The sequence below is a fragment of the Neoarius graeffei genome, chromosome 24 (genome assembly GCF_027579695.1).
Source record: "Neoarius graeffei isolate fNeoGra1 chromosome 24, fNeoGra1.pri, whole genome shotgun sequence".
Lineage (NCBI taxonomy): Eukaryota > Metazoa > Chordata > Actinopteri > Siluriformes > Ariidae > Neoarius > Neoarius graeffei.
Window position 1 is genome coordinate 56,956,648 of NC_083592.1, and position 72,089 is coordinate 57,028,736.

Here is a 72,089-nt window from a genome sequence, read left to right on the forward strand (position 1 = left end):
CTCTTATTATCAGAAGAATTGTGCACAAAATGAAAAAGCATGAAACTTTCAGAGTTTGTTCTTGAAGGCATAAGCTTTAATTTGAGACGTGGAGGCATTCTCAGTTTGACCTCTGGGGTCAGCTAGAGGTCATTGACCTCCATGATGGCACATTTCTATGCATGAAATTAGAAAAGGCTGTATTTTAACACCTAAATGTGATGTAAATATAAAATAAATGTGTTTTTCCATGTTACTGGGCATGAAAAAATCATATATAATACTGATATTCCTCTTAGGGGTAACTTCAGGGGTCAGGTAGAGGTCATTGACCTTTGAAATTTGAAGTTTCTATGCATGACATTCTAGACGGGTGTATCTTAGGATCTAAATGTGATAGAAATGTGAAATTAATGTGTATTTCCTTGTTTCTGACCATGAGAAACCCATTTTTAATACTGGTATTACTCTTACAGGTCATCTCTGGGGTCAGCTAGAGGTCACTGACCTCCAGCATAATGCATATCTATGCACGAAATTAGAAACGGGTGTATCTTAGGTTCTAAATGTGATAGAAATGTAAACTAAATGTGTATTTCCATGTTTCTGGCCATGATAAACTAATTTCTAATACTGATATCATTTTTATAAGTCACCTCTGAGGTCAGCTAGAGGTCACTGACCTCCACGATAATGCATTTCTAAGCATGAAATTAGAAACAATCTATCTTTGGATTAAAATGTGAAATACTGTAAATGTAAAGTAAATATATGATTCCATGTTTCTGGACATGACACAACTCATTTCTGATAAGTAAAACATCTCCAGTGGTCACAAACTATGTCAGAAGCTGAACACAGTTGCCCCATTTCCATTGATAATTTCAAAGTGAGTAATGTTTTGGAGCATTTGCTCTCATTTGCACTAGAGTTGAAGAATACAGTATATTGTAGTTTAATTTTCAGTCATTTTAATGTTGGACATTGATAGGGCAATTCTAAATTCACAGGAATAACTATATGTTATTTACCATGTTTGCCCAGTCCATCAGACTGGGGATGGATTGACACCGATGCTGGATGGCAGCCACTTTGGACAACACTCCCTGAAGCTTCACAGGCTTGCTATGAACTTGTGCACTGTGGTTGCAAAAAGGGTTGTACTGGGCACTGTAGATGTAAAAAGGCAGCCTTAAAGTGCACAGCACTGTGCACATGCTCTGGTGACTGCAGGGACTAAATCAGTGTTCTGTAGTTACAATTTGTAGGCCAACATTGTAATCCCCAAAGGTCAAGGCCCTTAGAATAAATGTAGATACTATAAGTGATTTTAAAATGTTCTTTATGGAACCTGTTCAACTGTTTACACTGCATTTAGAGTTTTGATTGTAGTTCAAGTTTTTGATTAGTTAAAGTTTATAATTTCTGACAAGTTGAAGTATATTTCTGTCATGTTCATATTCATATGGAATTGTTTCTTACAATCCAAAACACATGAGATTTTTATATAGATTTATCAAAATGTGGGATGTTTCCCAATCTTGCCTGTTCTCCATGATGTTGACCTCTCAGAATGATATCAGTATCAAAAATGGGTTTCTCATGTACAGAATCATAGAAATACAAATTTAGTTTACATTTCCATCACATTTAGAACCTGAGGTACACCCGTTTCTAATTTTACGCATAGAAATGCATTATGCTGGAGGTGAGTGACCTCTAGCTGACCCCAGAGATGACCTGTAAGAGTAATATCAGTATCAAAAATGGGTTTCTCATGGTCAGAAACAAGGAAATACACATTAACTTCACATTTCTATCACATTTAGATCCTAAGATACACCCGTCTAGAATTTCATGCATAGAAACTTCAAATTTCAAAGGTCAATGACCTCTACCTGACCCCTGAAGTTACACCTAAGAGGAATATCAGTATTATATGTGATTTTTTCATGTCCAGGCACATGGAAAAACACATTTATTTTACATTTACATCACATTTAGATGTTAAGATACAGCCTTTTCTAATTTCATGCATAGAAATGTGATATCATGGAGGTCAATGACCTCTAGCTGACCCCAGAGGTCAAACTGAGAATGCCTCCATGTCTCAAATTAAAGCTTATGCCTTCAAGAACAAACCCTGAAAGTTTCATGCTTTTTTCATTTTGTGCACAATTGTTATGCTTAACAGGCCCACTATGGTGCAGCAGGAAGATCGCCAGGCATTCCGGCACCTACTTGCATCGGCGGGGTCCACCACCTCCACCACCACGGACCCTCCCCACCTCACCCTAACGAAGATGGGCTCGCACAATGACCCCAAGGCCTTCCTCGCTCTCTTTGAGCAGGCAGTAGAGGTGTGGGGCTGGCCGGTGGAACAGCGCACGGCGCACCTCCTCCCCCTGCTAACGGGCAAGGTGCAGCTGGCCACGCTACAGCTCCCCTCCGACAGCTGGCTGGTCTATGCTGACCTCTGCAGGGCCGTCCTCCAGTGTGTGGGGCACACCCCGGAGCAACAACGGCAGCGCTTCCGCGCACTGCCCCTGGAGGAGGTCGGCTGGCCGTTCACGTTTGGCTAGCAACTCCGGGACGCCTGCCGGTGGTGGCTGAGGGCCAACAACTGTGACGCCGAGGGAATCATCAACCTGGTGGCACTGGAACAATTCATCGCCCGACTTCCCGAAGGAACAGCGGAGTGAGTCCAGTGCTATCGCCCGGCGTCGCTGGATCAGGCCATCGAGTTGGCGGAGGACCATTTGGCGGCTGTTCCGACGGCAGGACAGCATGTCTCCTCTTCTCCACTCTCCTCTGTCTCTCTCCCCCCTCCCCTTCTGTTCCTTGGCCTCGCCCTGTTCCCCCACTGTGGAGGCAGGGGCCGGCTCCACCCCAGCCGGCCCGCCGCACCTGCGGTGCCCTACCATTTCCCACTTCCGTGTCTGTCTCCCCCCCCCCAGGTGAGTGAGCTCCGGAACACCGGTGCAGAGGGAGAGCCTGGGCCAGTTTGCTGGCACTGCGGGGAGCCAGGGCACCTCCAGTATCAGTGCTCGGCGATGGAGGTGGGCGTGGTGGTCCGGATCCCCGACGCGCCAGGGACCGCCCTCGATCGGGCTGGAGCGTATCGCATACCGGTGAGTATCCAAGGGGATATGTATCAGGCTTTGGTGGACTCCGGCTGTAATCAGACCTCAATCCACCAAAGCCTGGTGCAAGACGAGGCATTGGGGAGAGCACAATTGGTGAAGGTGTTGTGTGTGCACGGAGATGTTCACAACTACCCTTTAGTGTCGGTCCACATTCTATTTCGAGGGGAGAAATTTAGTGTAAAGGCGGCGGTTAATCCTCGCCTTACCCACTCGATAATTTTGGGGACTGATTGGCTGGGATTTGGGGAATTAATGACTCATTTAGTGAAGAGTGGGGCCTGCCATAGTTTAGCGGGGGTAGGTCCCGGTGTGGCATTGGTGGGAGCAGCTGTCACAGAGCCGTCTACGTCATCACCATGTCAGAGTGAAGAGCAGCAGGCTCCTCCTCCCTCTCTTGAGGAATCCCTCGCGGATTTCCCATTAGAGCAGTCGCGAGACGAGACTCTGCGGCATGCGTTTGACCAAGTGAGAGTAATCGATGGTTAAATGCTCCAGCCAAACGCCACACTGTCCTTCCCCTATTTTTCCATTATTAAGGATAGATTATACTGAGTGACGCAGGACACTCAGACGAACCGATAACTCAGCTTTCGATCCCAAAGAGCCGCCAGGAATTTGTATTCCAGGCAGCTCACTTTAATCCTATGGCTGAACACTTGGAGCAGGATAAGACACTAGCCCGAATAATGGCCCGGTTCTATTGGCCAGGGATTCGCGGCGATGTCCGTAGGTGGTGTACAGCGTGCCACGAATGCCAGTTAGGAAATCCAGTAGCCATTCCAAAAGCGCCTTTGTGCCCTCTGCCATTAATCGAGACCCCGTTCGAAAGAATTGGGATGGATCTCGTCGGGCCATTAGATTGGTCAACACGAGGATATCGCTTTATTTTAGTCCTGGTGGACTATGCAACGCGATATCCGGAAGCAGTGCCTCTTCGCAATATCTCAGCACGTAGTATTGCAGAGGCGCTCTTCCGCGTCATCTCCCGAGTTGGAATCCCCAAAGAGATTCTGACTGATCAAGGCACTACGTTTATGTCATGCACACTGCGCGAACTGTATGGGTTACTGGGAATTAAGCCTATCTGCACCAGCGTTTATCACCCACAAACGGACAGCTTAGTCGAACGGTTTAATCGCACCCTCAAAAACTTAATTAAGAAATTTGTAAGCGAGGACGCACGCAACTGGGATAAATGGCTCGAGCCCCTGTTATTTGCAGTGTTAGAGGTCCCACAAGCCTCCACGGGGTTCTCCCCGTTCGAATTATTATACGGGCGTAAGCCGCGTGGCATTCTAGATGTTCTGCAGGAAAATTGGGAGGAGGGACCTTCAACAAGCAAAAATGAAATTCAATACGTCATCGACCTGTGTGCAAAACTCCACACACTCACACACCTAACCCAGGAGAATTTGCGGCAGGCCCAAGAACAGCAAATCCGCCTGTACGACAGGGGCACGCGCCTTAGGGAGTTCACACCGGGAGATAAAGTACTCGTGTTGTTGCCCATGTCGAGCTCCAAATTGATCACCAAGTGGCAAGGACCCTTTGAGGTCACATGGCGAGTCGGGGACATTGACTATGAGGTGAGGCGAATGGACAGGGGTGGGACGTTACAGATTTACCACCTCAATCTGCTAAAACTTTGGAACGAGGAGGTCCCCGTGGCATTGGTGTCGTTGGTTCCAGAGAAGGCGGAGCTGGGGCCGGAGGTTCAAAAGGGAACATTGACATCACCTACCATTCCGGTCCTCTGTGGAGACCACCTCTCCCCGACCCAACTCACGGAGGTTGCCCAGTTGCAGACAGAATTTTCTGATGTGTTCTCGCCCCTGCCCGGCCGCACCCGCCTCATAGAACACCACATTGAGACGCCCCCGGGGGTGGTTGTGCACAGCCGCCCTTACAGGCTGCCTGAACCCAAGAGAAAGGTGGTTCGGGAAGAACTCGAGGCCATGCTCGACATGGGCATTGTCGAGGAGTCCCACAGTGACTGGAGCAGCCCCGTGGTCTTGGTTCCCAAGGCCGACGGGTCAGTCCGGTTCTGTGTGGACTATAGAAAAGTCAGCGCAGTGTCTAAATTCGATGCGTACCCAATGCCTCGTATTGATGAGTTGCTTGATCGACTAGGCACAGCTCGTTTTTATTCGACACTGGATTTGACAAAGGGATATTGGCAGATCCCCTTGACTCCACTATCCCGAGAGAAAATGGCCTTTTCCACACCGTTTGGCTTACACCAGTTTGTCACATTTCCTTTTGGGCTGTTTGGGGCACCCGCTACGTTCCAGCAGCTTATGGATAGGGTCCTCCACCCCCACGCCACCTACGTGGCCGCATACTTGGACGACATCATTATTTATAGTAATGACTGGCCGCGACACCTACAACATCTAAGAGCCGTTCTTAGGTCGCTGAGGTGAGCAGGTCTCACAGCCAACCCGAAGAAGTGTGCGATTGGGCAGGTGGAAGTACAGTATCTCGGCTTCCACTTGGGCGATGGGCAGGTGCGTCCCCAAATTAATAAGACAGCAGCGATTGTGGCCTGCCCGAGGCCCAAGACCAAAAAGGGGGTAAACACACTCTGGTGATCACGAACAGTGAAAACTCTGAAGAAAAAAAAAAGATTCACTATGACAACAAGTTCAAGGCGACTTGTTCATCGGATCATTCAGCATCAAGGTGAGAAGCATGGATTTTATGAAGTATGTTGGTCTAATCTCCTGATCAAGTTCCTTCAAATATGGGAAGCCATGGCCTAATGGTTAGAGAAGTAGCTTTGGACCAAAAGGTTGCTAGTTTGATCCCCTAATGGCTGAAGTGCCCTTAAGCAAGGCACCTAACCTCCAACTGCTCCCTGGGCTTCTCTGGGTATGTTGTGAATCATTCTGGATTAGTCCCTCTTGTGCCAGGACCTGGTCTTCCCAAACAGTCTCATCCCAATACTAACCAGACCCTTAAGGTGCACTGGGCAGCACCAGTCTCCATTTCTATAGCCCTCAGCCTCTTACATAGCTAGGGTTACAGTGGGGGGCTGGTCCTCTGGTAACCACAATAGTTTGACTCCCTACTCACATCTGTATCGTGGCATGCCTCACCAAATGGCAGTAGGTACCATTTTTTTGATGGTCTTTGGTATGATCCAACTGTAAGTAGAACTCACAATCTCCCAGTCAAGCAGTGGACACGCTAACCACTAGGCCAACTTGTGGTGTTCTGAATAAGAGCGTCTGCTAAATGCCTGTAATGTAAATATGGCACTCAGAATGCACCATTTTACACCATTTTTGTTTTTTTTTTTAATTTTCCAGGTGAGCATGCTCACTATGTCACACAATCTGATCTACCACTTTTCATTCTCTGGGGGCTGGCAAGTGTGTAACTTGTTTGTATATGCTCTGGTATAAGGGGAATAAATATATATTATTTACCAGCTGGAAGGTCCTTATCGTGAAATACCGTGACCGCAGTCTTGAAAATACTGACCGAGGCCTCTGGGCTGAGGTCAGTATTTTCAAGGCCGAGGTCACAGTATTTCATGATATGGACCGACCTTAAGCTGGTAAATAATACAGTCAAAGTAAAAAGCTTGTGAACCCCTTGGAATTTTCTATATTTATGTCTAATTCCCATATAAAACATGGTCATATCTTCATGTAAGTCACAATAATGAACAAAGACAGTCTTCTATAACTAAAGATACACAGATTTTCAAAGAATGTTTGACCATATTGAATAAATCATTCAAACTGTGAAACTGAAGGTTGGAAAAAGTAAGTGAACCCTAAGCTAATGACTTTTTAAAAAGTTAATTGCAGTCAAAATTTAGCACACCTGGGTTCCATTTAATGAAACAAGTTCAGAGGTGTGGCCTAGAATTACTTTGATTGATAAAAACCCCTGAAAAGTTTGAGTTTGAACTTTTGACAAGAAGCATATCCAGATGGGAATCATGCCTCGCACGAAAGAGCTATGTGAAGACCTACAATCACGAATTTTTAACTTACATGAGGCTGGAAAGGGTTAAAAAGTCATCTCAAAGATTTTAGGTATTCATCAGTCTACTGTCAGGCAAGTTGTCTATAAATGGAGATGATTAGGTATTGGGGCTACTCTGCCTAGAAGTGGGCGCCCCACCAAGATGACCCCAAGAGCACAACGCAAAATCATTAATGAGGTAAATAAGAACCCTAGAATGACAGCAAAAGACTTGAAGATGTCATTAGAACTGGCCAACATCTCTGTTCATGATTCAACAATACGCAAAACATTGAATAAGAAATGAGTCCATGGCAGGACACCAAGAAGGAAGCCACTGCTGTCAAAAAAGAACATTGCTGCATGCCTGAATTTTGCAAAAGAACACTTGGACACTCCACAGTGGTACTGGGAAAATGTTTTGTGGAGTGACGAGATCAAAATTAAACTATTTGGGAAGAACAAGTAGAACTCAATTTGGCATAAAAAGGGCACTGCATATCACCATCAAAACATCATCCCTACAGTAAAGTATGGTGGAGGGAACATCATGATTTGGGCCTGCTTTGTTGCATCACGGCCTGGACAGCTTGCCATCATTGAGGGGAAAATGAATTCCCAAATTTATCAACAAATTCTCCAGGATAATGTGGGGGTGTCTGTCCGTCAACTGAAGCTCAGAAGAGGCTGGGTGATGCAACTGGATAATAACCCCACAGCAAATCCATAGCACAATGGTTTCAGAAGAACACAGTCCACCTTCTGGAGTGGCCTAGTCAGAGCCCAGATCTCAATCCGATTAAGATGCTGTGGAATGACTTGAAGACAGCTGTACACAGAAGACAACCCAAGAATATGGAAGAGTTAAGGCAGTTCTGCAGAGAAGAATGGGCTAAAATTCCCCCTGCACAATGTGCAGGTCTGATCTGCAGTTACAGGAAGCGCCTGGTTGAGGTCATTGCTGCCAAGGAGGATCAACCAGTTATTAAATCCAAAGGTTCACTTACTTTTTCCACCATTACTGTGAATGTTGAATGCACTTGTATAGTCATGAAAAAGTAGAATTTTTTGTGTGTTATTGGTTTAAGCTCATTGTGTATATCAGTACCTGTGACTTGGATGAAGATCAGATCACTTTTTTATTACCAATTCATGCAGAAAACCAGCTCGTTCCAAAGGGTTCACATACTTTTTACTTTGACTGTATATTTATTTTTTTCTTTACCAAATTCTAACAGAAAATGAGAGCGCCCAAAAGGGAAACCATATTTCGAACAAACCTGCTACAAGCTCGTTTTCGGCTTTCTCCTGAAATGTTTTCTGTTATTTTGTCTTCATCAGGATAGTAAAACTTGCTTTCGCTGTGAACACTGTCGTTATCGCTATCCGTGCTGTAAAATTATACTGAGAAATGTGAAAATAAATGTTGACAAAAAATTGCTACTATGTTTGTTGTTGTGAACAAGTGAGTCGTCAAAGGTCCGTAACTGGGGTCTGTATCGTAGGATTCCGGACCACTCGCGAGCCAATCAGAGCACAGGATTTGATGGAAACTGGACTGTAAAAAAAAAAAAAAACACTTTAGGAAATGTTGTTATCAGAAAACAATCAACTTAAGGGTGGTAACTCCAGGATAAAATTTACAACTCTTCAGATTCCCAAGGACAGCGGTGGGTTAGCTCTACCAAACCTTTTAGAATATTATTATGCTGCACAGATTCAACCTTTGGTGTACTGGTGTGACCCTGAGTATACCGCAAGGTGGAAAGATATTGAATTAAAAAGAGAGGGATACCATATTCAGAATATGATTGCTAACAGGGACATGTTTAAAAAATATAAGGCTATGCTTGATCCAATTATTAGATTCACTCTGGAAATCTGGTTTATAGCGGTTCGGAAATACAATTTAGAAAGGGAAATAAAAATTCTGAGCTGGTTGACCTGTGATCCTAAATTTAAACCAGGGGCAAGGGATAGCAATTACGAACAATGGATAAATAAGGGAATTACAGCAATATGCACAATAATTGATCGGGGCAAAGTTGAAAGCTTTCAAAAACTGAAGAGGGAATTTGGACTGGAAGATTGTGACCAGTTTAGATATTATCAAGTTAGGGACTTCTTTGAGAAGGAAATACCGGTAAAGCCAGATCTTCCCCAGAAGTTGAATCAAGTAACAATAACAATGTGTAAGGCATATAGAAACAGTGCTGGGAAAGTGGTTTCAACACTATACCAGGGAATACAGAAAAACAGAAAAACTTCTACACTGTAGATAAGAGACAGATGGATAAAAGAAACTAAAATGCTAATATCTGAAGAGGACTGGTTTAACATATGTGATGTACAGCGAACCACCACCAGCTCCAGGATGTGGAAAGAATTTTGCTGGAAAAATGTGATTAGATTCTTTATCACTCTCAAAACAAAGAGCAAATTTTCAAATACACAACAAACATGCTGGAGACGGTGTGGGGAGCAGAATGCAGGTCACAGTCATATATTTTGGGAATGATTAATTATTGGAATGATGTGTGGGTGGGCATTAAAACAATTTTGGGATATGAGCTACCAAAGTCATGCGAGATACTATACCTGTGTAATCTGACAAAGGACACCGTACAACATGAAGGCGGATATTTAGTAAAAATTCTGCTGGCTGCGGCCAAGAAGGCAATCACCAGGAAATGGCATAGAGAGGACCCTCCCACTCGGAGGAACTGGCTGGGCACAGTCGACGAGATACTCAAAATGGAAAGACTCACGTATATATTGAGACTCCAGCAAACAAAATTTGATAAGAAATGTGAAAAATGGACCGAATACAAATCTCAAAACAGAGGCACCACTGGAAACTTTGATGTCGAAGATATTTGAATATTATTTTTAAGATCATGTATCCCACTGGCACTGCATTGTGTTCTGTATTGTTCTATAATGAAAATAAAAATCTCATCTCATTATCTCTAGCCGCTTTATCCTGTCCTACAGGGTCGCAGGCAAGCTGGATCCTATCCCAGCTGACTACGGGCGAAAGGCAGGGTACACCCTGGACAAGTCGCCAGGTCATCACAGGGCTGACACATAGACACAGACAACCATTCACACTCACATTCACACTTTAGAGTCACCAGTTAACCTAACCTGCATGTCTTTGGACTGTGGGGGAAACCGGAGCACCCGGAGGAAACCCACGCGGACACGGGGAGAACATGCAAACTCCACACAGAAAGGCCCTCGCCGGCCACGGGGCTCGAACCCGGACCTTCTTGCTGTGAGGCGACAGCGCTAACCACCACACCACCGTGCCGCCGAAAATAAAAATTTGAGTCATAAACAAAAAAGGGTGGTAACTCCAACTCCACTTCATCACCCACTACATTATTGACTAGTTTTGTAATAAATGTTTGTTTTTCATTTTCATTACCAGTTTGCATGTTTTAAACTTTAACACCATGAAACCGTGATCTTTTTTTATTTTAGATCAACTTCAAAAATAACCCATTTAAAAAAAAAAGCCTGAAAGGGGAAAACCTCAGACTGGGCACCAGGTCTGGTTTGGTTTCCTGATGAATGCTGGGTGTTGGTGAGATGAAATGTTCAGCTGGGGACATCTAGTGGTGGGAACCTAAAATGGCGGCTAGTTTCGGTTCTGAAAGCTGATTGGTTGATTGGTTTGACTGTATTGCGTGGTGAGATCATAATGTTGTTAATGATTAATATTAATCATAAATTAAATTGTATCCTGGGTAAACTTCGCCGTGTGTGTCTTTATCATCTATCTATCCGTGATAAAAAAAATATCACTGTCTGTTGTGGCTCAGTGCTTTTATTTTAAACCCTTCAAGTGCTAATTAGGGGGCGGAGCTTAGCACAGGTGCGCGCGGATTTGAATTTGGTCTTTGAGTAAACATAGTGTGAGGGGAAGTCTGTTAGCATTAGCTTTACACAGGCCGGGTGGAATAGTGTGAGGGGAAGTCTGTTAGCATTAGCTTTACACAGGCCGGGTGGAATAGTGTGAGGGGAAGTCTGTTAGCATTAGCTTTACACAGGCCGGGTGGAATAGTGTGAGGGGAAGTCTGTTAGCATTAGCTTTACACAGGCCGGGTGGAATAGTGTGAGGGGAAGTCTGTTAGCATTAGCTTTACACAGGCCGGGTGGAATAGTGTGATGGGAAGTCTGTTAGCATTAGCTTTACACAGGCCGGGTGAAATAGTGTGAGGGGAAGTCTGTTAGCATTAGCTTTACACAGGCCGGGTGGAATAGTGTGAGGGGAAGTCTGTTAGCATTAGCTTTACACAGGCCGGGTGGAATAGTGTGAGGGGAAGTCCGTTAGCATTAGCTTTACACAGGCCGGGTGGAATAGTGTGAGGGGAAGTCTGTTAGCATTAGCTTTACACAGGCCGGGTTGAGGGTTTGATAGCTTGCGTGTGTAGTTGGAGGTGTTTATGTTGTTAAAGGTCGTGTTTGTGAGGGGATGAGTGCTCGGAAGCTGAAGGTGGTGGGGGGGTTAATGAAAGTCCCTGAGAGAGAGCTAATGGGTGACATTTTGTTGCGCGAGAGCACCGAGACGGCCCTTCCGGTGCATGTGAATATCGGGAAGCTGCTGAGGGCTGAGGATGGACGGTACACGGACATGGAGGATCGAGCTGATGCTGCCAAGAGAAGACAGCTAGCCAACGCCAAGGAGCGGCTCAGGGTCAGTGCACCTGCCATCCGGGAAAGAGCTAGCGCGCTGAGGCTAGGGGTGGGCGATACGATACTGCAAACTCATACCGGGCCAGAGGTGCCGATACTTTTTGTACTTAAAAAAGCAGCTTCTCTACTTTTGTGTTGGAGAGTAGCCTGGCAAGCCAGACTAAATGTGAATATTTAGTCTGGCCTCGCTCGTAGGCATTTCTGAAAGGTGTGGGAGGAACAACCCGTTGTCTTTCAAACTGTCTCTGTGCGTATAGGCCAACGCTCTGACCAATCAGCTCAACAGTGACTGTGACGTAGTCAGAGTGACAGAAAGCAGTGGGGGAGGCCTTGAAATAAATAATTTTTCAAAATGCGTATTAATTAACAGGTTCTCGATATTAAGAAGTTTGGAGATAATGACCACAAGTTTGGAGTCTGTACCACATACTTAACATTTTATTTTTCCAAGTGTTTTTCAAGGGTTTGCTTAAACTGTTTGAGTTTTTATTTAGTGGTGTTTGGTGAAATAATTTCCCTTAAATTTAAAATAACGGGAAAATAAGAAACAATCAAAAAGTAATGTTTCAAAGCTGTTTATTAACTCTTCGTACTGCACAAACTAGCCCCATCCTTTTGGCTACGAGCGGAGCCAGCTGGTCGGCAAAACAGCGAAAACGCCCTTCTTGAAAAGGAATGAGCGGAGAGCCTCTTCCTGCTCATGTTTCAACGAAAACTCCAAGTCTAATTCTTCTAAAACTGATTCCAAAGCGGAATCAAACTAGCGCTGTTCACTAGCCATAGCCATCTTTCCTGTTGTGCTTTCTCCAGCGTCGCACAGCCTTGTCGTCACTCCTGCAAAAGCCCGCCCAAAGAATCCAAATAAAAACCTTGCGTTGTGATTGGCGGGCACGATTTGATGCCCGGGGTGTCTTGTTGATATGGTGCGAGGCTAGACCCACTCGTAGGCAAAAATATTTTTGGCCGCTAGACGGGTGGGTCTAGTTTACTAGGCTAGTTGGAGAGGGCAATGCGTCATTTATGAAGTTAAAGCATCAACAGGCCTAGAAATTCATATATTTTTCCACCAGCCAGCCGGACTAGTTCCCTTCCAAATCAACTCGCCAAAATTTGTTCATGTATGAATTTTACTTCTGTCAAAAATAACACAAAAGAGTCATTACCATTGTTCATGACTAATGTGCATTTATTTCAAGACCTGAGTATTTTGATACTGTTAAATACATAGCACAGAGCACCATAATATAATATCAACAAATAATATATTGGAAAACTTGGCAACTTGGTGTATGAGTATTGAAAACAAATATACTGACTCTCATGACTATAGCACCCAAAATATGTCCAACATGCTTTCTGTATTTCACCATTTATGAGAGAGAAAGCATTAGGAGCTTCATATTGACTAGGAATCAAGGTGGAAAAAATTAATTATTCCATAAAAATTGTATTGCAGCCAAGGCCTACCCTGCTCCCACGTTTGCTTATAAGTCCTTTGTTGTTTCTCCTTCTTGTATGCTTTATCGGCGGCCTTTTTCTCCTCTTCAGACCGAGGTCGCTTTGTCCGTCTCTGGCGGTTTCTGTACACCTTTCAGAAAATTCCACATCGCAATGGAGCTTTGGCAGACGTAGATGTAAACAACAAAAAAACACGTGTTTAAATGGGTGATAATGTGGCCACATCTATTGAATTTGATAACATGATTACTGCAATATTCAACGAGATGCGTTATATGCATGCACAGTAGTGAAAAAACCGACAGCCTGACTCGTACACGATATGATTCGGAATTCTTCGGTACTGTAGTTTCCGTCCTGCCGATAAACACATCGGTGAACACACATGGCACACACTTGATGTGTGGCGGCTTTAGTTGACGGTGTGTCTGAATCTTTGCTTCATATCTCATCTCATTATCTGTTAGAAGTCCCAAGGTCGAGATATAAACAGTGGGGTGATTGTTCTTTTGCTGTCGCTGCTCCCAGACTGTGTAACAATCTGCCTCCCGACATTCGCACCTCTACTGATCTCGGCCTTTTTAAATCGAAAGTTGAAGACCCATTTTTTTAGATTGGCGTTCAGTCCTGACTAGGGGAGTCTTGTTTTTGAGGGGTACTTTGTTTTGTCTGTTCTATTTCATGTACTTCTGAAAGGCTTTTAATAACCTGCAGCACTGTGGCACCTTCTGCAGTCAAAACCTGTTATGTACTGTTTTATACAAAACATTGTTTTGTGTTTTAGTGTTATGTTTTGTGGCTTTGATGTAAAGCACTTTGGGTACCTTTCAGTTATTGTAAAGGGTTATATAAATAAAATTTGATTTGATTGATGCTGGCGGCACAGTGGTGTAGTGGTTAGCGCTGTCGCCTCACAGCAAGAAGGTCCGGGTTCGAGCCCCGTGGCCGGCAAGGGCCTTTCTGTGCGGAGTTTGCATGTTCTCCCCGTGTCCGCGTGGGTTTCCTCCGGGTGCTCGGGTTTCCCCCCACAGTCCAAAGACATGCAGGTTAGGTTAACTGGTGACTCTAAATTGAGCGTAGGTGTGAATGTGAGTGTGAATGGTTGTCTGTGTTTGTGTCAGCCCTGTGATGACCTGGCGACTTGTCCAGGGTGAACCCCGCCTTTCTGAATTTCTTTGAGCTTCTCTGTTGCGTTTGTGCTGTGGTGAAAGAGCTATAATAGCACTGCACCTCTGCTGGATGTCAAGAAGATTAGGGAGAGCCTTAATGGAGTCTTTTACTACTAAACTTGAGGTGTGTGCAAAACATGGATAATGTGCCCAACCTGCTTTGCGCACAGCAGCAACCATATTGGCAGCATTATCTGTGACTTACAGCTTGAACCTTGGCAGTTATGCCCCATTCATCACTGATTCTTTTTAATTTGAGGCAAATGTTGTCAGCACTTTTTTTTTTTTCCTGAAAAACTACTGGTTTCTAGGACATATGCTTGCATTTGCCAGTTCTCATCAATGATATGGCATGAGACAGTTAAATAAGCCTCTGTGGCTCATGATGTCCACATATCTGTTGAGTACAGCACTGCTTGTAACATCCAGATATATATATATATATAAATATAAATTTTTTCCACTTTTGAGCAACACTCCATACAGTGCTGGTATTTTCTCCCCACCATTAAATTTTTCCTACACCGAATCTTGTAGCGAGGATCAAGTGTCTTTACAAAAGATTCAAGATTTTTATTTGTCATATACACAATAACAGACACAGTGGTTTATTATTGGGTAATGAAATTCTTATTTTGCAACTGCCTGACCAAACTACGCTTACCAATATAAAAATAAGTGCATATGGAATGCAAAATATAAAGGTAGAGTGAAAATGAAGATAACATATTTAAAAAAAAAAAAAAGAGGGGCAAACATAGAGGTAGATATACTGTGCAATGTCTTGTGCAAAATTGCTAATATAATCCGTGGTTCAAAAGCCTGATGGCCTGGGGGTAAAAACTGTTTGTCAGTCTAGTAGTCCTTGCTTTCACACTCCTGTAGTGTCTGCCAGATGGTAGGAGCGTGAATAGTCTGTGTTGTGGGTGTGTTTGGTCCCTGATGATGCTCTGTGCCCTTTTTGTGACCCGGGTGTTGTAAATGTCCTGTAGTGGGGGGAGGACAGCTCCACAGATGAACTGTGCCATTTTAATGACACACTGGAGAGCCTTTCTGTCCTGAGTTGTGCAGTTCCCGTACCACACAGTGATGGAATTTGTCAGGATGCTCTCCACTGTGCACCTGTAGAAGTTGCTGAGGAGTTTGGTGGACAGTCCAAATTTCCTCAGCTTCCTCAGGAAGAAGAGTCTCTGTTGAGCCTTCTTGATGGTCTGCTGTGTGTGTGTCTCTCTCCAGGTGAGGATGGTCTGCTGTGTGTTGTGTCCAGGTGAGAAGTCTAAAAAGTCCAAAACTTCTAAAACCCTCATCATCTACCACAGATAGAGGTTGTAGGTCCTTTACAAACATTTCAGCAAGGCTCCTTGTTAGCGTGCTTGCCAGAGGCAAGCACACTATTGTTCTTAAGTTTACTTATTCTGCCTTATTCCGACACGTTTTTTGGATCCACTACTCTTCCTAGGGCGTTCGAGATGAACACCGTTCCAACTCTGAGACGTCTGGCCTGAAGTGTAGTGTACTTGTTGTATAGCTTTTGGATCAATGTGCCCATTCTCTTTTTTCTTGGTTTTTTTTTTTTTTTCCCCATAAAGAATGAATAGGGCTCATGAATCGAATTGTCCTACTCTGACACACTCCATCGCAGATGCACCAAACCTCATGTGATACTTCAGGCCAGCTACCCCAACACATACATGCAATCAGTTCTGACCCGCACTCATTTTTCCTTTCTTTTTGCTCATCCCTTTTTCCTCCATAGGCTTGCATTGATTTTTGGCCCCATTGAAAATGAATGGTGTTTCAGGAGAACTTTCACTCTCCAATTATTTTTTTTTAAACCAAGTGACAACTTCACTTGATGCCTCAGGCCAAGTCCCCACACCGATCCATTCCCTCATCTGAGACCTGCACTCATCTTTTCCTTGGTTTTCATGCATCTCTTTTTACCTCCATAGGCTTCCATTGATTTTTGGCCCCATTCAAATGAATGGAGTTTTGCTCAGTAACACTTCGCCACACATCCACCAAACTTCATACGGCACCTCAGGCCAAACCACCATCACACATGATATCGGTTCTGATCCGCACTCGTCTTTCTCTTGCCTTTCATCTGTCCATTTTTTTTTCTCCATTTTGCCGCTAATCAATGGAAGCTTGACTGAGTCATTCCTGCCTTCCCCCATAGGTGATGATGCATTTGGCAAGGATCTGCTCATTTGAGACTTTGACAGCAAATCAACTTCAACTCAATGGCCACTTTATTACGAATACTTACACACATACATGATAGCAATTAGTATACAAGCATTCACGTGTTACCATGCTAGCTGTTAGCATGTTACCCATTACAATATCATGCCTGTTAGCATGTTCACCATTAGCATGTTATCATGAGAGCTGTTAACATGTTAGGATTACCATAATAGCATGCAGAGTTTGCATGTTTGCTGTTAGTGTTCGCCTGAGCATGTCAGCATGATAGCTGTCAGCATGATAGCTGTCAGCATGATAGCTGTCAGCATGATAGCTGTCAGCATGATAGCCTTAAAGTGTTAGAATTTTAACAATTGGCATGTTATCTGTTGGCATGTTAGCATGAGTATGCTGTTAGCATGTTAGCTGTTGGCATGCTAGCTTTTCTGCTACAGCTCAGCAAGCACACTTTGCATTTTCTCTGTGGAAATGCAGTCTAGTATAACTGTAGCTCTTGGGGAATCACCTAGGAGAAACAACGAAATAATTAAATCTATAACCTATCTGCATGTAGCCTAAATATAGGAACACTAATGTTCCTTTGACAGCTACCACAAAAGGGTTATTATATTCAGCCATATTCATATTTCAGGTTTGAGGTATGGATCTTTGTGAATAATTCATTTAGATTTATTTCAACTAGCTGAATATATTATGACTGTCTGAATAGTCTATATTTAATCAGTCTGCTAAAATTACAACTATGATGACCAATTATACTTTGAAAAATAACATAAATGCTGAAGATGACTAAATCTTACTTTCACTTCTATAAATCAGCTACCTGGATATTGTTGGCCATGCTGCAAGGCCAACCAGTGACTTCTGTCTGGGTCCTGGGGGTCTGCCTGTGGTTGGGGGATTCCCCTCCTCCGCCCTCCGTTTGCTTTGGAGCTCGGAGTTCTCATGTGGGTGGGTTTTAAGATGTTTGTACAAATTTGTGGTGTTGCCATAGTACCTGATTTCTTTTCTGCAAACATTGCAGGTTGCAGTATTTGGTCTGAAACTGTAAAGTAAGACCAAACAGCGTGCCTCTTTCTCTCTGCCATGTTATAATGCCAAGCAGCGCACTGCTGCAGGGGGCGGGGTTTGGGGGACAGAGAGAGCATGAGCAAAGTGAGTGAGAGGAACGGTGTTTGCACATGCACAACCACTTCGATGTAACAGGAGCTGTGTACTGAATGTAGAGAAGAGAAACTGAAACATACATATTGATCTCATCATGCAAATATCGATCAATACCAATGTTGGTATTGATTATTGAGCAATTCCAGCGTTATGGACGTGACACTTGAACTCAAAATGGCAACAAATGACCCAGTGCATGTTTTATTGTCTCCCAGTATTTAAACAGGTGTTGCATATTTTAAGGCTGTACCATACTGGAGAAGTGATAGAACAAGAACAATTCCCATAGTACATCTAGGGCATGCCAGAAAATGCCAATAAAAGATGCGTTATGGATGTGACAGAAAAAGTATCACTTTTCTTGGGTGACTGTACATTTTTATCAAACTCTGTGAAATCGTAAACCTAATGTCAAAATGGAGATATCCATTTGATAAAGGAGTCCAAGGTGAATATTAAAAAATCTTTGTTTAAAATATTTTGTATTTTATGCAGAGTTTCGGAAGGAAAAGTCAGCGTTATGGATGTGACGAAATTCTGTTATGGATGTGACGCGTCTGAAATAGACATGGTATGTTTAGAAAATCAGCAATTTAACCACCATAACCCTAATTAACTCTCTAAATATCAGCTAAAACTATCAAAGTTCTTAAATAATATTTAGGATGGCTATTGTTTTGCTGTTTTGTGGATTTTAGCATACATTTCTGTGGCTTGTGGCAATAATATAGAATTGTACATGATCAAAGTTATTCGTGTCATTAGCTAAAGTAGTGAAGGTGAAGGGAACAATTCTTGTGACAAATTGATTCAATTTATTCACATCTGTAAAATACAGGCCTAGGTGATATCTCTGGGAGTGGTTTTGATGTATTACATGTTGCTTTATTTTTGCATGGTGAGGTTGACATTTACATAGAATTGCCCATTTTTAGATCAATTCGCCCACCACTAGTTGAGACACTAGAGGGTTTTTTTTTTTTTTTTTTTTTTTTTTTGAGCGGGCGCGTCGAGACCCGGCCGCTCTGTTTTTTGGAGTCATTGAAGTTTTCCTGGGTGGGCTTCACCCTTCGATCTTCTTAATTTAGTTAAGCGAAGAGAATTTGCTGGTCAAAACATCGTGCATTTTGGTTTCGGGAAAGAAAAGTGGCAGTGAGTTGTTCAGGAGCTGAGAGTCGATACTTCTTGGTGAGCGGAGTCAAGTAATCTGACTCACTGGAAAGAGTCTGGAATTTCAAATCCTTTAGCTTATTTTAAGTAGTCAGTTTATATAATTTTTTTTTTTTTTTTTTTTTTTTTAAATTTACTTAACCTTTGGGTTACAGGCGAAACAAAATTGGCCCAATAGTCAGGGCTGGGATTAAAAGCTACACCTAAACCAACCTTAGAGCTTTAAACACTCTCAATACAAAACCCAGCTGAGTACCACAGCCTAAATGCATCACATTTTCCTTATGCAAATGTATTTTAATTACAATATAAACAAATCAACTAATGGATCTTGTTCAGAATGGATTGGTTTAGTTTTATTGGAACACCCAGTGGCCAGACCTTTTACACACCACTTTTTCACATGGATGATGGATGAAATGGTCAAAGCTACTCATGATGTGCAGTAAAATCTGGCTTTAAAGCACATGAACCAGGATTAAATGATGTGCGCTAATCATTACATCATCTAATGAATGTGTTTAGCACGGCTCGAAATTCGCAGTGGTCCGGTCGCCCGAGGCGACTTAATTTGTCATTTGGCGGGTAATTCCTGTCACTAGGCAGCCCGGCTGGCTAGTTGAAAATAAAAAAATGTGTATATATATGAAGTGAAGATTCAGACTAGGGCTGTGCGATATATCGAGTATATTCGATATAATCTCTGAAAATTCTGTGTGAGATGGATAAAATTATTATATCGTAACTATCGAGTATTTTATGGTCATCTGCTGACTTGCGTTTGTTTCGTGTTTGTTGCGCTTGTTTAAAACATTTTCCAGTGGTTTTCTCCCTGTCCCTCAGGCAATAACGTGAGAAGCTGCCTAAGGGTAAAAAAAACCCAATAATGTCACGCACTTACCAACTAATCCCAGGTGACATCTAGGTGCTAAAAGGAACTTACGGGAAGATTTCCTAGTTTTGGTTTACAGCGCTGACTCAGTTCGTGCAATCGCTGGTGTTGCATAGGCTACCATGTAAGCGCTGTCAATTTCAGCGACAAATTAAAAATGGAAGTGGATGAATTGGTTACTAAAAACTAGTAAGGGGTCAGTCATCTGGCATTTTTTTTGGATATCGCAAGGAGGACATGGAACAGCAAATGCCAATTTGTAAATTTTGTGCAAAAAAAAAAAAACTGTCATCACGAAAGGCAGCAGCACTACAAATATGTTCCATCACCTGAAAAACTCACCTGGTACAGTATGAAGAGTCTCTTAAACTCCGAACTACTTGCCCACGAGCTAAACCCCCCCCCAGCTAAACAAATGACCATAGCGGCCTCGTTCTCCAAAGCCCCCCCATATGAGAAAACGAGTCCGAGATGGAGAGCTATAATGGATGCAATCACTAATGTCATTGCTGAAGACATGATCCCAATTAGTATAGTGGAAAAACCAGGCTTCCAAAAATTAAACACACTCGATCCCAAACATGAGTTGCCTGGTCGCAGACATTTTACAGAGAAGGCAATACCGGAATTGTACACATCTGAGAGGCAGAGCCAGAAAACATTCAGTTCAAAAGTGTGCAAAGAGAGAGATTGTTTGCTGGATCTCTCTTCTCTCCCTCAATCTCTTTCTACTGTGAATGTTCCAGTGTTTCTTAGTCAGGTTAATAGCTTGGAGAGCTACCTCTCTTTTTTTAAAAAAAATAATTTAATGAATGAGCACTTTTCTTATTTAGGCTAAATGTCTTTCTCAGTGTTGAGCTGCACTTTATTGATTTGAGCTCTGAGCAGCTCTGTATTGTATTGCCCCTTTGTTGCAATTTAAGATTGTTTTTTCAGTTTGTGCCACATCTTTGTTGAATAAAAATAGTCTTATTTCAACTCAATTGTGATTTAATCACCAACATGATTTAAAATGTGTTGTTGAAAACCACCTGTAAAGGTAACCAAGAATGTTTATTTAATCTGCAGGGATTGTAGTGAAAACAGTAAAGAGTAAAAGTTAGCTTTAATGGGGTCCTTTTAGAAGAGATTTCAATGCATCATGAAATGGAGAAAATGTATCGGGATGTGGGGGGGAAAAAATGAATATCGCACAGCCCTAATGTAGACATTCCGTCAACTAAAGCCGCCACATATTAAGTGTGTGCCGTGTCTGTGTTAATTGATAAAAATACCAGAGAATTCCGAATCACATCGTGTATGAGTCAGGCTGTTGGTTTTTTCACTACTGCACATGCATATAACGCATCTCGTTGAATATTGCAGTAATCACGTTATCAAATTCAATAGATGTGGCCACATTATCACCCATTTAAACACGTGTTTTTGTTGTTTACATCTACATCTACCAAAGCTCCGTTGTGATGTGGAATTTTCTGAAAGGTGTACAGAAACCGCCAGAGACAGGGACAAAGCAACCTCGGTCTGAAGAGGAGAAAAAGGCCGCTGATAAAGCGTACGAGAAGGAGAAACGACAAAGGACTTGTAAGCAAACGTGGGAGCAGGGTAGGCCTTGGCTGCGATATGATTTTTATGGAATAATTAATTTTTTTTTCAAGTTGATTCCTCGTCAACATGAAGCTCCTAATGCTTTCTCTCTCATAAATGGTGAAATACAGAAAGCATGTTGGACATATTTTGGGTGCTATAGTCATGATAGTAAGTATATTTGTTTTCAATACTCATACACCAAGTTGCCAAGTTTTCCAATAGATTATTATTTGTTGATATTATGGTGCTCTGTGTTCTCATTTACCGTATGTATTTAACAACAGTATCAGAATACTCTGATCTTGAAATAAATGCACATTAGTCATGAACAATGGTAACTACTCTTTTTTTGTTGTTGTTGTTGTTTTTTGTTTTTGTTTTTTTGCGTTATTTTTGACAGAAGTAAAATTCAGACATGAACAAATTTTGGCGCGTTGATTTTCTGTCTGGCGAGTTACTCTGGAAGGGAACTAGTCTGGCTGGCTGGTGGAAAAATATATATGAATTTCTAGGCCTGTTTTAGTATACAAGGACTACAGAACACTGGAACATCTTACTGCTTGGAGCAGTTAATTAATAAATAGATTAATGGAAAACTTTTTCATACCACAGTACAGAGACTCGGCAATGAAATGCAGTTTAGCATCTACCACAAGCGGCATTATGCAGATCAGCAAAGTGCAGTTTGACTATATACACACACCGAGTAAATAAATGAAGCATAAGGCTATGGGGTGTGAAGGTGTCTGGTAAAGAATGAATGAAGGTATCCAAAGCTGACTCATCAGTACTTTTTAGTTTTGTGTGTTTAATAATACAGACTTGTGTATGAAAGTCTCAGAAATAAAAGTTGAGAATCTTTGTCAAGGGTTTTCATTAAAAAAAGGGACCTGGCATAAAGAGGTTATTGACTGTAAATCTTATTAAATTGCACCTTAATCACTATTTTATTTTGAGGGTGTTAATGTATAAAATGATAAACATGACACAGAAAATCATCTTAAAATGACATTCAAGTTTCTGAACACACTTACAGTTTGTGACGTCTGAATTTACAGATTCATTTCTTAATGATTTTTTTTAATCCTCTGAATTTTTTGTTTATAAGCTTTATGGCATGGTGAGGCAGAATAAGGCAAAATTTAAAGATTGATTAATGTTACACTTCTTGCTGTTAATTCTCTTAAGGGTTGTTTTACAGTCAGGGTACAAAGTTTGTGTCACAGGGGTCCAAAATTCAAATTGATTCAAACTGGTTCTTGTACCAGTTTTTAAGTGGACAAGTTAAAGAACAGATTTCAGGTAATTTTTTGACGTGTGTATGGTAGTTTTGTGTAATCTGCTATAAGATAAAGAAAAGTAGCAAAAATGTTGTCAAAGACTCCTTGTCAAAAAATAGCTGATAGAAATAAAATTCCAACAGTTAAGAAATTGTTAGTAGTCCATAACATTCACCTAATGTTATAGCATGTGTAATAGTTTGTATTATAAGATTAAGTGTCGCTTTAAGCAGGGCTGGGAGAAACAAATGAAGTGATTCTCAGAGAGGACTTTTTTTTTTTTGACAATTCAGAATCCACTACTTCCATAGTGCTTTTAAATATAAGGCTGTAAGCTTTGTGTTAGTTGTCTCTAATATTTATGTCCCAATATCTTGACCACATTTTAGGATGAAAATCATTTGAGATGTTATTTTATATTGAAAAATTAGCTGTCTCAGAGAGGACACTTTTTTTTTGAGACAATTACATACTAATTTGATCAAAATAGTCTGAAAACTTACTGGCATTCAACATTAAAACTTAACTATGTTTCCAATGATATGGAACCAAATATTTGTTTTATGGTATAAAGAATGATGTAAGTGCATTCCTTTTGGAGCTACCTGTGGTCAAAAAAGCACTTTTTCTAAATGACACGAGTAATTTTGCTAAATATGACACATATTGCCATACATTCACCAAAAATAACGTTATCAATTTTTTTTTTTTTTTGCATGGTAAATAGAGCTATCACAGGGCTACAATAAACAACCAAGTTTAGTGAAGCCTTTTGATATTGAAGATAAGTGTTAAATGTGATTTTTAGCTTGCGTACCCTGATTGTAAAACAACCCTTAACAGTATTACAAATGTAAATTGATCATTTTTATGACGTTAACCCATCCAATCAAATGTCCTACTACAATACTCTGGTTGCCATGGCTATATCTAGAACCGTGTACTAGTAGTAAGGGTGGGCATTGGGCTGCTGTTTAGGTTTGCATTCTTAAAAGAATGTTTGGATCTCAAGCTGTCAGTCAGCTAATTTAGTCTTTTAATAATGTCTTAGTTTAGCTATGAGAGTAGGGCTTCCTTTTGGCCAACAAGTAATGGCTGTCATGGTAACCAACCTGCTAGCACATTATTAAATGCTAAATTAGTCCGCTGACAATTTGAGGTCCAGACTTCCCCTGAATGAAGGATTAAAAACACAAATCTAACTCCTAAAATCCGTCTTTAACAGGACTCCTGATTTAAAGTCGGCTTTTTGATCTGTCTCAGATGAACACGGTCACAAAATGATAAAATACAGGAAACTGATTACTTAATGACTTTTAATCAGTAAATACAAATGTACATCAGAAAAACATGACGACGTTTTGAGTTGAAGGTTGCTTTAAAGTGTAACTTGCTGTGCCATGTTTGTCAGTTTTGTGTGTAACATTTCAAAATGGTCAAGGAGTAATTTTGAGACTGATCAGCTGATTTGTCCTTAATTATCCCTTTTTCTGCAAAAAAGTTTTTCCCATTAGGGGTGTGGACATGCATGTTCCGTATTGAGGACTGGAATACATTCCCCAACAGAGTGAGGAAACTTTCAGGAAGTGAAGACATTTTGTCTGGTCCTCACTACTTCTTCAAAGGGCTGTTTTGAGGGTTAAGACTTAGCTTTAAGGTTCCTTAGGGTCAGAGATGGGGTTAGGTGTTTAGTTGTGATGGTTGAGGTTGGTGTAAGGGGCGAGGGACTGCATTGTCAACAAGTCCCCACAAACATGGAAGTATGAGTGTTTGTGCATGCATGTGAGAAACGCTCTGCTGGTCCTCAGTGTGATGTCCTGGCCTGTGGTGCCCCCTCCAGGTGCGGAGTCTGAACAGCATGTTCTCCTATCTGAGGAGGATCGTGCCGGTGATGCCCCGAGACCGCAAGCCCAGTAAAGTGGACATGCTGAAGGCAGCGACGGAGTACATCCGGCTGCTGTCCTCTGTGCTCAAGGACACCTCGGCACACGTAAGCACAGATCTGTCCCTCACTCACATTCACGCTTCAGGATTTTATCACAAACAATGTTTGAATCTCAGTTCTGTGATGCTGGTGAAATCTTCTCAGGAGGGCAACGCCGCTTCCAGCGAGCTGCTGGAGAACGTGAGCAACTACTCGCTGTTGGATGATGGGTGTGCTGATCTGTGGAGTGTGGATGATGTGAGTTAGACTTGTGTGCATTTTTATCACTGAAATTGAAAAGTAAACCCTTCTAACAAATACTGTCTATTTAAAAAAGTCTTTTCTGAAGTAGACAAGTGGAAACTCCTTAACTGTCCTTAAAATATCAGTTAAAGTAGGGATTAAATTCATTTAAAAAAACAAAGTTTGGTTAATCTATAAAATTTTTTTTTTTTTTGGGAACAAATTTGGTTAGTCTTGTATTATTGTTTAACTCTCTCCATTTAAATTGTAGTGAGAAAGTGAATAGTCTTTAATGGGGCGGAGAGTGTACACAATAAATAAACTCTACTGTATATTCTGATGCTTTGAAGTGGTGTCATAATCTAAGAGCCAATCATGTTTGAATATGCACATGCAGTCCATGGAAAATGGCACGTCCCTTTGTTTATGGTGCTTTTCCTCTCAGTGATAACCAGTTTGATTTTTAACCTCGTCTCTGTCTTTCTCCCCCACTCCGTGTCTCAGGTGCTGGACTCTCTGTCCAATCCGTCTCTATCGGTTGCAGCTCCATCCGTCGCCACAGAAGCAGATGAGGTGGATCTGGGCAACATGAGTGTGCAGTGTGCCGTCCCGGTCTACATCATCCAGGTTGGCTCTGACCACACCCTGGTAAAGAGTTTGAAGTTACAGTACTGTGACCATGTGCTCACTTGTACTGAGTGTATTGTAACGTCCTGTGCACTGAGTCTGTGCTATCTCTCTCACACATGCATGGTAAACTTTTTAAAGGTGCAGATTATAACTTTTTTAAATGCCTAGCGCTTCAATACTTATGCCATATTAGAAAAATTTGGAAAAAGTTGTAATTCTCAACGTTGCCATGAAGTGGAATGGGATAATTTTTTCAGTTTTGTGCTTCTTTCACATTTTTCTGGCCCAGAAATTGGCTCCACCCACCAGCTGCAGCAAAGTTGCCGTGTTTTCCTGAAAGGAGAACTGAAATCGTTTTTAAACTTGCTTTTTCTTAATTAACGTGGTGTTAAATTACGTTTTAGTAACCTTATATCGTGACTCAAATATTATACTTATCGGCCTATTCAGTTTTTAGCCGTGTTGAATTTAGTTCGTTTGGTCCGTGGCAGGCGTTGCTTATCCGCGTGATCGTCACGAGACTTGTGAGATTTCGAAACGTGAAGTGTCAGCCAGGTGTCAGTGCCACCATTTTGTGAACTGTTTTCCAAACGAAATGTTGCACAAAAACGAGTTTAAATGACGATTACTGCCTACTTTTTTCAAACTTTCCTGATTGCTATCAAAACAAACACAACTTCCGGCTTGATTACATCAGCATTCAAAAGAGGTGTCCGAAATCACTCCCTACTCGCTATATAGGGCACTTTATAGTGAGGACACCATTTTGTAGTGCTGTCCGAAACCTTAGTGAGGATTATTTCCACCCTATACAGGGGCTTCAAAGTTTGGGAGAATAGCAGGGTACAAATAATTTACAGCAGGGTGCAAAATGGTAAAATGTCTGCCAGCGGCAGACATAATGCATGCAAAGCGTGCAGGGAGATAGATAGATAGATAGATAGATAGATAGATAGATAGATAGATAGATAGATAGATAGATAGATAGATAGATAGATAGATAGATAGATATGCATGCAAGTACGAATTTTTCATGGGGCGGGATGGTTTGGAACAGGCCATCTAAAATTGGGATAACATTTACCCGGGACGGGTATTTGAGGCGGGTCGTTAAGCTTGATTAGCGTTGTTACGCACGCCAGTGTTTCCCACAGAAATTTTGGAGACTATGAGGGAGGTGCGGGGGTTGTTTAAAATTGAGTGATATGTTAAATATTAAGTTATTACTGAAAAACTATTGATTAAAAAAACAGACACTGAGAAATGGTCCTATAAACAACTTTACCAATATAAAAGATTACCAGGACTACAAAAATGCAGAAAAATAGGCTTTACTTATCCAAATGCACCTGTTGGTTCAAAAGTTAAAGTGCAGAGAACCTCACAGCACAACATGAAGTTCCCTTAAAATATAATATAAATGCCTCAGCTTTCATGTAAGAAAAAAAAAACTATTAATACTAGTGCTGTGTGCAGGCAGTCTCTCCTGAAGACTAAATTAAACAATAATTATAAACTAATAAAATAAATGGCTCAGGCTTCATAGAAGAAAAAAAACAATTTGAACAGAATCTCACAGTATGATGCTGAAGCTGCCTAAACAATGGAAAATAAAATACCATTTTGGCAAAAACGTTGGCATCCATTAATTTCTTGTATTAAGTAAAAAAAAAAAAATGTTGCCAGATACTGCTGACGTTTTACAGCCCAAAATATGTTCAAAACCCGCCAAAATGCACTTAAAACCGCCCAAATTGGGCGGGAAACCCCCCAATCTGGCAACATAGGGCAGTAATGGCTGCACTCATGTCGAGGATGTAAACACAGTTGACGTGGCAACGGACATACATGACATAGTGGATGTAATTTACGTTCACAATTTTTTTTTTTTTTTTTTTTTTTTTTGCTGTCAGAAATATTTAATATTAAATTGTGTGACTCGACTGACAATAGCCGGCGGCATAACAAGCCATAGCCGGCGATTTGCTGCCAGTGACCGGCTACTTTTTTTTTTAAAGATTTTTTTGGGGGCTTTTTGCACCTTTATTGGATAGGACAGTGTAGAGACAGGAAATGAGCGGGAGAGAGAGACGGGGAGGGATCGGGAAATGACCTCGGGCTGGAATCGAACCCGGGTCCCCGGATTTATGGTATGGCGCCTTATCCACCTGAGCCACGACGCCCCCTTGACCGGCTACTTTTGAGACCGCTGCCTATATAGTGTACTCAAAGTATCCACAATGCATCAGAGTAGTGTACAACCGATGGTCACTAACCAATATATCCCATCATGCATTGTGGTCACGCTGAAAGAAATCAAATTAAGTCTCAAATTTGATTTAATAAAAGGCAGCGGCAGAGAAGAAAGTATTCAGCCTTGATTTAAAAGAACTGAAAGATGCAGGTACTTTGATGTGGGGAAATGTGCTCAGTACAATATGTATTTTATTTTGAAAACCCACCGGCTGACTGATCTGGGACGTTTTAATTGTGCGACAGTAATGACATAAATACCAGTGCGACAGACTAGTGTCCAAAAGTGTTTTCATTTTACCAATGAGCTCACTATATAGTCCTCTATATAGTAATTCCCTATATAGGCGTAGTGAACGAGTGAGCGATTTTGGACATGGGATGTTGGCGGATGTTGGTCACTTTGATTTCCGCTGTATGTTTTACTTCCGTCCTACGATGTCTTGCACAGGTCTCAACAAATCTCGTTTACGGCCATTGCTTTGACATATGGACTGATATATTACAGAGCGTAGTTCACACACACAACTTGCTATAGCAGTGACAAAATGGCTCTCAAAAATGCATTCCGATATTTAATAAAATGAGAGAATTTTGATAAATTTTGCCTTCAGTTCTTCTTTAAAAGGCAGTTTGCAAGATGGATGCAGCGTGCTGCCTTCAACTCACGCCACACACAGGAGTTTTATTAGAGATGGTACAGTCCAATTCCTAGGATCAGTAGAGGGCATCTAGCAGCAAAAACGAGGCTCAGATATCTGAGAAGGATTGAATTCAATCAGATTGTGTAACAAATTGGGGGGGGATTGGAATTGGCTTTGAAAGGAGTGTGGGTTTTTTGTAGTAACTGTAAATGTTGAGGTTTATAACTTTTGCAGTGTAAGTGATTTGTGCAAAAGCTGTGGTTTTGCAGAAATGTTTTTAGCTGTGAATATCTTCCTGCCTTTTTTTTCCTTGACATGTTTCAGTTTTAAAAGAAACTTTCTGTAGCTTTCAAAGGAATGTGTACAGGATGAGTATCAATATTTGATATGATCTTATACCGGATGCTTTCATCAGACTCGAGGATCTAGAAGCCTCCTCCCATTTTCTCTGAACGGATATGAAGAATCGATGCGTGTTTGGTCGACTTCCGGGCAGGGTGTAGGATTGGGGATTTAAGGAGGCATCAGTTACAGTATCGGGGTCGGTTCGGGGGAAACTGAAGGTCAATGCGCTGTTCAGGCAGCAGAATGCTCTAAAGTTACAAACTGCTCCTTTAAAATATTACACAAGCAAGCATATGATTTACTGATGAATGAATCTCTTTATTGCAGGTCTATCAGACGAGATGAGGATAAGATTCGACAGAACACAAAGCTCATACTGAAACATGAATTTAACCTTGAAATGAAGGTGTTTTTTTTTTTTTTTTTTTTTAATTTGAACAGATGAATGATTTAACATCTAGAGCTGCTAAAGTATTTTGTTCTGATTTGTCATTTTTGTGTGTATAATTTGTAAAGCAGCCTGTGTGAGTTTTGTAATGAAAGCTTTCTAATAAAATGCTGTCGGCCCTCAGTCTGGTTTCCACTGAGTGAGTGAAGTGTTTGGGGCAAAATCTGCAATACCTGCTCTCACCAGATGGAGGCGAGTGGGTTAATATTTGGGTGTAGGACAGTTGTCTTTTGGCTGCTCCCGATTCGGGGTCGCCACAGCGGATCGTTCATCTCCATTGCTCCCTGTCTTCCGCATCCTTCTCTACCACACCTGCCACTTTCATGTCCTCTCACCACATCCATGTATCTCCTCTTTGGCCTTCCTCGTTTTCATTTGCCTGGCAGCTCCATCCTCAACATGCTCTGCATTTCTTCTCAGGATGTGTCCGTACCATCTCAGTCTCCTCTCTTAGCTTCATTCCCAAGCTCTACATGTGCTGTCCCTCTGATGTGCTCGTTCCTTATCCTGTCCAACCTCGTCACTCCCATCGCAAACCTTAACATCCTCAACTCCGCCACCTCCAACCCTGCCTCCTGTCTTTGTTAAAGTGCCATTCCACCATTGGATGTATTTTTTTGGCATAAAATACAATATATTTTATGACAACATGACTAGACAGAGAAATCTTTTAGCTTCAAAATGATATCTCAAACAATTTTTTGACAACGACAAGTATATTAATTTTGTGACCAAAGTCACCTACCCTTTTAATTTCTGCGCGGTAGTGAAACGTGATGTCATCGGCAGGTTCCCCTTCTTGTGTACCACGTCACATGTGACGTGGCACAGATTATCAGCAATGGCGGATAGAACGCGATTGTCAGCTTCGGAAAAGAAGTGAAGGAAAATAGCAAGTGATGCCCAAAGGAGACGGTCGATGGTGAATATCGGCACAGCAATCGACAAGTGGAAATCGCGTTCTATCCGCCATTGCTGATAATCTGTGCCACGTCACACGTGACGTGGTACACAAGAAGGGGAACCTGCCGATGACCTCACGTTTCACTACCGCGCGGAAATTAAAAGGGTAGATGACTTTGGTCGCAAAATTAATATACTTGTCGTTGTCAAATTGTTTGATATATCATTTTGAAGCTAAAAGATTTCTCTGTCTAGTCATGTCATAAAATGCATTGTATTTTATGCCAAAAAAATACATCCAATGGTGGAATGGCACTTTAAGGGTACAGTCTCCAATCCATACATCACAGCTGGTCTCACTACTGTCTTATACATCTTACCTTTCACTTTTGCTGGGACTTTCCTCTCTCAAATGACTCCTGAAATCCTTCTCCAACTGCTCCACCCTGCCTGCGCTCTCTTTCTCACCTCACTATCGCAGCCCCCATTTTCCTGCACAGGTACTTGAATTCACCAACTTTCTTTATGTCTACTCCTTGCATCTTCACTACACTCTCATCCCCATTCTCATTGATGCACATGCATTCTGTTTTGCTCCTGCTCACCTTCATTCCTCTTCATGCCAATGCATACCTCCATCTCCTCCAAACCCAACTCGACCTCCTTTCTACTTTCACCGCATATCACACTATCATCTGCAAACATCATGTTCCATGGTGACTCTTGCCTCACTTTGTCAAGCTATCCATCACTATGGCAAACAAGAAAGGACTCAAAGCAGATCCTTGATGGAGTCCCACCTTCACCTTGAACCATTCAGTCGTTCCAACTGCACACCTCACTGCTGTTTCACTGTTCTCATACATGTCTTGCACCACTCTAATATACTTCTCATTCACTCCACTCTTTCTCGTACAATACCATAACTCATCTCTCGGCACTCTATCGTATGCCTTCTCCAGGTCTACAAACACACAATGTAGCTTTCTCTGGCCTTCTCTGTACTTCTCCATTCACATTCTTAAAGCAAAAATTGCATCTGACATGCTCTTCCTTGCCATAAACCCGTACTGCTGTTCACAGATTGCTACCTCTCTCTCAATCTCACCTCCAATACCCTTTCCCATAGCTTCATGGTGTGGCTCATCAATTTTATTCCTCTGTAATTACTGCAGCTCTGTACATCTCCCTTATTCTTGTATATTGGAACTAGCACACTCTCCATTCATTTGGCATCTTCTCATTCATGTATTGTCAGGAGGAGGGGAAGAAACTCCTTTTGGAATGAAAACCATTCATTTCTTGTTTTATTTCTTTTTGGAGACAATATTTCTGAGCATAACTTTTTTTTTTTAATAAATTCAGCATACTCTTTGTCCTCTTTATTAGGAACACCTGTACATCCGTCTACTGTTTTCTGCGGTTCTCTAATCAACTGATCCCTTGACAGCGGCACGATGCGTCGTATCATACACTCTAAAGGTGCTTCAGTGGTTCTTCAAATCTCTGGATGGTTCCATGGAGAGTCAAAACTCTGTGATGACCCATTACATTATGCGAAAGGTTCTTCACATTGGAAATGGCATTCTCTTACCATTTGCTGGTCAATGCACATAGGCTATGTTTACACAAATCTGTCTTCACTGCTCAAACAAATGGTTTTAAATGGTTCTTTAAAGAACTGTTGTATGAACGGTTCTTTGAAGTCCTGAAAAAGGTTCTTCTATGGCATCGCCCTGAAGAACCGGTACTGGCCCCATTATTTTTTTAGAGTGTATACAGATACAAATCAAGAGCTTCAGTTAATGTTCAAACATCAGAATGGGGGGAAAATTGTGATCTCAAGGTGTCTTTCACTGTAGCATGGGTGTTTTGGTTTAAGCCAGATGGGTATTTTTGGTTTGAGTATTTCAGAAACTGCTGATCTCCTGGGGTTTTCACACACAGTCTCGAGAGTACACGCAATGGTGCCAAAAACAAAACACATCCTGTGAGCAGAGGGTCTGCAGACTGAAACACCTGCTTGATGTGAGATCAGTGGTCTGAACTGACAAAGTCGATAGTATCTCTCTCTCCAATTGTGGTGAGCAGAAAAACATCTTGGCCTGCACAACACCTCAAACCTGGAGGTGGAGGAGTTACAACAGCAGAAAACATCAGGTTCTACTACTGTCAGCAAAGAGCAAGTGTATGAACACCAGACTGTCATTGGCATGGACTCCCCTATAGTGGACAGTTGAAGATTAGAAAAAGAGCAGGGGTTATTTTATTGTTTTCTAATCTTCAACTGTCCAGTTTAAGTGAATCTGTCACCCAAAGACACCTCAAGGTTTGATGTGTAGTTTGTTCTGATGCTTTTCTGCTCACACATGATTTTATACAAGTTACTATATCCTTCCTGGCAAAAAAATCCCACTCCAACCAATCTGTCCATTTCCCTCTGCCCTCTCTTCAACAAGGCGTTTGTTTCCACGCGCAGAACTGTCGCTCACTCCATGTTTTTTTGCACCATTCTGTGTCAACTCTGAGACTGTTGTGTGTGAAAACCCCAGGAGATCAGCAGTTTCTGAAACACTCAAACCAGCAACCATGATGCGCTTAGTCACACTCCGAGATCAGTTTTTCCCATTCTGATGTTTGAACATTAACTGAAGCTCTTGATTTGTATCTGTGTGATTTGATGCATGATTGGCTGGTTAGTGAACTGCATATATGAGCAGGTGTACAGGTGTTCCTCTTAATCTGTTTATACACAATCAGTTCTTTTATTCAGAACATCATTGCTCAAGCTGTTAATCACAGAATAATCACGTAAACCTGTTAGTGTCGATTTGTTTTCGTCATGATTCAGAATCTCCAGTGAAGCAGTCAGTTTTGGTGAATCAAACCAGTTCGATTCAGTTCAAAGGAGTCGACTCGGTGAAGTGAATCGTGAAGGATGTCAGTGATGTGGGGCTGAAGCTGAGGCGCGGCAGTGGGCTGGTCTACAGAGGGATGCTGTCTCTCTCTCACACACACACACGATTAAAGCTTTTAGTGGTGAACAATTAACAGGAAGAGGCTCGGTTCTCATCGGAGGGAGGAAGAAAAGGGATTAGCTTCATCACTTGTGTGTGTTTGCATTGCTGTGGGCTTCAGGAATTCAGTTCAGTACAATAAAAGGCCACAGTGGAGGAGAGGATGCTGTAAGGTAAGATCCGCCTTCACTCTGCTCTTTCTGCTTCTCTAACTGGAATAAAAACACCAGGATCTTCCTGATGCCTCAGAGATGCTGATTATTATTATTATTATTAGTCATGCATTTTAGTTATTATGAGGGTAAATCGCGGGTGCATCTGTTTGGGCACGGCCTTGTTTTTCTAAGAGTCCTATAGACACAACATAATCAATCTAACCTCATCAATCTTATAATGTTTTATATTCGTAGGCTATATTCATTATTATTGTTATTATTATTATTACTTGGTATATTGTGTTCACCGCAAGCCTAATGCAGGTGCTTAAATAGGCTCCAGGTACGTTTTAGCTGGCATTAAGGGCACTACAGGGGCAATTTTAGGATACTTAACTCGGACAGACCATAATAGACAGATAGATGGTATTGCTTCATAAAATCTATAACGGGCCTCGTCCCAAACCGCCTACCATCCTCCCTTTGCCCCTTAAATAGCCCTAGTGGATCCAGTAGTATGCGACGACGGATTGGGATCGTAACCATGGTGACCTCGTCGTCCCGCTGATGACGTCATATTTTTCTTAGGCCGCTAATACAAATAAAGATTAAAAAAAAAAACAAACAAATAGGTTCCTGTCTGCTGGGTTACAATATTGTGCGGTTTGGGCCTTGGACCTGTAGGTTCGAGAATATTCTGTGCCTTTACATCTCACTGTATGTGCAGTACATGTGTAATTGATGTATTAGTCGCACGCGCGTTGTGTTGGTGCTGATGTTGGCATCAGCGCGCGCCCTAACAGTTGCTAGGCAGCCGCGCGTGAGGCACGAATCCCCCTCCATTAGCATTATGCTAACCAAATTAGCCCTAAGAAGATTTATATTCAGTTTTGTTTCTAACCGACTTCATTTGTCTGTTCACTGATTTAATATCGTCTGTGTTCCGATATCAGCGTCCTGAGGCCTAAACCGCCCTCATCCTCTCAGAAACCCAGGAGTGACGAGAAAACCATCACAGTCTAACTGAATTCACTGAATTTTCAGGGTAATTTGCATATAAATATGTATTACATGAAGAAGGATGGGGGTTTTTTTCTGAAGACAGAATAGATTTAATATAAAATATGTTTTAAAAGTCATCTTTGGTCACAACACCACAAACAAACTACTTAGGAATTTACAGAATTCTATCATGAACGCAGACAAAATGAAGCAGTGCGACTGAGGAGTCGGGAAATACGCACGAAGGAAATGATTACGGATTAAATAATTAACTTTTATTACTGTAATATTACCAACGAAGTACAACCCCGATTCCAAAAAAGTTGGGACAAATTGTAAATGAAAACGGAATGCAATAATTTACAAATCTCAAAAACTGATATTGTATTCACAACAGAACATAGACAACATATCAAATGTCGAAAGTGAGACATTTTGAAATTTCATGCCAAATATTGGCTCATTTGAAATTTCATGACAGCAACACATCTCAAAAAAGTTGGGACAGGGGCAATAAGAGGCTGGAAAAGTTAAAGGTACAAAAAAGGAACAGCTGGAGGACCAAATTGCAACTCATTAGGTCAATTGGCAATAGGTCATTAACATGACTGGGTATAAAAAGAGCATCTTGGAGTGGCAGCGGCTCTCAGAAGTAAAGATGGGAAGAGGATCACCAATCCCCCTAATTCTGCGCCGACAAATAGTGGAGCAATATCAGAAAGGAGTTTGACAGTGTAAAATTGCAAAGAGTTTGAACATATCATCATCTACAGTGCATAATATCGTCAAAAGATTCAGAGAATCTGGAAGAATCTCTGTGCGTAAGGGTCAAGGCCGGAAAACCATACCGGGTGTCCGTGATCTTCGGGCCCTTAGACGGCACTGCATCACATACAGGCATGCTTCTGTATTGGAAATCACAAAATGGGCTCAGGAATATTTCCAGAGAACATTATCTGTGAACACAATTCACCGTGCCATCTGCCGTTGCCAGCTAAAACTCTACTAGTGCATCTCAGAAAATTAGAATATCATGAAAAAGTTCCTTTTTTTCATAATTTAATTCAAAAAGGTAAACTTTCATATATTCATTACATCTCATCTCATTATCTGTAGCCGCTTTATCCTGTTCTACAGGGTCGCAGGCAAGCTGGAGCCTATCCCAGCTGACTACGGGCGAAAGGTGGGGTTCACCCTGGACAAGTCGCCAGGTCATCACAGGGCTGACACATAGACACAGACAACCATTCACACTCACATTCACACCTACGCTCAATTTAGAGTCACCAGTTAACCTAACCTGCATGTCTTTGGACTGTGGGGGAAACCGGAGCACCCGGAGGAAACCCACGCGGACACGGGGAGAACATGCAAACTCCACACAGAAAGGCCCTCGCTGGCCACGGGGCTCGAACCCGGACCTTCTTGCTGTGAGGCGACAGCACTAACCACTACACCACTGTGCCGCCCTATTCATTATATGTAAAGTGAAATATTTAAAGCCTTTTTTGTTTTAATTTTGATGATTATGGCTTATACTGTAGCTCTTGAAAATCCGAAATCCAGTATCTCAAATTATTAGAATATTCCCTACGATCAGTCAAAAAAAGGATTTACAATACAGAAATGTCCAACTTCTGAAAAGTATATTCATTTATACACTCAATACTTTGTTGGGGCTCCTTTACCATGAATTACTGTATCAATGCGGTGTGGCATGGAGGTGATCAGTCTGTGGCACTGCTGAGGTGTTATTGAAGCCCAGGTTGCTTTGATAGTGGCCTTCAGCGTATCTGTATTTTTGGGTCGGGTGTTTCTCATCTTCCTCTTGACAATACCCCATAGATTCTCTATGGGGTTCAGATCAGGCAAGTTGGCTGGCCAATCAAACACAGTAATATCATGGTCAGCAAACCATTTGGTAGTAGTTTTGGCACTGTGTGTAGGTGCTAAGTCCTGCTGGAAAAGAAAATCAGCATCTCCAAAAAGCTCATCAGCAGATGGAAGCATGAAGTGCTCTAAAATCTCCTGGTAGATGCTGTGTTGACTTTGGACTTGATAAAATACAGTGGACCAACACCAGCAGATGACATGGCACCCCAAATCATCACAGACTGTGGAAACTTCACACTGGGCTTCAAACACCTTGGATTCTGTGCCTCTCCACTCTTCCTCCAGACTCTAGAACTGTGATTTCCAAATTAAATGCAAAATGTATTTTCATCTGAAAAGAGGACTTTGGACCACTGAGCAACAGTCCATTTCTTTCTCTCCTTAGCCCAGATAAGACACTTCTGACATTGTCTCTGGCTCAGGAGTAGCTTGATATTAGGAATGCAAAAGTCGTATCCCCTTTCTTGAAGATGTCTGTTCATGATGGGTCTTGATGCACTGACACCAGCCTCAGTCCACTCCTTGTGAAGCTCTCCCAAGTTTTTGAATCAACTTTTCTTGACAATCCTCTCAAGACTGCGGCCATCCCTGTTGCTTGTGCACCTTTTCCAGCCACCCTTTTCAGCAATGACCTTTTGTGGCTTACCCTCCTTGTGGAGGGCATCAGTGATCATCTTCTGGACAACAGTCAAGTCAGCAGTCTTCCCCATGATTGTGGTTGTGTGTACTGAACTAGACCGAGAGATACACTGTGTTCATACTGTTTTACTCAAACTCGAAATGAAATATTCTAATATTTTGAGATGGGTATTTTATGTTTTTGTACTGTATGCCATACTGATTAAAATAGAAAAATGCTTGAAACATTTTAGTTTATGTGTAATGAGTCTATAATATATAACATTTTCACTTTCTTAAATAACTGATGGAAAATATTGAACTTTTTCACAATATTCTAATTTTTTAAGATGCAGTAGTATAGTCTCATCTCATCTCATTATCTGTAGCCGCTTTATCCTGTTCTACAGGGTCGCAGGTGAGCTGGAGCCTATCCCAGCTGACTACGGGCGAAAGGCGGGGTACACCCTGGACAAGTCGCCAGGTCATCACAGGGCTGACACATAGACACAGACAACCATTCACACTCACATTCACACCTACGGTCAATTTAGAGCAGGGGTGCCAGGGTGAAATTGGTAAGGGGGCCAGATTTTTTTCAAGTGGGACCTTGGGGGCCGAATTACACTTTTGGCCTGAAAAGACCAGACACTAACTCAACAAAAGGACATTATTTTATATGATTTTTGAAGGCCTATATGCCCAAAAGGAATTGTAAAGCTATAGCCTCAAAATGAGGCGCACAATAACATGGCAGACAAAAGCAATTTACCCTCTGAAAATGTAACAGTCTAAGCATGCAAGTAGCCTACATTTATAAAAAAAAATGCTACAGAAATGGACTAAGACACAAATAACACAAGTGTAAACTGTAAATGACTTAGATCAGATTTATTGATCTTGCACATCAAAGACATGTCAATGCATAGGCCTAATTAGGCCAATTAAAACGATTGGCAAGTAGGCCTAAACGAGTCAAAAGAAAGAAGTGCCAGGGTAAATAATTCCACCAATAGGTCAAGTGACTAAATATCCAGTAGCATTAGTTTAAAAGAGCCAAATATGACTGAACATACCAATAAAAACAAACTACAGATGGCACATTAACTTTGCTGGTCAAGTCCCACATATATTTCCACACACCCATCCTGTTTATTCCCCCTCAAGCACACAGCACAAGGTTACATGGGGGAGAAATACCAGCTACATTTAGGAAGCCAGAAGTCTTTTACTTTTTACCAGCTTGTCGACACTGGGGGACAGACTCTGGGCAGTTGCTATTTTCATGACATCGTTGAGATGTCCATGGGTCAGACGACTACGCAGTTTCGATTTATTAATATTCATTACTGAAAATGCCTGTTCACATAAATATGTTGTCCCGAACATACAGAGTATTTTACCGGCAAAGGCCGTGATAATTGGGTACTCTGGTGGCAATGACTGATAGAAAGATTGGATTCCAACAGATGTGTATTTATCCTTGACGAATGCACCCTCCGAAAATGGCTTGGACACTTTTTTGCGATCTCCCACGTGATGATGTAGCTCGCCTTCACTGCCCCTAACATGAAATAAAATGTACAGCAAAGATATTGAGACACCCCTCTTTGAAAACAGCCGCATTTAACATTAAAGGAGAACTGAAGATGATGTATGATATTAAAACGAACCTTCATGTGTCTCTCGAGACTTTGAGAAAGCTGCTTGCTGTTTTTGAAGGTTTGAGGCAAGCTCATTTAGCTTTTTAGTCCGGCGTTGCCCAGTGAATTGGCTGTATTTGTCGGCGTGGGTCTCGTAATGTCTTTTGACATTGTATTCCTTCGGTACAGCCACTTGTTGCGAACAAATCAGACAAACAGGTTTTCCCCCTACTTCCCAGAAAAAGTATTTCTCTCTCCATTTTTCCTGAAAGATGCGACCCTCAGAATCAACTTTTCTCTTTTTAGACTGTTGTTGCTTGTGAACGAGCAACAACTAGCCTACTCTACATTAAATCCGGGTCATTGCACCTACGCATGCTGCAGCAAGCAGAGAGCAGCTAAAAACGAACCGATGGATTACACCAAAATGGAATCAAATTGAAACATTAGATTTAAAATCATTACGAAAAAAACCCACAACATTCGATTTTTATTAATTTATTATTAAAAAAAAAAAAAAGTCTCATGAACCACCGGGCCGGATGTGATGACCAATCGGCCCGTATCCGGCCCGCGGGCCGTTACCATGGCACCCCAGATTTAGAGTCACCAGTTAACCTAACCTGCATGTCTTTGGACTGTGGGGGAAACCGGAGCACCCGGAGGAAACCCACGCAGACACGGGGAGAACATGCAAACTCCACACAGAAAGGCTCTCGCTGGCCACGGGGCTCGAACCCGGACCTTCTTGCTGTGAGGCGACAGCGCTAATAACTACACCACTGTGCCGCCCACTAGTATAGTTCAAAGAAGAAATCGTATCAAAACACGATCCAGAAGCGCAGACATCTTCTCTGGGCCAAGGCTCATTTAAAATGGACTGTGGCAAAGTGGAAAACTGTTCTGTGGTCAGACGAATCAAAATTTGAAGTTCTTTATGGAAATCAGGGACGCCGTGTCATTCGGACTAAAGAGGAGAAGGACGACCCAAGTTGTTATCAGCGCTCAGTTCAGAAGCCTGCATCTCTGATGGTATGGGGTTGCATTAGTGCGTGTGGCATGGGCAGCTTACACATCTGGAAAGACACCATCAATGCTGAAAGGTATATCCAGGTTCTAGAGCAACATATGCTCCCATCCAGATGACGTCTCTTTCAGGGAAGACCTTGCATTTTCCAACATGACAATGCCAAACCACATACTGCATCAATTACAGCATCATGGCTGCGTAGAAGAAGGGTCCGGGTACTGAACTGGCCAGCCTGCAGTCCAGATCTTTCACCCATAGAAAACATTTGGCACATCATAAAACGGAAGATACGACAAAAAAGACCTAAGACAGTTGAGCAACTAGAATCCTACATTAGACAAAAATGGGTTAACATTCCTATCCCTAAACTTGAGCAACTTGTCTCCTCAGTCCCCAGACGTTTACAGACTGTTGTAAAGAGAAAAGGGGATGTCTCACAGTGGGAAACATGGCCTTGTCCCAACTTTTTTGAGATGTGTTGTTGTTATGAAATTTAAAATCACCTCATTTTTCTCTTTAAATGATACATTTTCTCAGTTTAAACATTTGATGTGTCATCTATGTTCTATTCTGAATAAAATATGGAATTTTGAAACTTCCACATCATTGCATTCCGTTTTTATTTACAATTTGTACTTTGTCCCAACTTTTTTGGAATCGGGGTTGTACAAAGAGGTGTACTTGTGGGATAAATAATGGTGTTGAGTGATTAGTCATGAGGAATAATGGTGATCAGTGAACGGACATTGGGGACCATGGTGATCACGATTGGTCTTTGGGAACAATGATGATCTGTGGTTGGTCTTTGGGAACATTGGTAATCAGTAATTGGTTGTTGGAGACAATGGTGATCAGTGATTGGACATTATCAACATTAATTATTAGGGATTGTTTTTGGGAACAGTGGTGATGAATGATTGGTCTTTGAGAACATTGATGATAAGTGACTGTCTTTGGGAACATTGGTGATTCGTGATTGGTCTTTAGGAACATTGATCAGTGACTGTCTTTGGGAACATGGTGATTAGTGATTGGTCTTTGGGAACATTGATGATCAGTGACTGTCTATAGGAACATGGTGATTTGTGATCGATCTTTGGGAACATTTGGTGATTAGTGATTGGTCTCCGGGAGCACTAATCAATGATTGTCTTTGGGAGCATGGTGATTAGTGATTGGTCCTTGGGAACATTGATGATCAGTGACTGTCTGACTTTGGGAACATTGGTCTTTGGGAACACTTGGTGATTAGTGATTGGTCTTTGGGAACACTGATCAGCACCCACGTGCAATGAACCGGTGCTACAGGTGCTCTAGCCCCTGCCCCTTTTCTGTTTGCTGTCCAAAGTGCCCTTTTCATCGGGACTGTTTTGTTGTTTTCTTTTTTTTTTTAATATTTGTAAAAGATAAGTTAGCTCCAGCATCAATATTCTCTACAATTTGACAATAATATATGAAATTATAGATTTATAAAATAATGTTTTTCTATGTAAATGCGGACATCAATCCGTGACGTCATGCATTCAGTGACCCTCCATGCAGAAAGCGCATGCAGGCGGTTGACAGTGGGAGACAGTGCGAGGAACGGCACGGTAAGGTCACACTGAAAGTCTCCTCTCATTTCTATCTGAACATGCAATATTGTGCAGCTTAGAACGCAACAGTAAATGCGTAGGGTTGTTTATCATTTAATGAAGCCGCCTAGGCTATATTTAAACCGTTTGCTCCATCCATTTCATTAACGTGGCAGATTCGGAAACTTTAGTTTGAACGACGGCGTTAATAACATATTCTAGCAGCTTCGAAAACTTAAGGCTGAATGACGACGTCCACAACATATTCTATCAAGACTATTCACACACACACACACACACACACACAGAATGTTCAGTTGCAATTGAAATTTAGTTTTGAATAAAGTTAACTTGTGTGAAAAATTTGTTCCAAGTGCCCTTTTTTGAATGTTGAGCCCCTGCCCCTCCAAAGGTCTTTGCACAGCCCTGCTGATCAGTGACTGTCTTTGGGAACATTGGTGATTAGTGATCAGTCTTTGGGAACATTGATGATTTAGTGATCTGTCTTTGGGAACATTTGGTGATTATTGATTGGTCTTTGAGAACATTGGTGATTAGTGATTGGTGTTTAGGAACATTGATCATTTTTGACTGGTCTTTGGGAACGTTTGGTGATTAGTGGTGCTCACTGGGAACGTTTGATGATCAGTGATTGGTCTTTGGGAACATTGATCAATGATATTTTGATTTATAATCTCAGACTTTATCAGCATTATCACCCCAAAAAGTGTTGGACTTCACCATGAACTAGGGGTGTGGCCTATTGATTGACAAGCTGTCATAACTAATCAATGTGCTCCTATATCCAAAACATACCCTTTCACATACATGGAAACAAAACAAATATTGAGAGAAAAAGCTTGTTTCTGTTATTGTATTGAAATAAAGAGAACTTTCAGAAGGACACTACAATGTGTAAGTTATAAAAAATAATTTTTATACAAAATAATTATTTACGGGCAGCACGGTGGTGTAGTGGTTAGCACTGTCGCCTCACAGCAAGAAGGCCCGGGTTCGAGCCCCGTGGCCAGCGAGGGCCTTTCTGTGCGGAGTTTGCATGTTCTCCCCGTGTCCGCGTGGGTTTCCTCCGGGTGCTCCGGTTTCCCCCACAGTCCAAAGACATGCAGGTTAGGTTAACTGGTGACTCTAAATTGAGCGTAGGTGTGAATGTGAGTGTGAATGGTTGTTTGTGTCTATGTGTCAGCCCTGTGATGACCTGGCGACTTGTCCAGGGTGTACCCCGCCTTTCGCCCGTAGTCAGCTGGGATAGGCTCCAGCTTGCCTGCGACCCTGTAGAACAGGATAAAGCGGCTACAGATAACGAGATGAGATGAGATGAGATGAAGTTAAACTATATAATGTTTATCAGCGCTGTTTGGTCAGTTAAATGGGTGAGTTGAAATTCTTCTGTGTTTTTTTTTAAATGGCAGCGTTCCACTTTACGCCTGTGAAAAGCAGTAACTAACAGGATTAAAGAAATCTGAGTCCTGCAGAGAGATTCCCCTTTATTAGATTCCTTAAGTGCATGTAAACGTGCTCAGAGAATTATTTACAAAATCAGATTTTTTTTTTCCAGTTATCAGATTATTTTAAAGCGACTGTTGTTGCCTGTGTGAACGCTAATGTGTACAAGTTTGGAGGTCATGATTACGACATGTTGTGCGGTTTTGGTCAGAAAATGGACGGAGTGAGAAAATGTGGTGTTTTTTAAATTTGTATATTATACGGACGCGAGTGTTTTACTGGGAAATACACTACTGGTATTTTTTTCATCCGAGCTCCATCTGGGACATGAAGAACCAAAACCGTGACATAAATCTCTATCTGTCATTCGTGAGGAAATCGATGCATTGTTTTGATAAATTTGGAGACTTTTTGTTTGTGAATGTGTCGATATAATGAAAAAAAATCACACATTGGCTTGACGATATGAAGTTTATCTTCTTGTGTTGAAATACTCACATTTTTCATATGAAATACATCGCAGATCTGAATCACATACACTACCGTTCAAAAGTTTGGGGTCACTTTGAAATGTCCTTATTTTTGAAAGAAAAGCACTGTTCTTTTCAAAGAAGATCACTTTAAACTAATCAGAAATCCAGTCTATACATTGCTAATGTGCTAAATGACTATTCTAGCTGCAAATGTGTGGTTTTTGGTGCAATATCTCCATAGGTGTATCGAGGCCCATTTCCAGCAACTCTCACTCCAGTGTTCTAATGGTACAATGTGTTTGCTCATTGCCTCAGAAGGCTAATGGATGATTAGAAAACCCTTGTACAATCATGTTAGCACAGCTGAAAACAGTTGAGCTCTTTAGAGAAGCTATAAAACTGACCTTCCTTTGAGTAGATTGAGTTTCTGGAGCATCACGTTTGTGGGGTCGATTAAATGCTCAAAATGGCCAGAAAAATGTCTCGACTATATTTTCTATTCATTTTACAACTTATGGTGGGAAATAAAAGTGTGACTTTTCATGGAAAACACAAAATTGTCTGGGTGACCCCAAACTTTTGAACGGTAGTGTATTTAAACAATTTTGGCTGGCTTTGGGTGGTCTATCAGATATATTCCATTCAGCGAGCATGATACTGAATGAGTCAAAGACGAGTAGCTGAATGGAATATATCTGATAGACCACGAAAAAAAGCCAGACATTATTATTATTATTATTATTATTATACAGACACATTCCTTTCGGGAGGGCGGCACGGTGGTGTAGTGGTTAGCACTGTTGCCTCACAGCAAGAAGGTTCCGGGTTCGAGCCCCGTGGCCGGCGAGGGCCTTTCTGTGCGGAGTTTGCATGTTCTCCCCGTGTCCGCGTGGGTTTCCTCCGGGTGCTCCGGTTTCCCCCACAGTCCAAAGACATGCAGGTTAGGTTAACTGGTGACTCTAAATTGAGCGTAGGTGTGAATGTGAGTGTGAATGGTTGTCTGTGTCTATGTGTCAGCCCTGTGATGATCTGGCGACTTGTCCAGAGTGTACCCCGCCTCTCACCCGTAGTCAGCTGGTATAGGCTCCAGCTCACCCGCGACCCTGTAGAATAAGATAAGCGGCTATGGATAATGGATGGATGGATTCCTTTCGGGTGTTCAGTGCATCTTTCTCTTTCAAAATTCTCTCAAAATCTTCCGTATTTAATGAAGCAAACCTGGCGGCCATGTTTGTTTACAAATTGTCCCAGTTGCTCACTAGCACGGAAGTTTTACGTCTCCGACGTGTGACGTCATGTCTTGACAACCATGCGATATCATAAACCATATTCAACGCTCATTTTCCACTGGGTAGAGTGACGTAATACACACAGGATAAGCGATATGCTAACAATACTGCATGCTATCAAACCAAATGAGTGAAACCTGCTAGAAGGGAATAGAACACGTTTTTATTCCATGAAAAAGTGTCCTGTATGGATAATAATTCCCGATCTTTCACTCTGATGATGTCACTCCCAGTGTTTTCCTGCTGACTAGATGTTGTCAAAATGGTGAACCAGTTCAAAATGAAAATTCTTTTGATTAACTTGCATTTTTTTTGTGTGTGTTTGTGGATGTGTCCGTATAATATAAAGAACATCACGAAGAAATGAAGTTTATCTTTTCGTGTTGAAAATATTTTCACTCGGTCACTTCATTCACTCGTGAGATCAACATTCACCACTCAAACTTCATATGGGCAATTCCATGTAAATGTCAACCTCACCATGCAAAAATAAAGCAACATGTAATACATCAAAACCACTCCCAGAGATCTCACCTAGGCCTGTATTTTACAGATGTGAATAAGTTGAACCAATTTGTAACCAACCTAATACGTCACTGTCAGTCTTTCTTTCTTATAATGTAAAACCCCAAGCTAAAATCAACTTTGATCATGTACAATTCTATATTATTGCCACAAGCCACAGAAATGTATGCTAAAATCCACAAAACAGCAAAACAATAGCCATCCTAAATATTATTTAAGAACTTTGATAGTTTTAGCTGATATTTAGAGAGTTTTTCAAAGGGTTATGGTGGTTAAATTGCTGATTTTCTAAACATATGCCATGTCTATTTCAGACGCGTCACATCCGTAACGGAATTTCGTCACATCCATAACGCTGACTTTTCCTTCCGAAACTCTGCATGAAATACAAAATATTTTAAACAAAGATTTTTTTAATATTCACCTTGGACCCCTCTATCAAATGGATATCTCCATTTCGACATTAGGTTTACAATTTCACAGAGTTTGATAAAAATGTACAGTCACCCAAGAAAAGTGATACTTTTTCTGTCACATCCATAACGCATCTTTTATTGGCATTTTCTGGCATGCCCTAGATGTACTATGGGAATTGTTCTTGTTCCATCACTTCTCCAGTATGGTACAGCCTTAAAATATGCAACACCTGTTTAAATACTGGGAGACAATAAAACATGCACTGGGTCATTTGTTGCCATTTTGAGTTCAAGTGTCACGTCCATAACGCTGGAATTGCTCATATCTTCACACAATCATGTAACATCTTGTATATCTGAAGCCAGCCTGGCTTTTGTGTTATTGATGCCCACAACTCCGAAAGTCTGGGCTTTGTAGGAAAAACATGAGTTCTCGAGTTGTAACTATGACTTTGTGGTATCGTTCCTGTACTTATGGTATTTTTGACAGGACTCAAAGGCAGTGAGCTCTGATGTCGGGCATAACAACGGGAATTTTTTCAGTAGTCTGGAAGTATGTAAATGTGTGCAGATTGTTTTTTTTCTGACTCTCTAACACATTAGCAAAGGTGACCGCGAGCTAAAGGGACGTTGTTGTAGATACCGGATCTTTCAGGTGAATATATTGTACATCTAAAGGTAATTTAATACCATAAAGAGCGCTGACGGAGCTTTAAAGTGACATGGAAAAGTACCGTGTGGTGCCTTGGTTTATATCATTCTGTGATGTGCTGCCTTTGTTTTGTTTCTGATGTTGTTTTACACACGACTGATCTGTGATGCACCAATTTTCTCCCAGATGCTTCTTCCTTCTTCCTTAGTTGGTTCTCAGGGAGCTGTGGTGTGGTGGGGGTGATGTTTCCTCCCCTTGGGATGCACAGAGATGAAGGTGTGTGTGATGTGTAATTGAGTCCCATCTGTCTCGTTTTCTAAAGACTTTGAGATGATGGACTTGTTCAGTGTGTTGTTGTTGTTTGTAACCTCGCTAATCTCTGCCGCTAATCAGTACGAACAACACACACTTAATATACAAGGAAGGGTTTCCATATGAAAGCACATGTAAGCGTTTAAAGGAGCTCTATTTAAAACAAACAAACATAAAAAGGATAGGTTAGGGTTCGGTTGTAATCAGTTTTAGAAATATTGGCACCCTTGGTCAAAATGGGCAAATTTTTTTTTTTAAATTTCACACTAAAAATATGAGTGTGGTGTTGATGTAAGTTTTAACTAAAATAAATTATACACTCAGTGGCCACTTTAATAGGAACTTGTTGTTGAGTCTAAGATCCCTATTCTTGGCTGCAGGAGTGGAGCTCAATGTGTTCTTCACTTTCTGTTGCATGCTGAGATGCTTTTCTGCTCACCACGGTTGCAAAGAGTGATTGTATGAGTTACTATATCCTTCCTGGCAAAAAACAAACAAACAAAAACTTGAACCAGTCTGTGCTGAGTTTCCCAAAAGCATTGTAGCACAAAGATCATCATTAAATGGTAGAGCGAGCAGCACAATGAACACTCACTCTCGTAGTTAAGATGCTCTTAGCGTTAAGAGGCTTTTGGGAAACACACCACTGTCCATTTCCCTCTGACCCTCTTTTATCAACAAGGCATTTGTTTCCACCCACAGAACTGTCGCTCACTCACTCAATGTTTTTTGTTTTCGGCACCATTCTGTGTTGTGTGTGAAAACCCCAGGAGGAGATCAGCAGTTTCTGAAATACTCAAACCAGTCCATCTGGATCAAACCAACACCCATACCACAGTGAAAGAAAGTCACACTGTGAGATCACAATTGTTCCCGTTCTGATGTTTGAACATTGTGAACATTAACTGAAGCTCTTGATTTGTATCTGTGTGATTTGATGCATCGAGGGATCGGCTGATTAGAGAACTGCAGGAAACAGTGTTCCTAATAAAGTAACTGGTGTGTGTGTGTGTGTGTGTGTGTGTGTGTGTGTGTGTGTGTGTGTGTACTTTAAAAAAAAAACAGAAAAATTGTAATATTATTCATGCCAATTTCTAGAGGTGCCAATAATTGACAAGTTTTTTTAATCAGTTTTTTAAATATAAATTTTTCACTTTAATGTTTAGATTTCTCTTATTTTTAGATTTTCCGTGTGAGATTAAATTAATTATCTACAAAGAAATGTTCTCATACTGTTTGTTTGTTTGTTTGTTTGTTTGTTTGCTTAATGACAGTTTGAATGTTTATTTATCAGTAAAGTATCTCTTAAACCCCAGTGCTGCACAGTTTCAAGCTTTATTTGTTTATATATATATATATATATATATATTTGTTTTTAAATCTATTTTTATTGAGCTAATTTCTAAATAAATATATTCAACAAATAAAAAAGGTTGCAAGATTGAAAAGTAAAAAGTAAACAGGTTATAAAATTGTTTACAAAGAATGAAAGACAGGTTAATTAATTGTATTTTTAAATGCTTTAATTACTTTGAGGAGAAAAAGATGAAGGAAAAAAAACTTTTCTACCTATCTTTACCCAGGGTGCCAATAATTCTGCAGCCGTACAGACTGTATCTGCATTGTGATTTTTCTTTTAACTGATTCAGCTCCAGATTGAGGCACAAATTGTGTTTATTTGACTGATATAGGTTTGTGTGGTAATTAATTGTTTTAATTAAGGTTAATGGTGTGATGGCGGGGCTTGAGCTTTGTGGAGGCGGGTTTTATTTGGTTTGCAGTCTGTAGAGCTTTAAGGTGATTACAGTCGATCAGATCTTCCTCAGTGTCACTGATGTGATGATGTATTCCCAATCCTCGCTCCCTCACTTCCTCTAAAAGCACTCCGTCTCTCAGTGATGGACAAAGACCTCATATCCGGCCTGTCGGAGCTTTCCTTTCAGATGGATCGATACCCGGAACGCTTTCCAGCTCCTGCTCTGCCTTCACAAACCGCTGTGTGGACAAACAGGAAGCACAAGTGTGTGTAAAAGCATCACAGTGAAGCATGAGGGGGCGTGGCTATGGTTTAATGGCCTGCTGAGGGGATGTACGAGGCATAACGCAGCCCTGGAAGGGTTATAGGGTCAAGCTGGAAGCACAGTGGAGGAGTCAAACTCTGACATGCTGGATTTTTCTTCAGGGTGTGATGGGGCGTCCCGGATATCACCACGTCGCTGCTCTTCCATTACCTCACACTACAGGAGAGGCTTATTGTTCCTGATGTTCATATTCAGGCCCAGCGCTGGGCATTTGTCAGCCACTATAAAATCATTCCAAAATTGGGCTGATCCCGGATTCAGGAGTTAGACGATAATAACAGCACTGTTTATACCACGATGATTTACCAACAAAAATAATATTTAAATTATTATTAACATGAACGGAGCGGCACGGTGGTGTAGTGGTTAGCGCTGTCGCCTCACAGCAAGAAGGTCCGAGTTCGAGCCCCATGGCCGTGAGGGCCTTTCTGTGTGGAGTTTGCATGTTCTCCCCGTGTCCGCGTGGGTTTCCTCCGGGTGCTCCGGTTTCCCCCACAGTCCAAAGACATGCAGGTTAGGTTAACTGGTGACTCTAAATTGAGCGTAGGTGTGAATGTGAGTGTGAATGGTTGTCTGTGTCTATGTGTCAGCCCTGTGATGACCTGGCGACTTGTCCAGGGTGTACCCCGCCTTTCGCCCGTAGTCAGCTGGGATAGGCTCCAGCTTGCCCGCGACCCTGTAGAACAGGATAAAGCGGCTAGAGATAATGAGATGAGATGAGATTAACATGAACTGAAACCGTTTATTTTTACATTTAATGTCGTAGAATGTCCACGAGACAAATTAGTTCTCATTATTATTTACATCATAACTGCCATAAACATTGGTTTATCTCTGTGTGTGTGTGTGTGTCTCTCTCTCTCTCTCTCTCTCTCTCTCTCTCGGTCTCTATCTGTTTCTTTCTTTTTCTCTCTTTCTCAGTCTCCATCTGTTTCTCTCCTTCTCTCTCTGTGTCTCTCTTTCTCTCCCTCTGTCTCTCTCTCCTCTCTCTCTCTGTCTGTCTCTCTGTCTGTCTCTCTCCTTCTCTCTCTGTGTCTCTCTTTCTCTCCCCCTCTCTCTGTCTCTCTCTCTCTTGCTTGTCATTTTACCAAGAAAGTAGAGACTGTAAACTTCTCTGTTCTGTTCACTTTCCTGTGCTGATAAACTTCTCAGAGCACTGTGACTGTTACAAAGCTCCTACCGTAGATGTTAAATAAATGTCTCTTAATATATAATAAAGGTTTTTAAAATCTGTTTATTATTAGTCTTTGATGTTATGTGGCGTGTCCGCTGTTTAAGTCCTTGTGTATGAGCTGTTACTATAGCAACGATAATGTGAGAACAAGTGCATTAATATTAACCTGTTGTTCATGGTACTCTGTATGTGTGTGTGTAGATCATTTGTGTAAGACTTTGGGTGTGTGGGTGAAAAGTCTTATCCCCTCTCCACAGAACTGACTGTAAACGTGTGTGTGTGTGTGTGTGTGTGTGTGTGTGTGTGTGTGTGTGTGTGTGTGTGAGACTGTATGTTTTCAGTTTTTCCTCCATAATCCATTTCACATTCAGAATTTTTAAAAGAATTGCTGCTGTTCACACTCCTGATGGAAAAGTTGAATCAGAACATCCATCCATTATCCGTAACCACTTATCCTGTGCAGGGTCATTGTATATTTTCCTCCAAGACAAAAAAATCGCAGCTTGCCACGTTACCAAGAAGCGTAAACTCCTCTGTCCTGAAGACGTCAGAGTTCTTCTGACACTGGAGACTCCTTCCATACATAATGAATAAAGGCCTGCTTACAAAATATCCATGATTACCACTTTATGTGGCACGTCTGAGGTACACGTCCCTGTGAACGAGCCGTTACTATGGAAACCATAACGTATCAGAACGAGTGCATTAATATAAACCTGCCCTACTGTCAGAGCTGCTGTTATAGAAAACTAATCAACACCCACATTCTGACCAATCACAATCCTCAGTTCTGTGATTCTCTAACCATCACTAATCTCAATTCTCTTCCTCTAGCTGTGTGCCCTGGCCCCGCCCTGCATCCTTCTCTTTCTCTCTCTCTCTCTCTCTCTCTATCTGTGTGAAAGAAGATGAGCACGTCCCCCACCCCTAAAGGGACGCCGGTGCAGCACAGCCCGGTGGACAGCGAGTGTGTGGTGATGGATGCGGTTCAGTCCCCGCTGCAGCAGGACACTCCGACCAGTGGCTCAAAGCACCGCATCTCCAGCCTTCTGAAGAGCCCCGTGAGTGTGTGTGTGTGTCTCACAGTGTCTCACATGATGTCCGTAGTGAACTCTCTCCTAATTTAACCCTCTAAGTTACTGTCCACTCAATTCTCTCTCTCCCCCCCATTAGGTTCCCAAAGATATGATTAGCTCTGCAGCTTAGCCATAATCTGTCCCGAATCACCCTCTTACAGCTGCACACACACACACACACACACACACACTGCATTAGAGAGAAATTGAAACGCAAAGTGCATTAGTTAGAGTAACAGAGGGAGAAAGAGAAACACAGAGAGAGAGACAGACAGAAAGAGCTCAAGAAAAGTGCATGAGAGATAGAAAATGTGTTCTAGTGTTCATCAGAGAAAGAGAGAGAGTTATGGAAGGTGAGATAGTGACAGATAAAGGGAGAGAGACTGTTTGAGAGAGTGTCTATGACAGATACAGGGAGACAGACAGAGAGAGACATTGGGAGGGAAAGTGATGACACTATCAGCATATTGGTGTAGTGAGAGAGAGAACTTTTATGTGCAGGAATTACTGCAGACTCCTCTGAGAGGTACTCTGTGTGTGTGTGTGTGTGTGTGTGTGTGTGTGAGAGAGAGAAAGAGAGAACTGCTAGTTGTATTTTATTAAACCTTGTAAATAAATAGTGGGTTGGGTTTTTTGTAGTCATTTGCCTTTCTGTGTGTGTGTGTGTGTGTGTGTAGTCGTTCCGTGAGGAGTTGGACATGCTGATTCAGGAGCAGATGAATAAGGGTGGGAGCTCGTCCAGTGTGTGGGCTCTCAGGCAGATCGCTGACTTCATGGCGTCTCACGGCTCTCCTGCCGCACTGCCCTCCTGTGAGACACACACACACACACACTGGGTTAAATATGTAAGAGTGGGCATGAAACAGGTGTAGAATGAAGCCAGTGTGTCTGTGAGGCCCTCTAGTGGCCGGCTGCAGTGTAGTTTTAACTCCGCCCATTTCCATATTAGGGAAATGGAAAAGACCCAAACTTCTATTATTTTCAGTTCCGCCTCCACAAATACATTTTGGGAGTAGAGTTTTGTCACTTAATTAATTTAATTAATCGTTCAATTGACCTTGATTTCTCCCTCTGTAATTTCTTTAATATAAATGTGTTTATTTGCTGATAAATAAAGGGGCGTGGTTGATGAGGTGATTGACAACACACACTCCAACATGTACCTGTAACTCTGGACTCTCTCTCTCTCTCTCTCTCTCGAGCTATGACCATGGTGACCCCCATTAATGACCTACATGGATGGGATGGGGTTGCCATGGTGAAGGGGGAGCGCCTGATGCGCTGTAAGTTGGCGAGTGTTCACCGCCTGTTTGATCTGTACGGCTGGACTCAGCTCACTACAGCCCGGCTCACGGTGCGCCCTACACCCTATACACTACACCCTATACCCCATACACTACACCATATACACTACACTCTCTACACACCATACATTCTATACCCTATACACTACACACTACTCCCTATACACTACACACTGCACCCTACACCCTATGTACCACTGCCTATACACTATTCACTGCACCCTACACCCTATACACCACTCCCTATACACTACACACTGCACCCTACACCCTATGCACCACTCCCTATACACTACACACTGCACCCTACACACTGCAACCTACACCCTGTGCACCACTCCCTATACACTACACACCATTCCCTATACACTACACACTGCACCCTACACCCTGTGCACCACTCCCTATACACTACACACCATTCCCTATACACTACACACTGCACCCTATACACTACACACTGCACCCTACACCCTATGCACCACTCCCTATACACTATTCACTGCACCCTACACCCTATACACCACTCCCTATACACTACACACTGCACCCTACACCCTATGCACCACTCCCTATACACTATTCACTGCACCCTACACCCTATACACCACTCCCTATACACTACACACTGCACCCTACACCCTATACACCACTCCCTATACACTACACACTGCACCCTACACACCACTCCCTATACACTACACACTGCACCCTACACCCTATACACCACTCCCTATACACTACACACTGCACCCTATACACTACACACTGCACCCTACACACTGCACCCTACTCCCTGTACACTACACACTGCATCCTACACTTTATCCACCACTCCCTATACACTACACACTGCACCCTATACACTACACACTGCACCCTACACACTGCACCCTACTCCCTGTACACTACACACTGCATCCTACACTTTATCCACCACTCCCTATACACTACACACTACACCCTATACACTACACACTGCACTCTACACCCTATGCACCACTCCCTATACACTATTCACGGCACCCTACACCCTATACACCACTCCCTATACACTACACACTGCACCCTATACACTACACACTGCACCCTACACTCTATACATCACTCCCTATACACTACACACTGCACCCTACACTCTATACATCACTCCCTATACACTACACACGGCACCCTACACCCTATACACCACTCCCTATACACTACACACTGCACCCTATACACTACACACTGCACCCTACACCCTATACACCACTCCCTATACACTGCACCCTACACCCTGTACACTACTCCCTACACCCTACACCCTATACAAATATATATAAAATAAAAGCACTTGTATTTTGCATTCATTATAATATGTGAAATATCGAGATAAATGACCATTACAGACTTGAAGAAAAGAAAAAATAATATAATGAAACAACAAAAAGACAAATGTAAACGGCTTTGCTTTGGAATTGTATCCCCATAAATCTCTACACACCATACATTCTACACCCTAGGGAGTAGGGTGTAGGGTGCAGCCCGGCTCCCAGTGAACCCTAAACTCTACACGAGACTTTTTCCCACATCACCTGACAGAAGTGTCATGTGGGCAGCTATAATAATCACTTGTTTATGATATAATGTGTATAAAATCTCTCTCTCTCTCTCTGTGAACAGATGCGTATCAGTAAAGAGCAGGAGCACTTCCTGGTTCTGCCTGATGGTCTGACCTACAGCGAGGTCACTGCCTCGAACCTGGTGAGACTCTCGCCCTCTGAGCTCCATTCCACATCTCAGAGACGTCTTATTTAAAAATAATCATTTACTTCTCTGTCTCATCCTACTGCACTGTTGTATTTTTAGTATTTTATTCAGTCCTCAAATTAATCACAGAGATTAAACCGAGCTCATCTGAGATGTATTTTTAATATGAGAGGAGAAATGGAGGATGAAATATGCATGAGCTCGTTTATAAGACATGGCTGCTGTACGATTGAGCTGTACTGCTGGAATAGCTTCTGAAAGTGAACTTGCTCTACACCTGCAGCTATATTTGGATCACTGGAATGTGTGTGTGTGTGTGTGTGTGTGTGTGTGTGTGTGTGTGTGTGTGTAGGTGAAGGTGAATATCCTGGGCAATGTGATCGAGCAGGGCAGCACTACATTAGGAGTGGACGTTTCCGCCTTCAACCTGCACTCGGCCATTTACTCCGCCCGCCCCGACGTCCGCTGCCTATTACACCTCCACACCCCCGCTACAGCTGCTGTATGAGACACCCACACACACACACACACACACACACACACACACACACACACGTAATAGGAAACACGTCTCAAAGAAACTAAATCAGACTCACGCAATCATTCACACACTCACAGCCACACACAGATAATGGAGTGTGTTTTCACTTTGTGTTATTAATATAGCATAAAGCTGCAGCACATTAAAGGACAAGCTCGTGTAGATGACTGACACTGAAATAACCGAATAAAACCGTTCTACTCTGAAGTTATTAAACAAGTCGTTTGGCCAAAATTGAAATGTACACAGTGTTTGGATTTTCAGCTTTTTTTACTGCGTGATTCTCGCAGTATTTTACATTCGTTACTCGTTACAGTGTACGCCATGATCCCAATAAAATCTCAGCAGATTGTGCGATTGCGTGCATCCTTCTTGTAAGATTATATGATAAAGATCCTGGACATACAGTGAAAGAAAGTGACTGTTGTGCCACACTGAGAGCTCAGCAATGGCAGCACGAGTTTTTTTTTTTTAATGGTTTAATCTCAGAGTTTCCACAAATATGGCTCTTCACCTGATATAAAAAACTAAATATACATACTTTACTAATGTTAAAAATCCTAAATACTAACTGTTAAACTTATAACACTAAATATAAAAGATATAAGAAAATTTTTAGCCAGAGTTCCAAAACAAACCTTACTTATAATACTATATATTGGAGATATATGAGAAATAAGTGAAATTTGAAACTTGAGCAATACTATGATACTAATAGAGGAAAAATTATGTGAAACAAAGTGAAGGAATTAAAACTATATGATTACCTAACTGATAAAAAGTGTAAATGTAACAGTGATTATATAATCATCTTCTTCTTTTGGCTGCTCCCGATTAGGGGTCGCCACAGCGGATCTTTCGTCTCCATTGCTCCCTGTCTTCCGCATCCTTCTCTACCACACCTGCCACTTTCATGTCCTCTCTCACCACATCCATGTATCTCCTCTTTGGCCTTCCTCGTTTTCGTTTGCCTGGCAGCTCCATCCTCAACATTCTCCTTCCCACATGCTCTGCGTCTCTTCTCAGGATGCGTCCGTACCATCTCCATCTCATCTCTCTTAGCTTCATTCCCAAGCTCTACATGTGCTGTCCCTCTGATGTGCTCGTTCCTTATCCTGTCCGACCTCCCATCGCAAACCTTAACATCCTCAACTCCGCCACCTCCAACTTTGCCTCCTGTCTCTTCATTAAGGGTCCGGTCTCCAATCCATACATCACAGCTGGTCTCACTACTGTCTTATACATCTTACCTTTCACTTTTGCTGGGACTTTCCTATCACAAATGACTCCCGAAATCCTTCTCCAACTGCTCCACCCTGCCTGCACTCTCTTTCTCACCTCACTATCGCAGCCCCCATTTTCCTGCACAGTTGACCCCAGGTACTTGAATTCACCAACTTTCTTTACGTCTGCTCCTTGCATCTTCACTACACTAACAGCAATAATATAATGAGGGGGAAAAAAAGAACTGTGTAGTAATAAACAAATTAATAATAATAACGAAGGCACTAAGATACTAATGGGAATTATACTGAAAAAGTTAAACTAGAGATTTGGGGAGGCGGCATGGTGGTGTAGTGGTTAGCGCTGTCGCCTCACAGCAAGAAGGTTCGGGTTCGAGCCCCGTGGCCGGCGAGGGCCTTTCTGTGCGGAGTTTGGATGTTCTCCCCGTGTCCACGTGGGTTTCCTCCGGGTGCTCCGGTTTCCCCCACAGTCCAAAGACATGCAGGTTAGGTTAACTGGTGACTCTAAATTGAGCGTAGGTGTGAATGTGAGTGTGAATGGTTGTCTGTGTCTATGTGTCAGCCCTGTGATGACCTGGCGACTTGTCCAGGGTGAACCCCGCCTTTCGCCCGTAGTCAGCTGGGATAGGATCCAGCTCGCCTGCGACCCTGTAGAACAGGATAAGCGGCTACAGATAATGAGATGAGATGAGACCCAGTGTCCAAAATCACTCACTCGTTCACTACTCCCTACTCACTAGATAGGGAATTCTATATAGAGGACTATATAGTGAGCTCATTGGTAAAATTTAAAAACTCTTTCAGACACTACTCCGCCACACCATTATTTACATCATTACTGTTGCACAATTAAAATGTGCCAGATCAGTCGGCTGGTGTGTTTTTCAAAATAATAAATACATGCCTGTGATTTTGTGATAAATCCATATTATACTGAGCGTATTTCCCACATTAATCAATCCAGAGTACTTTGTGTCTGCTGCACCTTTCAGTTCTTTTAAATCAAGGCTCAATACTTTCTTCCTTCTTTGTTTTTTATTAAATCAAATTTGAGGCTTTTGATTAATTCCTCACTCTGCACTCTAACTTTTATTCTTGTATTTTATCTCTCTTATTCTATTTTAGCTCGTTTTCTATTCTCTTACTATTTTTAATTGTACTTGAATGTCCGTTTATAATGCGTTTTCTCCTCTGTCCATTCACCCTAACATTTTTTTTTTCTTTCAGCGTGACTGCAATGCATGATGATATATATTGCTTGGTTAGTGACCATCGGTTGTACGCTACTTTTCATGATGGGATACTATGAGTGCACTATATAGGGTGTAATAATTCTGACTATACATTCGGACAGCACTATAAAATGGTGAACTCACTGTACAGTCCACTATATAGTGAGTAGTAAGTGATTTCAGACACGGTGAGATATCCTTTAGCTAAATACACACCTGGAAGCCGTAATTATTCCTCTAATTTGCCCCTTTAGTCCTGATGATACCGTATGTTGATGATGAGAGACGTTCTCTCTGCTGCCACAGCTCAACAAACCGCTCTTCTTTTAAATCCAACATGGTTTATCATCATCACCTCCGTAGCTGTGTCGCTGTCCCTTGAGTTTTGTGTCGTCGTATGCTGTTTTCCTGTTGGTGGATTTTAGATGAGCGTCATTCCAGCGCTCACACTCTATTTATTTATTTATTTATTTATTTATTTAAATTGAAGACTGTCATTATACAAATATCAAATACAAAGTACAAAATTGTGTTCCACAGCCATTTCACCCCATTTTTCCCTTTTCTTGAGGTGCATTAAAACAGAGAAACAGAAACAGAACACCCACCCACCCCAAAAATAAAAACACATAAAGAACTCAATAAAATAAACAGAACAGATGCAAAAATAAAGATAATGAAATAAAACATGGAGGGAGATCAAATTAGAAGGATGCTTAAGGTGCTTTTTTTTAAAAAAAAAGGGGGATGTATCAGATCAATTGGGTTCCAGAGAGGTAAGGGTATTTACATATGCAAAAAAGGCTGCCATCTTTTCTAAAAGTTGGCTGTTGAACCTCTTAAAGTGCCATTCCACCATTGGATGTATTTTTTTTGCATAAAATACAATATATTTTATGACAACATGACTAGACAGAGAAATCTTTTAGCTTCAAAATGATATATCAAACATAATTTTTTGACAACGACAAGTATATTAATTTTGCGACCAAAGTCACCTACCCTTTTAATTTCCGCGCGGTAGTGAAACGTGATGTCATCGGCAGGTTCCCCTTCTTGTGTACCACGTCATGTGTGACGTGGCACAGATTATCAGCAATGGCGGATAGAACGCGATTTCCACTTGTCGATTGCTGTGCCGATATTCACCATCGACCGTCTCCTTTGGGCATCACTTGCTATTTTCCTTCGCTTCTTTTCCGAAGCTGACAATCGTGTTCTATCCTCCATTGCTGATAATCTGTGCCACATCACACGTGACATGGTACACAAGAAGGGGAACCTGCCGATGACATCACGTTTCACTACCATGCGGAAATTAAAAGGGTAGGTGACTTTGGTCGCAAAATTAATATACTTGTCGTTGTCAAAAAATTATGTTTGATATATCATTTTGAAGCTAAAAGATTTCTCTGTCTAGTCATCTCATTATCTGTAGCCGCTTTATCCTGTTCTACAGGGTCGCAGGCAAGCTGGAGCCTATCCCAGCTGACTACGGGCGAAAGGCGGGGTTCACCCTGGACAAGTCGCCAGGTCATCACAGGGCTGACACATAGACACAGACAACCATTCACACTCACACCTACGCTCAATTTAGAGTCACCAGTTAACCTAACCTGCATGTCTTTGGACTGTGGGGGGGAAACCGGAGCACCCGGAGGAAACCCACGCGGACACGGGGAGAACATGCAAACTCCACACAGAAAGGCCCTCGCCGGCCCCGGGGCTCGAACCCAGACCTTCTTGCTGTGAGGCAACAGCGCTAACCACTACACCACCGTGCCGCCCCTGTCTAGTCATGTTGTCATAAAATATATTGTATTTTATGCCAAAAAAATACATCCAGTGGTGGAATGGCACTTTAAGGAATATTTCACTCTTTCTAATGACAGAAAAGATGTTAAATCGCTTAACCAGGATGGAGTAGAAGGTGCATTTGGGCTTTTTCACTGTAACAGGATTCGTCTGTGGGTGATGAGCGAGGTAAAAACCACAACATCAGAATATTTCTTCGTGAGACTGGCTGGTATAAGAGGTACCCCAGCTCTCACACTCTTTCCCCTTTTTCCATTAAGGCAGTTTGAGAGCTGGTTAGGAGCCGGGGCCTAATCTCGAATCGGTTCTTCAGGTTTTAACAGCTAAGGAACCAAGAACTGCTTATGTCAGGGGTTATCGTGAAAACTTTGTGGCCACCATTAAAAAAAAACAAAACAGAGCTCGTGTAGCATCTAGTCTGATTAATCCGAAGAAGAAGAGATTATGTAGTCCGCCGTTGGTGGTGTTGTGCTTGGCGCAAGCAAGACTAGTGATTGGAAAAGTGGAGACGTATACACTGACGTAACGACGTGGCTCTATGGTGATGGAACAGCAAACCAGTTCGTAAAAGGTTCACAAGTCGAAGTTTCCTTTACGATGTGCGATTGTGCCTGTGACAGCAAAACCGAGCTGAAAATCCTACAGCGTAAAGCCAGTTTAAGACATGTTTGGTGTCTGAGTTTACTTTTACAACGATAATACAAGTAAACACTATATTAAGCTCATGGCTACTAGTTTAGCATAATAGCGTTAGTGTTCTTTTGCTTAAACACTCTCTTATAGAGACAGGTTTGGCTTGTGAAAGTGAAAAAAAGTATCTTGTATCTTCAGCACTCGACTCGACTTGATCCTTCACCTTTAATCCATTTAATCCAGGTGTCAGCCATGAAGTGTGGCCTCCTGCCGCTGTCCCATGAGGCTTTGCTGGTGGGCGAGGTGGCGTATTATGATTACAACGGCGTGATGGAGGAGGAGGAGGACAGAGTGGGCCTGCAGAAGAGCCTCGGTCCCACATGCAAGGTGATAGAAATGACATTGACTCATCACCATCATCATCATCACATTCACAGTCGCATATACACTGAACAGTAATAATAATGAATAACAATTTGTTTTGTCAATGCAAGGTTCTTGTCCTGAGGAATCACGGCTTCATGGCTCTGGGAGAATCGGTGGAGGAGGCCTTCTACACCATCTACCACATCCAGACCGCCTGTCAGATACAGGTAGAAACGTATGATGTTAATACGGAGACTGTGTACCCCATATGAAGCGACAGAAACAAATTTTACTTTAGAGATGTGTGTGAGGAGAACAAAAAATGACGATGTTTCAGGTTTCGGCATTGTGCTGTGCTGGAGGAGAGGAGAACCTCATCATGCTAGACCGCAATGTGCACAGAGCAAGTGCCGCTGGGACCGTGGGCTGGGCCGGATCCACATTCGGACCCATGCACAAGAGCCGACTCGGAGAGCATGAGTTCGAGGCGCTCATGAGGACCCTCGACAACCTGGTCAGAGACTGCGTTTGTTGTTATTATTATTATTATTATTATTAGTCACTTATCCGGCCAACAGGTAATGAGTTTATCCTATCATGTGTTGTTCGTCGTCCACATTTCATGAAAATCGCTTCTTCTCTCTCCATTCTTCACCGATTTTTATTCTTTTTGGCAGGAAGGTAGGTCTGCCTGAGGTGCATATGGCTTCTACCCAAATTTGCATAATTGCAAATAATAATGAAGATATGGAGTAATTAATCAATCCCTAACGAGCAGTTTCCACACACATCACTTCTTCACCAAGTTTGATTCTTTCTGGCATGTAGGTAGGGGTACCTAGGGTGCATAGAACTTCTACCCCGATTTGCTTCATTACAATTATTAATGAAGTTATGGACTAATTAAGCCTTAATGAGCAGTTCAACAAAAATCGCTTCTTCTCGGTCAATTCCTCGCCGTTTTGGATTCTTTCTGGTAAATAGGTCGGTATTCCTAGGGTGGATATCACTTCTATATACCGGTATAGCTTGTATATAGTGTATATAGCTTACAACATTTATTGTGCAAGGTGGCCAACTTTAGATCGTTCCTTCTGGACTAGACGGGGCTGGAGTGAGCTACACCTTCATTGACGGTCTCGTTGTTGTTGTTGTTGCTATTATTATTATTATTGATCCTACTATTTATCTAGCACCAGTACACCTTCCTATAGAGCCCTGAAAATACTCCAGAATTAATTTAAGCTACGGTGTGTAGGATTTTTTGTTAAAAATGAAAGAACATTATTGTGAAAAAAGATGAGTGGTCGCAGGTAGCGGACGATCTTCTAGTAGCCCAGAAAAGATTAAATTATTAACAGAAGCTTCAATAACAGCAACAATTATGATGTTCACTTTTTCAACATTCAAATGTAAGCTATGTGGCACTGAAAGGCAGGTTTTTGATGAGTGTTTCAGTGTTGTGTTGTGACCTGAGCTGTAAAGAGCTTTACCATTTCCTCTCTCTCTCTGCGTGTGTTCAGGGTTACCGTACCGGTTACGCCTACCGCTTCCCCGTCCTCCTGGAGCGCTCCAGGACGCGCAGGGAGGTGGAGGTTCCTGCCACTGTCACCTCCTTCAGCTTCGACGATGAGGGAAAACGAGTGCAAGTGCGCCTCCAACCTCACGCCCACAAACAGCAGCTGGAGAAAACAAGATGGCTGAACACTCCTAACACTTACCAGAAGGTCAACCAGGACCAGGCCAGCCCCGGGCACCGCACCACGGTCAGAACAGCACCCGCTTTTAGTGCGTGATTTATCAGGGTTCAAATAAACTGCTTCCAGTCAGAGTTGAAAAAAAAGTTAATTTAATGTAATTTAAATAAATAAAAAATAAACAAAAGCAACAATTTAAATACATAAATAAATATTTAAATAAATTTAAAAAATTATAAAAACTACAAAAAGTAAAAATAAATAAATAAATGAACAAATATTAAATTAAATAAATAAACACTTGGGCGGCACGGTGGTGTAGTGGTTAGCGCTGTCGCCTCACAGCAAGAAGGTCCGGGTTCGAGCCCCGTGGCCGGCGAGGGCCTTTCCGTGTGGAGTTTGCATGTTCTCCCCGTGTCCGCGTGGGTTTCCTCCGGGTGCTCCGGTTTCCCCCACAGTCCAAAGACATGCAGGTTAGGTTAACTGGTGACTCTAAATTGAGCGTAGGTGTGAATGTGAGTGTGAATGGTTGTCTGTGTCTATGTGTCAGCCCTGTGATGACCTGGCGACTTGTCCAGGGTGAACCCCGCCTTTCGCCCGTAGTCAGCTGGGATAGGCTCCAGCTCGCCTGCGACCCTGTAGAACAGGATAAAGCGGCTACAGATAATGAGATGAGAAATAAACACTTAGAATTTGAAATACAAAATTAATAATTTTATAAAAATATATAAAGATAGCCCAGGTGTAGCTTTCACTTCCTGAAAGTTAACTGTTTGCTGCAAAAAACCCATCGCTGATTATTTTCCAATAACAGCATGAAGTGTTTTATTCCTCTTACACCACAGCAGCTTTTTATTTACTAAAACGACATGCTTTTTTTTATCCGTTTGTGGAACATCTGTGAAGCAAGTTACTTCCTGTTCTCAGTTACAAGTGTACAGCAGCTATAAACACACTCCTTCTCTCTCAACCAAAAAACACAGCTTGTTATTTTACAGAGAAAGCAGAGAGCGTAAACTCGTTTGTCCTGAAGGCTGATAAACTTCTCAGAGCACTGTGACTGTTACAAAGCGTCTACAAGCGAGACTCCTTCTGTAAATATTAAGAAAAGATAATACTTTATTTATCCCCAACGGGAAATTCAAATATCCAGCAGCTAATTTAAAAAATAAATAAATAATGCATTTTTTAAAAAAACATCATTTTCCACAATGAAAAAAGACTAAAATAAATAAAACAATAAAAATATGGATAATAAATAAGATTTATTATATATATTAAATAAATTTCTCCTAACAAAAGAAAGGAAACACTTCAACGACTAGTTTTTACTTTTAACACCACTTTTGTGCTGTTATACAAAAATAATACGCAACTTTTGACCAATCAGATTCGAGTATTTGACTGCCGTGGGGTGTATTTAACAACTATTCACCAAAGGCAAGGTGATTATTCACTGAGCCTGAGGTGAATAATTGTTTTACTATATATTTTAGTAAATAAAAAAATAATTTATTTCAAGCTTCAAAAGCAGCATGTAAATGTAATAACTCCGCAGCGCAGACTTGTCACTGATCTACGCTGAGTCGTGTAAAACACTGTTTTGAAATCGATAAAATAAATCACAACCCCAGCTTCCCTTTGAATAGTTTTAGACCAAACTTCGGGGCATCTTTAGTGCTTTTAGGAACAGCGTTGGGCGGCACGGTGGTGTAGTGGTTAGCGCTGTCGCCTCACAGCAAGAAGGTCCTGGGTTCGAGCCCCGTGGCCGGTGAGGGCCTTTCCGTGCGGAGTTTGCATGTTCTCCCCGTGTCCGCGTGGGTTTCCTCCGGGTGCTCCGGTTTCCCCCAAAGACATGCAGGTTAGGTTAACTGGTGACTCTAAACTGACCGTAGGTGTGAGTGTGAATGGTTGTCTGTGTCTATGTGTCAGCCCTGTGATGACCTGGCGACTTGTCCAGGGTGTACCCCGCCTTTCGCCCGTAGTCAGCTGGGATGGGCTCCAGCTTGCCTGCGACCCTGTAGAAGGATAAAGCGGCTTGAGATAATGAGATGAGATGAGGAACAGCGTTTTCGTTCATCATCTGTAATTCTTGAAGCGATCAGCCGCCATTTTGCCGAATCACTCGAAGTGATGATCGAGAAATGAATAATCCGACTCTCTCGACCAATCAGTGCGCGCGATTTTCTATAATCACCTGTGTATTAATACTAAAGAAAATTAATCATCACCGATCAGAATCCAGAATTCATCAGTGTTGTGGTGTAACGGGGAGCAAATATTCTGTGTCTACGCAGGAATTTCTCTCTAGAACTAAAAGTGTTAGTCAGAACAGTTACAAATATTTTTCGCACACATTCAGATTACACTCTCGCAAACATTTGAAGGTATCGGAGATGCTGAAAACATTTGATGAGTTGACTCGAGGACTTCCTGCGTAATAACAAGCAGCATTTTGATGTAAAATTGATAACAGTGAGCCATTTCAGTAATAATGAATCTGAGTAATCATTGGGAATTTATTATCTCTCTCTCTCTCTCTCTCTCTCTCTCTCCGTCCCTCTGCAATGCAGAGGAGATATTTCAGGATCCTGAAACAGACTGCTGCAGTGTCTCTGCTGCCCTCTGCTGATCCACTCTCTGCCTGTTTTGTCGTTCTGACGAATGTTTACTCACAGTGTCAATCTTTCACGCCGTGTCCTCACATACTCTCGTCCTCTCGTCCTCAGTGGCTGCGGACAGATGAAGTAACCCAAAGCGGCGGCATGGCCATCAAGATCGAAAACCCCAACCAGTTCGTTCCTCTCTTCACCAACCCACAGGAGGTTCTGGAGACCAGAAATAAGGTGCAGTGATGTGAAGCAACAGGTTTAAATAAAAAAAAAGAGAGAGAGAGAGAGAAAAATCAGTGCTATCCCTGTTTAAAACTGCCAAGACACTTTTCCGTTCACCTGTAATATTACTCACTACATCACAATCATCACCAACCTTCAAAGATGACAAAGTAAACAAGCAGCAAGGTCCTTTACGTAAAGAAGAAAACACTCGGCGTCACGCTGTTGTCAGAAAATAATCAGCGACAGGCTGCTGTGATGAAGCTGATTATTTTCCTATAGCAGAACACCATGGAGTGTTTTTTTTTCTTTCACAGTAATTTCCCAACGATTACAAATTTTATTAATGCAAAAGGTCCAGGGTTCAAATCCCAGATGAGCCCCTACTGTATTTTGTTACGACCCAACTTAAGACCATAACAAAAGAGGAGGACAAACATCTTAAAATTAGAAAACTCGAGGATTTATTGGAATAAACATAAACAAAACTTAGACTGAAGAAAGAGTTAAAAGCAAACAAAATAAGCAAATGGGTCGGTATGGAGAGTCAGTAATCAGTAGTGTAAGGAAAGTGTCTGGAACACAAGGTGCGGCGCCTTGAAAAAAAATAATAATGAAAGATAAAAACCCACAAACCAAAAAGGACAGCTGCTGCCGGGGGCGTCGTGGCTCAGGTGGATAAGGCGCCATACCATAAATCTGGGAAACCGGGTTCGATTCCGACCCGAGGTCATTTCCTGATCCCTCCCCGTCTCTCTCTCCCACTTATTTCCTGTCTCTACACTGTCCAATAAAGGTGAAAAAAGCCCAAATAAATCTTTAAAAAAAAAGGACAGCTGCCACCTGTCCCTTCCTTCCTTCTCTCTCTCTCTCTTCCTTCCTTCCAGTGGCGGCTGGTAGGCTTTCAAACAGGGGAGGCTGGTCGGTTACGATATTTCCAGATTTTAAAAGAAAAAACATCAATTTTGCCCATACTCTTGCCTCTGATCTGGCTGATTGTTGGCAGCGTCACAAACTGTGAAATAACAGGTTCTTTTGGCCCATTAGCCTACTGTCCAATATACATGATGGTGGTGTTGGGGGGGGGGGTATATTTTAACATCTCATCTCATCTCTCATTATCTCTAGCCGCTTTATCCTTCTACAGGGTCACAGGCAAGCTGGAGCCTATCCCAGCTGACTACGGGCGAAAGGCGGGGTACACCCTGGACAAGTCGCCAGGTCATCACAGGGCTGACACATAGACACAGACAACCATTCACACTCACATTCACACCTACGGTCAATTTAGAGTCACCAGTTAACCTAACCTGCATGTCTTTGGACTGTGGGGGAAACCGGAGCACCCGGAGGAAACCCACGCGGACACGGGGAGAACATGCAAACTCCACACAGAAAGGCCCTCGCCGGCCCCGGGGCTCGAACCCAGGACCTTCTTGCTGTGAGGCGACAGCGCTAACCACTACACCACCGTGCCGCCATATTTTAACATTTTATATTTTAAAATTGTGGCATGTTGTTTAAAAATTGATCATTATTGAAAGCAGCTCTTTGTCAGGAACCTCAGCAGTAGAGCTCGGTGCCACACATTTCATTCAATGACACTTTCCCTAGGCGGCACGGTGGTGTAGTGGTTAGCACTGTCGCCTCACAGCAAGAAGGTCCTGGGTTCGAGCCCCGGGGCCGGCGAGGGCCTTTCTGTGCGGAGTTTGCATGTTCTCCCTGTGTCCGCGTGGGTTTCCTCCGGGTGCTCCGGTTTCCCCCACAGTCCAAAGACATGCAGGTTAGGTTAACTGGTGACTCTAAATTGACCGTAGGTGTGAATGGTTGTCTGTGTCTGTGTGTCGGCCCTGTGATGACCTGGCGACTTGTCCGGGGTGTACCCCGCCTTTCGCCCGTGGTCAGCTGGGATAGGCTCCAGCTTGCCTGCGACCCTGTAGAAGGATAAAGCGGCTAGAGATAATGTGATGTGATGTGATGTGACACTTTCCCTATATTTTACTTATTTTGACTGAGAAATGTTTTATTGACAATTTTGATAACCCTTCACTTTTAATCCAGGTCTGTAGTGTGAAATGTTCTCGGCTGTGTTTTTGTTTAAAAATGTTTTCCAAATTGTAGCTGTGTTTAATTCATATCCAGAGAAATATATATTCCAATATAATATACTCAGCATAAACATTTTAAATAGATTCTATATTTTTGGTCCATCCATGATATATTACTAAAGTAGCCTATTTACTGTTGTTGATGTGGGTCACTTGCTGTTAGCCAATTCACTTTCTCGTACCAGGAGAGCTGAAAGGAACGAGTATTATTCCCGACCTTTTTCACCAAGTCAATTTGAGGCGTTGGTCTACCCTGCTCTTTAATTTTAATTTTTTCCTCGAAAGGAAGACTGGCAAATGGCTTCGCCAAAATTAAATCAGCAATGCTTGGCATCCGTGCGCAGCTTTCTTGCTAGCTGACTAGCCCCCTCAAGTTCAAGTTCAGTCACTCAAATAAACGAAATTTCTGGAACTAAGATAGCAAACTTGACAACACTATATTTACACTTTATTTACAATGAAAATATATACAAACTAAAAAAGCTGGTAGAAACTGTATGTAATGAATGAAATCGAAATGTAAGCTGATCTCTTACAATACACCACAGCACTTGCGAATCCGCATGGGACTGAACTGAGATTCACCGCTGCCTGTCTATATTTGAAACGAGCTGTCAATCAAAGAAAATATCCGGCCGCTTTCACCAATCACCAGTCTCCTCGCGGAAACTGCCATGTCCCTCCCACTGTGAGGCTGGGAGTCCGTGGGGTGGGTGTTTTCGCAGTATTTGTCCAATAACTGTCTTGCATTTTGAGATTGAAAAGCGCAGAGCTCCCAAATGCCATTGAAGTCCACTGAGGCTGGGCTGCATTGCGCTGTCACGAGGGGGAAAAACTCACGCACACATTAAAGTTATAACGGAATGATTTCGCACTGTAGTTGGGTTGAGCACATATATTTCTATGATTCTGGATCTGAAATAGCAATGTTATAAGGTCGGCTATAACATAAGCCTAGCGCAATTCATCCTACACGATGTTCATCATTTTTAGAGGAGGCTGAGCCTCCCTCGTTGTCTTAGAGCAATCGCCCGTGCTTCCTTCTCTCCCCCCTTCCTTCCTTCTTTCTCCCCTTCCTTCCCCCCTTCCTTCCTTCCTTCTCTCTCCCCCCTTCCTTCCTTCCTTCCTTCCTTAATTCCTTCTCTCTCTCCCTTCCTTCCTTCCTTCCTTCCTTAATTCCTTCTCTTTCCCCCTTCCTTCCTTCCTTCCTTCTCTCTCCTTCCTTCCTTCCTTCCTTCCTTCCTTCTCTCTCCCCTTTCATTCTTTCCTTCCCTCCCCCTTCCTTCCTTCCTTCTCTCTCTTCCTTTCTTCTCTCTCTCTCTTCCTTCCTTTCTTCTCTCTCTCCCCCTTCCTTCTCTCTCTCCCCCCTTCCTTCTCTCTTCCTTCCTTCTCTCTCTCCCCCCTTCCTTCTCTCTTCCTTCCTTCTCTCTCCTTCCTTCTCTCTCCTTCCTTCTCTCTCTTTCTTCCTTCTCTCTCTTCCTTCCTTCTCTCTCTCTCTCTCTTCCTTCCTTCCTTTCTTCTCTCTCTCCCCCCTTCCTTCTCTCTCCCTTCCTTCCCTCTCCCCTCCTTCCTTCCTTCCTTCCTTCCTTCCTTCCTTCTCTCTCTCTTCCTTCCTTCCTTTCTTCTCTCTCTCCCCTCCTTCCTTCCTTCTCTCTCCCCCTCCTTCCTTCCTTCCTTCCTTCCTTCCTTCCTTCTCTCTCTCCTTCCTTCCTTCCTTCCTTCCTTCCTTCTCTCTCCCCTTTCCTTCGTTCCTTCTCTCTCCCCCTCCTTCCTTCCTTCCTTCCTTCCTTCCTTCCTTCCTTCTCTCTCCCCCTTCCTTCCTTGCTTCCTTCCTTCTCTCTCCCCCCTCCTTCCTTCCTTCCCTCTCCCCCTCCTTCCTTCCTTCCCTCTCCCCCCTCCTTCCTTCCTTCCCTCTCCCCTCCTTCCTTCCTTCCTTCCTTCCTTCCTTCCTTCCTTCTCTCTCCCCCCCTCCTTCCTTCCTTCCTTCCTTCCTTCTCTCTCCCCCTCCTTCCTTCCTTCCTTCCTTCCTTCCTTCTCTCTCCCCCCTCCTTCCTTCCTTCCTTCCTTCCTTCCTTCTCTCTCCCCTTTCCTTCCTTCCTTCCTTCCTTCCTTCCTTCTCTCTCTCTCTTCCTTCTCTCTTTCTGTCACTTCCTTCCTTCCTTTTCTCTCCCTTCCTTCTCTCTTCCTTCCTTTCTCTCTCTCTCTCTCTCTCTCTCTCTCTCTCTCTCTCTCTTTCTTTCTTTGTCTATTATCTGCCAGATCTGATCTTATATAGAGGCTGAACCAAGTGAGACAGGCCTCAGGTGAGCAGGTGGAGCAGATTTTTAAAAAATCGTCATTTAAAAAAATCTGTTTATAGTTATTTGTAATGTTGTGGAAGTTAGTTCCTGTTCTCGCTTACAGTATGGGAGCTATAAACTTTCTGTCCCTCACCAGCCTCTCTCTCTTTTTTTTTCTCTGTCTTCAAATTTATAGACAAAAAAAAATTATATTGTTATTGAGAAACCGGGAAGCATAAACTCCTCTGTCCTGAGGTTATAGCTTTATCTCTGACACCTTTCAGAAATGTTAAAGAAAATTTCGTCATATCAACGATTAATCTGGTTATATGCCAAGTTGGCTGTACATGTCATTCCTTGAGAATAAGCTGTTACTATAGAAACGATAATGCATTAGAACAAATGCATAACACAACATAAACCTGTGATTTGCAGTTGTTCTATAAAACATTTGCTCAATTTGTTTCTCTTTTCTTTATCTTTCAGCAGTCTGTAAAAAGAGAGAGAGCTCTGATTTCTTGTTACATCTGTTTGTACACAATCGCACAACAACTCTTTCACATTTTAGATAATTTTTATCCATTTTCTCTGCATTAGAGCTGTGTTACTTCTGCCTACAGTGAAGTCACATGTATTCCCTATTGCTCTTGTACAACCCCAATTCCAAAAAAGTTGGGATGCTGTGTAAACTGTAAATAAAGACAGAATGCGATAATTTACAAATCATGGGAATGCTATATTTAATTGAAAGTAATACAAAGACAACATATATATTGAAACTGAGAAATGTTATTGTTTTTTGAGAAATACAGTATATGCTCATTTTGAATTTTATGTCAGCAACTTCTTTCAGAAAATTTGGAACAGGGGCATGTTTACCACTGTGTTGCATCATCTCTACTGTTAACAACACTCTGTAAATGTTTGGGAACTGAGGAGACCAGCTGCTGTAGTTTTGAAAGAGAAATGTTGTCCCATTCTTCCCTGATATACAATTTCAGATGCTCAACAGTTCGGGGTCTCCTTTGTCGTATTTTGCGCTTCATAATACCCCAAATGTTTTAAAAGGGAGACAGGTCTGGACTGCAGCAGGCCAGTTTAGCACCCGGACTCTTTTACTACGGAGCCATGTAGTTTTAATATGTGCAGAAAGAAGAAACCTTTATTCGTCACATGCACACTTCAAGCACAGTGAAATTCATCCCCTGCATTTAACCCATCTGAAGCAGTGAACACACACACACTCAGAGCACTGGGCAGCCACACCAGAGCACCCGGGGAGCAGTCAGGGGTTCGGTACCTTGCTCAAGGGCACCTCAGCCCAAGGCCGCCCCACGTCAACCTAACTGCACATCTTTGGATTGTGGGGGAAACCGGAGCACCCGGAGGAAACCCACACAGACACGGGGAGAACATGCAAACTCCACACAGAAAGGCCCTCGCCAGCCACTGGGTTCGAACCCGGAACCTTCTTGCTGTGAGGCGACCGTGCTAACCACTACACCACTGTGCCGCCTGAAAAAGAAAGCGGTTTGGCGTTGTCTTGCTGAAAGAAGGAAGGCCTTCCCTGAAAAAGATTTAGTCTGGATGGCAGCATATTGCTCTGAAACATGTTTATATCATTCAGCATTAATGATGCCTTCCCAGATGTACAAGCTACCCATGTCATGTGCACTAATGCACCTTCATACCATCACAGATGCTGGCTTTTGAACTGTGCACTGATAACACGCCGGATGGTCCCTCTCCTCTTTAGCCTGGAGGACGTGGGGTCCATGATTTCTAAAAAGAATTTCTACTTTTGATTCATTAGACAGTTTTCCACTTCACCTCAGTCCATTGTAAAAGAGCTCAGGCCCAGAGAAGGGGGCGGGGTTTCTGGATATTGTTTATATCTGGTTTTAACTTGCATTTGTGGATGCAGTAATGAAATGTTTTTCACAGACGATGGTTTTCTGAAGTGTTCCTGAGCCCATATAGTGATTTCCACTACAGACACGTGTCTGCTTTTAATGCAGTGTCTCCTGAGGGCCTGAAGATCACCGGCATCTAATGTCAGTTTTCAGCCTTGTCTCTTGCATACAGAGATTTCTCCAGATTCTCTGAATCTTTTAATGATATAATGGACCACAGATGATGTGATCCACAAATTCTTTGCAGTTTTACATTGAGGAATGTTATTCTTAAATTGTTGCACTGTTTGCCCACGCAGTCTTTCACAGAGCGGTGAACCCCGCCCCATCTTTACTTCTGAGAGACTCCGCCTCTCTGGGATGCTCTTTTTAGACACAATCATCTTACTGACCTGTTGACAATTAACCAAATTAGTTTTTTTTAGCATTACACAACTTTTTCAGTCTTTTGTTGCCCCTGTCCCAACTTTTCTGAAACATGTTGCTGACATCAAATTCAAAATGAGCAGAAATTTTTCGAAAAACAATAAAATTTCTCAATTCCAACATGTGATATGTTGTCTTTGTACTATTTTCAATGAAATATAGGGTTTCCATGATTTGCAAATCTTCTCATTCTGTTTTTATTTAGATTTTATACCATGTCCCAACTTTTTTGGAATTGGGGTTGTACATTATTGTGCCCTCTGCTGTCTAAACAATGCTATGAAAAACTGAGACTTCACAGCCTCATAATAATCACCATTTCTTTTTCATTTCATTGATTTGATTTGTCATAAATGTGTATCGCGATTCATCACATAAATTGTTACATACCTAAAAATGAATCAGTAACTTCTGACCAGTTGAACTGTAGAGTTTGAGTATTGCTTTGATGTCATTTGTGCAATTTTAGCACCTTGTACAGTAGAACTGGATACTAGGCCTATAATTTATTTTTTTCATTTCAGATCCGAGAGCAGAACCGTCAGGACATGAAGACGGCAGGACCGCAGTCTCAGTTATTAGCCAGTGTGATCACAGAGAACAGTCCACCGGTACACAAACATCACCATCATGATCATGATGTATGAGCCAGAATTGAGCAGCCATGGATCTATAGATGTCTGTGTAGAAGCCAGTAGGAGATGACGGGCCGTTTGGTCCCCAGTCTGCATGCTGGTGTGTTTATCGGAAGGTGGGAGGAAACCCACAGGCTCTGAGAGAACATGCGTTTGGATATCAGGCTGTCGTTTGAAGCAAGTGATGAACTCTGTGTGTATTTATTTACAGACGAGATATTGGGTGATGTGTTAGCTCCATTGATTAATTAACTCAGGATGGGGTTCCTTTAGCACACCTCAGTGCACTTTGTCTCGACTGAACACTGTTCACGAATGATTTTCTGTCTCTTCAGCTTAAAGCGTAACGTACTGATCTTACCCTAATGCTAACTCTGTCAAGGATCGCGCTCGTTAAGGCTGAGTGATGGAGTGTGTTAATCATGTTCCATCACTACACACACATCATCATCAGTGCAATGATGTTGAATAATCTTAAAAAAAAAAAAAACAGATTACTAAAATCTAGATGAATCATTTTTGCCGATAAACATCTTGTGTAATGTGTAATGATTGTCCAGGTCTAACATTTAAATTGATTTGATGATGGTGTGTGTGTGTGTGTGTGTGTGTTGTACATGTGCCTCTCAACACAGTCTCCAGAGCAGGTGGAGCCCCCTTCGACCCCTGAGCCGGAACCACCGAACCCCTTCAACGAGCTGACGGATCAGGCGTTGGAAGAATATCGCAAAGAAGTCCAGCGCAAGCAGCTCGCCGGAGATGGTACGAACCCTACGCCCCTAACG

General features: G+C 42.2%; 2 protein-coding genes across 4 annotated transcripts in view; both read left to right on the forward strand.

The window, feature by feature from the left end:
* Nucleotides 1–11,583: 11,583 nt before the first annotated feature.
* On the forward strand, nt 11,584–34,326 carry figla (folliculogenesis specific bHLH transcription factor). The gene is made up of 5 exons (XM_060907144.1): nt 11,584–11,805; nt 24,582–24,731; nt 24,834–24,923; nt 25,413–25,576; nt 34,257–34,326. Exons 1-5 carry the CDS (start codon nt 11,584–11,586, stop codon nt 34,324–34,326), a joined length of 696 nt encoding a protein of 231 aa, XP_060763127.1.
* Nucleotides 34,327–50,357: 16,031 nt separating this feature from the next.
* Nucleotides 50,358–72,089, forward strand: part of add2 (adducin 2 (beta)) — a 25,862-nt gene continuing 4,130 nt past the window's right edge. For all 3 annotated transcript variants that reach the window (XM_060906804.1, XM_060906805.1, XM_060906806.1), the window contains exons 1-12: nt 50,358–50,510; nt 51,203–51,335; nt 51,728–51,879; nt 53,495–53,575; nt 53,934–54,083; nt 59,290–59,433; nt 59,541–59,639; nt 59,750–59,926; nt 60,936–61,178; nt 63,839–63,955; nt 71,194–71,280; nt 71,940–72,066. In XM_060906804.1, coding sequence (XP_060762787.1) covers nt 50,358–50,510; nt 51,203–51,335; nt 51,728–51,879; nt 53,495–53,575; nt 53,934–54,083; nt 59,290–59,433; nt 59,541–59,639; nt 59,750–59,926; nt 60,936–61,178; nt 63,839–63,955; nt 71,194–71,280; nt 71,940–72,066 — 1,663 coding nt within the window. The remainder of the gene's footprint in view (nt 50,511–51,202; nt 51,336–51,727; nt 51,880–53,494; nt 53,576–53,933; nt 54,084–59,289; nt 59,434–59,540; nt 59,640–59,749; nt 59,927–60,935; nt 61,179–63,838; nt 63,956–71,193; nt 71,281–71,939; nt 72,067–72,089) is intronic.

Excerpts from the sequence above, each read along its gene's own strand:
- figla (XM_060907144.1), top strand. The coding sequence starts at position 11,584 with ATGAGTGCTCGGAAGCTGAAGGTGGTGGGGGGGTTAATGAAAGTCCCT. Across the intron at positions 24,732-24,833 it reads TCAAGGACACCTCGGCACAC|GGCAACGCCGCTTCCAGCGA; the intron begins GTAAGCACAGAT and ends TCTTCTCAGGAG. Across the intron at positions 24,924-25,412 it reads ATCTGTGGAGTGTGGATGAT|GTGCTGGACTCTCTGTCCAA; the intron begins GTGAGTTAGACT and ends TCCGTGTCTCAG.